Genomic DNA, 72,089 nt, shown 5'->3' on the forward strand with positions numbered 1-72,089 from the left:
AATCCTGCGGTCACCAAACCGGAACCCCTCAACGCCTTGACTGCGCTTAGAAATTCTGTCCATAAAAGTTATGAACAGAATCGGTGGCAAAGGACAGCCTTGGCGGAGTCCAACCCTCACTGGAAATGTGTTCGACTTACTGCCGGCAATGCGGACCAAGCTCTGACACTGATCGTAAAGGGAGCGGACCGCAACAATAAGACAGTCCGATACCCCATACTCTCTGGGCACTCCCCACAGGACTTCCCGAGGGACACGGTCGAATGTCTTCTCCAAGTCCAAGTTATAATCCTCTTGTTTTTAAATCTTGCTGTAAAAAAGATTTTATTATCAAAAACAATATTTAATTTGTGATTGTTGCCATCTATGACAGTGTCTCACTATCAAATATCAATTCCACTAGGAAGATTTATTTTTCCACGTAGGTTTATGCGTACATAACATTCTGTTTATAGGTTTTTAATATATCAGCCTGGTCTTTTTTATGATGGGGAGCTACTCTTCCAAATGTAATATTGCCATTGTGCTTGTTGAAAATCGCAACACAAAAATAAATCAAATGTTTTATCATTTATCCAAACCATTTTATCAGTCCAACCACAGCAGGAGCTACCCAAGTGTACCTAATACTGTGTCCAGCGACTCTCTTATTGAATAACACAAGGTACTAGGGTTTTACGGTATATTTGTATTAGTATAGTACCGCAAACTAATTAATCATATTTGGTACTATACCTCCTCTAAAAATTACCAGTCCCCCGCACCCTCGTCATCGTCACGTTGTGACATTGCTGGTTTTATGAGCAGAGGAGTATGTTCGATAGCGCATAATCACAGAGTACTTATAAGTAGACACAGTGTGTAGACAGAAAAGGGAGAACGGACACATTTTGGCTTAAAAACTAACTATAAAGGTTAAGTTATAACAGTGAAACACCGTCAGGAAGAGGTGCTTTAAGACATGGTTAGATAGCCAGCAGCTAAAGTCCAGCTACTTCTAAATCACTAATCCTCGCCTCCATGGCGACAAATAAAGTAAGTTTCTTACAAGTATCATCCCTGCAGGACGAGGAATAGGTAAACATGCTTCACTACACACCGTAGCTCACCGGCATCAAAATGTAAACAAATGCAATTGGTGGATCTGCACCTGACATCCACTGTAATGACACCAAGTACAGGAGTGTATCTAGTCTATACTACTATAATTAGGTCGATATTTTTGGCATCACAACATAATCTTTCAGGAAATATGTCTTTGGATTCATGACGACTTCGAAGATGATCAATGTATGATCCTGTAATGACTTGGTATCGGATTGATACCCAAATTTGTGGTATCATCCAAAACTAATGTAAAGTATCAAACAACAGAATAATAAGTGATTATTACATTTTAGCAGAAGTGTAGATAGAACATGTTAAAAGAGAAAGTAAGCAGCTATTAACTGTAAATCAACAAGTAGATTAATAATTCATTTTCTACCACTTGTCCTTAATAATTTTTGACAAAATAATAGAATGATAAATGATACAATATGTTACTGCATATGTCAGCAGACTAATTAGGAGCCGTTGTTTGTTTACTTACTAATAAAAGACAAGTTGTCTTGTATGTTCACAATTTTATTCAAGGACAAACTTGCAATATGAAACATATGTTTAATGTACCTTAAGACTATTTGTTAAAAAAAGCCAATAATGCAATTTTTTGTGGCTCCCTTTTTTTTAGAAAAGTATAGAAATTATTTTGGTACAGGTACCAAAATATCAGTATCGGGACAACACTACAAGGCACACAAAAAAGCTAGCTTCAAATATTTTACTTGTTCCACTTTTCCACCCGCAGCGGCTACGACATCCCTATCAACCCACTCCACCTGATCCCGTTCTACGCCGGCACCCGCTTCCACGACTTCCACCACATGAACTTTGTGGGCAACTACGCCTCTACCTTCACGTGGTGGGACAAGCTGCTGAAAACTGACAACCAGTACAACAAGTATCTGTCCAAAAAGGAGCAGTAAAGGAAACATGTTGTCAACAACAAGAATGTGCTTCTTATAAATCTGTATTTAAAAGGTTTTTCTGCAGCCGAGGTATTGTGGTCTTCTGTGGGCAGCTGCTGACTAAAATAAAACCATCAACTTCGTTTTTCCACTTTGTTTGGTTTTTAAATGAGGAAAAAAGCTCTACTGACCCAGCACTTTAAAACTACCTTTTAATTAATTGTGCGTCTTTATAGCGATCAACAATCTTTTTATATCCCCACAAGAAACCCTGAGATATGTTGTGTTTTCATGTCCAAATAATAAAAAATATATATATTTAATTTCTTTGTGTTGTAATGCTGCTGTGATTTATTGTAGGTACATACTGGTAGGTTGTGCTCCATATCCCCACTGCTGCACTGAGGACACACCCCTGCAGCTGCATCGGCACACACCGCTGTGTCAAGTCAGCAAGCAGCAGCAGCTACCGGACAGGAAGTCATATGCCCATTTATGGGAATCCAACTAAAACGTGTTCAGCATCAATTTTGTCAGTCAAAAATGAGCATTATTATCTTTGTCCAGGCAGAATATTAAATGCAACTCTCAGATTGTACATGTGTACCTACTAGTTGTCCTTTTCGGGGTCACGGCGGGTGCTGGAGCCTATCTCATCTGCATTCGGGCGAAAGGCGGGGTACAATCCTGGACAAGTTGCCATCTCATCGCAGGGCCAACACAAATAGACAGACAACAATCACACTCACATTCACACACCCAATTTAGTGTTGCCAATCAACCGATTTTGAGATAAAGGATTATAATTTAAACTATGTTAACAGAACAAATAAAATGGGTGGAGGAGTCACTATGTACGTTCACAAGAAATATGAATACAAAATATTAGAAGACATGACTGTATCAGTGAATGATACAGTTGAATGCTTATCAATAGAAATCATTAATGAAAGGAAGAAAAATGTCATAGTTAGCTGTATATACAGGTCACCAGGTTCAAATGTGGAACTATTTACTGAGTGGGCTGAAAAAACTTTCTCAGAAATAGTTAATAAAACAATATTTATTTGTGGGGATTATAATATTGATCTCATGAATCCAAATAACCACGTAGCAACAGAAAACTATATTAACAGGATGCACAGTATGAGTTTATACCCAACCATTACAAGACCGACTAGAATAGCATCGCACAGTGCAACCCTCATCAATAACATCTTCACAAATAATATGCAGTCTTCAAACATCAGTGGAGTAATGGTCTGTGACATAACCGATCATCTGCCTGTATTCACAGTGTATAATGATGAGACCAGTACAGACCTGAATTCACAGCAAAAATATACTTCCAAACGGGTTAGAACAGAAGACTAAAAAAATGGAAATGCTGATTATCGGTCCTGCTAGACACCGACCTCTATTTAATAATACAACTTTAACATTTGACAACCAAATAATAAAACAAGGTGACTCGGTAAAAAATCTGGGTATTATCTTCGACCCAACTCTCTCCTTTGAGTCACACATTAAAAGCGTTACTAAAACGGCCTTCTTTCATCTCCGTAATATCACTAAAATTCGCTCCATTTTGTCCACTAAAGACGCCGAGATCATTATCCATGCGTTTGTTACGTCTCGTCTCGATTACTGTAACGTATTATTTTCGGGTCTCCCCATGTCTAGCATTAAAAGATTACAGTTGGTACAAAATGCGGCTGCTAGACTTTTGACAAGAACAAGAAAGTTTGATCACATTACGCCTGTACTGGCTCACCTGCACTGGCTTCCTGTGCACTTAAGATGTGACTTTAAGGTTTTACTAATTACGTATAAAATACTACACGGTCTAGCTCCAGCCTATCTTGCCGATTGTATTGTACCATGTGTCCCGGCAAGAAATCTGCGTTCAAAGGACTCCGGCTTATTAGTGATTCCTAGAGCCCAAAAAAAGTCTGCGGGCTATAGAGCGTTTTCCGTTCGGGCTCCAGTACTCTGGAATGCCCTCCCGGTAACAGTTCGAGATGCTACCTCAGTAGAAGCATTTAAGTCTCACCTTAAAACTCATCTGTATACTCTAGCCTTTAAATAGACCTCCTTTTTAGACCAGTTGATCTGCCGCTTCTTTTCTTTCTCCTATGTCCCCCCCTCCCTTGTGGAGGGGGTCCGGTCCGATGACCATGTATGAAGTACTGGCTGTACAGAGTCGAGACCCAGGATGGACCGCTCATCGGGACCCAGGATGGACCGCTCGCCTGTATCGATTGGGGACATCTCTACGATGCTGATCCGCCTCCGCTTGAGATGGTCTCCTGTGGACGGGACTCTCGCTGCTGTCTTGGATCCGCGTTGAACTGAACTCTCGCGGCTGTGTTGGAGCCACTATGGATCGAACTTTCACAGCATCATGTTAGACCCGCTCGACATCCATTGCTTTCGGTCCCCTAGAGGGGGGGGGTGGGGGGTTGCCCACATCTGAGGTCCTCTCCAAGGTTTCTCATAGTCAGCATTGTCACTGACGTCCCACTGGATGTGAATTCTCCCTGCCCACTGGGTGTGAGTTTTCCTTGCCCTTTTGTGGGTTCTTCCGAGGATGTTGTAGTTGTAATGATTTGTACAGTCCTTTGAGACATTTGTGATTTGGGGCTATATAAATAAACATTGATCGATTGATTGACTCTTTCAATCTATTAAATCAGGACCTAACAATGCAAAACTGGGATTGCGTGTACAACAAAAAGAATGTGGATAGTGCCTTTGAATCATTTATAGATATATTTAATTCAATATATAACCAAAAATGTCCAATAAAAAAAATAGAAACAACAACAAAACTTTAAAGTGCCCATGGTTAACCAAGGGTTTACAAAATGCTTGTAAAAAGAAAAACACATTATATAGACAATTCATCAAATTAAGTAATGTAAAACCTGGCTCAAAAAATGAATATACAAAGAAACTGATTGAAGACTCTGAACATAGATATAAAACATATAAAAATAAATTGACTGATATAATAAGGACTAGTAAGAAACTATATTATACTAATCTATTACATAGGAATAAGAACAACACTAAGGAGGTGTGGGGAATACTTAACACTATAATTAAAGGCAAGTCAAAAAATAACTTGTATCTTAGCTATTTCACAGATAACAACCAAGATAATTATAATATGAATAATGTTGTGGAGAGTTTTAACAGTTTCTTTGTAAATGTCGGATCAGAATTGGCAGCCAAAATCCCTGAATATAGCAGCAATGAAATGGAGTCACTGATTGAAATGAATCCAATGAGTATGTTTCGGTTGGGATTAACTGAAGAGGAAATAATAGATGTTGTTAATAATTGCAAAAATAAAACATCTACTGATTGTTTTGACATAGATATGACACTTGTGAAAAAAACCATACATTCCATCAGCAAACCACTAACTTATATATTTAACCTGTCCTTCCAAACAGGACAATTTCCTAATAAAATGAAAATGGCAAAGGTAATACCAATATATAAAAATGGGAACAAACACATCTTCACAAACTACTGACCTGTCTCTTTGCTCCCGCGGTTTTCCAAAATCTTAGAGAAATTATATAACACTAGATTAGAGAAATTTATAGACAAACATAAGATAATTAATGAAAGTCAATACGGTTTTAGGACAGCAAGGTCAACATCTATGGCAATAATTGATGCAGTAGAAGAGATAACCAATAGCTTAGATCAGGGGTGCCCACACTTTTTCTGCAGGCGAGCTACTTTTCAATTGACCAACTCGAGGGGATCTACCTCATTTATATATATCATTTATATTTATTTATTTATGAAAGAGACATTTTTGTAAACAAGTTAATTGTGTTTAATGATAACACAAGCATGTGTAACACATATAGATGTCTTTCTTTCACAAAGACAAGAATATAAGTTGGTGTATTACCTGATTCTGATGACTTGCATTGATTGGAATCAGACAGTAATGATGATAACGCCCACATTTTCAAATGGAGGAGAAAAAAAGTTGTCCTTTCCGTACAATACCACATGAAAGTGGTTGGTTTTTGGCATCTAATTCATCCAGCTTCCATACACTTTACAAGAAAAACATTGGCGGCAAATTCCGTAGCTTGCTTGATTGACATTCACGGCACCCGAGGGTCTTGTGAGATGACGCTGGCTGCTGCCAGTTCATTATTATAAAAAATGACAGAGAGGAAGGCGAGAAACACTTTTTATTTCAACAGACTTTCGCGCCGTCCCTTCCGTCAAAACTCTAAAGGCCGACTGCACATTTCCTATCTTCACAATAAAAGCCCTGCTTCATGCTGCCTGCGCTAACAAAATAAGAGTCTCGGAAAGCTGGCGTGCACATCACTTGTGCACGCCAGCTTTCTGAGGGATCGCTTGTGCACGCCAGTTTTCCGAGACTCTGTATTTAGTTAGCGCAGGCAGCTTGAAGCAGGGCTTTTATTGTGAAGATAGGAAATGTGCAGTCGGCCTTTAGAGTTTTGACGGATGGTACGGCGCGAGAGTCTGTTGAAATAAAAAGTGTTTCTCGCCTTCCTCTCGGTCATATTTTCATAATAATGATCTTGCAGCAGCCAGTGTCATCTCACAAGACCCTCCGGTACCGTGAATGTCATTTAAGTGACGTCTTGGTGAAGAGTGATGATCACTAATTTTTAGGTCTATTTTTTTTAAAAGCCTGGCTGGAGATCGACTGACACACCCCCCGCGGTCGACTGGTAGCTCGCGATCGACGTAATGGGCACCCCTGGCTTAGATAGTAAGAAATATGCAGCTGGAATTGACATGGATCTGATTAAAGCATTTGACACCATTAATCATCAAATATTACTGAAAAAATTATTCAGATATGGAATAAGGGGAGTAGCTTTGACTTGGAAAAGGAGCTATTTAACACAAAGACAGCAGTTTGTGAAGATGGGCGAGTTTACATCTGGGCATATGGACATTGCTTGTGGGGTTCCACAGGGATCCGTTCTTGGTCCCAAGTTATTTAACTTATATATTAATGACATATTTACAGTATCAAATGTATTAAGATTAGTCATATTCGCAGACGAGACTAATATTTTCTATTCTAACGATAATTATACACATTTTGTATCCACCCTAAATAATGAACTTGCAAAATTAAAAACATGGTTGGATATAAACAAATTATCCCTTAATTTAAAGAAAACAAAAGTTATGTTATTCGGCTATTCCAATCCAGGACCAGCAATAAATATAGATGGCGTGATTCTAGAAACGGTGTCAGAAATTTAATTCTTAGGAGTCACTATTGATGATAAATTAAGCTGGAAACCACACATAAGACATATACAAAGCAAAATCTCCAAAACCATCTCTATTATCAATAAATCCAAATTCTTCTTAAATTACACAGCTCTGCATTTATTATATTGTTCATTGGTCCTACCATATCTAAATTTCTGCATAGAAATCTGGGGCAACAACTACAAAACTTCACTACATCCCCTGGTTACACTCCAAAAACGTGCAATAAGAATTCTACACAAGGTGGGATATTGTGACCACACAAATATTTTATTTTTACAATCTAAATGATTAAAACTGCCTGATCTAGTTGATTTTAATACAGCTCAATTACTATTTAAAGCAAACAAAAAGGTTCTACCTGCCAATATTCAAATACATTTCAAACACAGAGAAGGAGTTCATAATCTAAGGGGGTGTAGTATCTTTACTATTCCAACAGTAAGAACTACCAGGAAAAGTTTGTGTGTCTCTGTGCGTGGAGTGAAACTTTGGAACGGATTGGATGTGGGGCTCAAGCAATGTTCAAATTGTGTGAAGTGAATTATATTTAGATAGCGCTTTTCTCTAGTGACTCAAAGCACTTTACATAGTGAAACCCAATATCTAAGTTACATTTAAACCAGTGTGGGTGGCACTGGGAGCAGGTAGGTAAAGTGCCTTGCCCAAGGACACAACGGCTGTGACTAGGATGGCGGATGCGGGAATCGAACCTGCAACCCTCATGTCCATCAGTTCAAAACAAGATACGAAAAAATGGTATGGGCAATGTATATGAATGTGAACATGGATGCCTAAGTGTTAAACTCCATCACTGGCTAATAATGATTATTGTTATTATTATTATTATTGTTGTTATTATCATCATCATCATCATCTTCATTATTTTATGTGTATTATTGTCATCATTTATTGTCATTGCTATTGCTATTGTTCATATTGTTACTATTATTGTTATCATTATCGATATTATTATTGTTTAGTCATTGTTGATATTATCATTATTATTATTACTTCTATGACATCACCCAACTAGTTAAACTATATGAATTAGTATCAATGACAGGAATACATTGAATTGTGTGCGTGTGTGTTTGTGTGTGTGTGTGTGTGTGTGTGTGTACACAAACAATCCTATATGCAATTTGAGTAATACTAATATTCTGCAAATGTCAATCAATCAATCAATCAATCAATGTTTACTTATATAGCCCTAAATCACTAGTGTCTCAAAGGGCTGCACAAACCACTACGACATCCTCGGTAGGCCCACATAAGGGCAAGGAAAACTCACACCCAGTGGGACGTCGGTGACAATGATGACTATGAGAACCTTGGAGAGGAGGAAAGCAATGGATGTCGAGCGGGTCTAACATGATACTGTGAAAGTTCAATCCATAATGGATCCAACACAGTCGCAAGAGTCCAGTCCAAAGCGGATCCAACACAGCAGCGAGAGTCCCGTTCACAGCAGAGCCAGCAGGAAAACATCCCAAGCGGAGGCGGATCAGCAGCACAGAGATGTCCCCAGCCGATACACAGGCAAGCAGTACATGGCCACTGGATCGGACCGGACCCCCTCCACAAGGGAGAGTGGGACATAGGAGAAAAAGAAAAGAAACGGCAGATCAACTGGTCTAAAAAGGGAGTCTATTTAAAGACTAGAGTATACAAATGAGTTTTAAGGTGAGACTTAAAACTTCTACTGAGGTGGCATCTCGAACTGTTACCGGGAGGGCATTCCAGAGTACTGGAGCCCGAAATGAAAACGCTCTATAGCCCGCAGACTTTTTTTGGGCTTTGGGAATCACTAATAAGCCGTAGTCCTTTGAACGCAGATTTCTTGCCGGGACATATGGTACAATACAATCGGCAAGATAGGATGGAGCTAGGCCGTGTAGTATTTTATACATAAGTAATAAAACCTTAAAGTCACATCTTAAGTGCAAAGGAAAAACAAATATGACTTCTGACTAAAGAATTGGTGCCGACGGAAACTAAGAAAAGGGATTTGGGTACACTATCTGGAGTACAGGGCAGGCGAGTGGGGGATCTTATGTTCGTGGATAACTCCTCTGGCAGGGGGCTCCCCTCGTCTCTTTTAATGCACAGCATAGGACACATGGCAAGAGTGGTCCTCAGGTCCTGTTGATCAGGGGCAATAGCTCCACAGCCACAGATCCACTATTAACCACTAATATCACAGGCAAAATGAAAGCTTGTTCCCATAGGCGCCATAAACTGTTAATAATGTTTAGACAAAAGTGTATATTATATATACTATTATATATATAGTATTTATATAGGTGTGTGTGTGTGTTTGATGGATATGTGTGTATTTTGGGTATATGCATGTGTGTATGTATGTGATTGTGTGTGTATATGTATATATATATATATATATATATATATATATATATATATATTGTATATGTGTGTGTGTATATATGTGTGTGTACATATGTATATATGTAAGTGTGTGTGAATTTAAATGTATTTTATATAGAGAATATATAGCAGCAACCACTGAATTGAATTATATTATATATATTATTGTATTGGCTTCACGGTGGCAGAGGGGTTAGTGCGTCTGCCTCACAATACGAAGGTCCTGCAGTCCTGGGTTCAAATCCAGGCTCGGGATCTTTCTGTGTGGAGTTTGCATGTTCTCCCCATGAATGCGTGGGTTCCCTCCGGGTACTCCGGCTTCCTCCCACTTCCAAAGACATGCACCTGGGGATAGGTTGATTGGCAACACTAAATTGGCCCTAGTGTGAGAATGTGAGTGTGAATGTTGTCTGTCTATCTGTGTTGGCCCTGCGATAAGGTGGCGACTTGTCCAGGGTGTACCCCGCCTTCCGCCCGATTGTAGCTGAGATAGGCGCCAGCGCCCCCCGCGACCCCAAAAAGGGAAGAAGCGGTAGAAAATGGATGGATGGATGGATTATTGTATTATATATTGTATATATATATTGTATATGTATAGGGGTGGGACCTAATAAGTTTACTTCTTCCCACTCCCTTTTGAGCCAATCTTGACATCTACAAAAGATTAGTCACATGTAATGTTTTCAATGTAGGTGTAAAAATAATGTATCTATATATTTCTTTTGTATTTTATTTCATTCTCTTGTTTTGTTTGCATGGCTCAAAATAAACCATTCATTCATTCATTCATTCATTCATTCATTCATTCATTCATTCAACCTAACCCCAGGTGCATGTCTTTGGAGGTGGGAGGATGCCGCAGTACCCAGAGGGAACCCACGCAGTCACGGGGGGAACATGCAAACTCCACACAGGAAGTCTTCAACATATCTAACATGTTTTTGTGAACAAAGACCGTTTTGAGTCCTCACCATATCCAATGTATAAGTTTTCTTGAATGTCAAATACGATTAACATGTCTTCGATGAGCCTAACCTAAGTATTTTTGTTCTATCTTTTCGTAAACATTGAAGACAATTTAGAGTCTTTGACAGACGTAACATTCTTGGTTGCTGAAGCAACAAATTTCCAGTCTTCTGTGAGCTCAACTTTTTTTCGTCAACATTGACAACAATTTAGAGTCTTTGGAAAATGTAAGATTTTTTGTTTTGTTTTCAGAAGCAACCTATTTTGAGTGTTCTGTGAATCCCATGTGCTTTTGTAAAAATGGAAGACAATTTAGCGTCTTTGACAGACGTAAGGTTTCGTGTTTTCAGAAGCAACCCATTTTTAGTCTTTTATGAACTGGATGTTTTTTCGTCAACATTGAAGACAATTTAGAGTCTTCACATGTGTGTTTCCAGAAGCAATCGATTTTGAGTCTTCTGTGAGCCCAACTTTTTTTTTTTGTAAACATTGAGGACATTTCAGATTCTTTGACAGACGTAACATACGTGTTTGCAGAAGCAACCGATGTTAAATCTTTTATGAATTGGACGTTTTTTTCCGTTAACATTGAAAACAATTAAGAGTCTTTGACAGACGTCACGTTCCTGTTTTAAGAAGCAACCGATTTTGAGCCTTCGGTGAACCCAACTTTTTTTCGTAAACATTGAGGACAATCTACAGTCTTTGACAGACGTAACGTACTTGTTTGCTGAAGCAACCAATTTTGAGTTTTCTGTGAACCCAACTTTTTTTTTTTCGTAAACATTGAGGACATTTCAGATTCTTTGACAGACGTGACATACGTGTTTGCAGAAGCAACCAATTTTCAGTCTTCTATGAGCTCAACTTTTTTTCGTCTACATTGAACACAATTTAGAGTCTTTGAAATTTGTAACATTTTTTTTGGTTTTCAGAAGCAACTTATTTTGAGTCTTCTGTGGATCCCATGTGCTTTTTTAAACATTGAAGACAATTTAAAGACTTTGACAGACGTCACGTACGTGTTTTCAGAAGCAACCGATGTTAAATCTTTTATGAATTGAACGTTTTTTTCCGTTAACATTGAAGACAATTAAGAGTCTTTGACAGACGTCACGTCCTGTTTTTAGAAGCAACCGATTTTGAGCCTTCGGTGAACCCAACTTTTTTTCGTAAACATTGAGGACAATCTACAGTCTTTGACAGACGTAACGTACTTGTTTGCTGAAGCAATCAATTTTGAGTTTTCTGTGAAGCCAACTTTTTTTTTTTCGTAAACATTGAGGACATTTCAGATTCTTTGACAGACGTAACATACGTGTTTGCAGAAGCAACCAATTTTCAGTCTTCTATGAGCTCAACTTTTTTTCGTCTACATTGAACACATTTTAGAGTCCTTGAAATTTGTAACATTTTTTTTTGTTTTCAGAAGCAACTTATTGTGAGTCTTCTGTGGATCCCATGTGCTTTTTTAAACATTGAAGACAATTTAAAGACTTTGACAGACGTCACGTACGTGTTTTCAGAAGCAACCGATGTTAAATCTTTTATGAATTGAACATTTTTTTCCGTTAACATTGAAGACAATTAGGAGTCTTTGACAGACGTCACGTTCCTGTTTTTATAAGCAACCGATTTTGAGCCTTCGGTGAACCCAACTTTTTTTCGTAAACATTGAGGACAATTTACAGTCTTTGACAGACGTAACGTACTTGTTTGCTGAAGCAACCAATTTTGAGTTTTCTGTGAACCCAACTTTTTTTTTTTCGTAAACATTGACGACATTTCAGATTCTTTGACAGACGTGACATACGTGTTTGCAGAAGCAACCAATTTTCAGTCTTCTATGAGCTCAACTTTTTTTTGTCTACATTGAACACAATTTAGAGTCTTTGAAATTTGTAACATTTTTTTTGGTTTTCAGAAGCAACTTATTTTGAGTCTTCTGTGGATCCCATGTGCTTTTTTAAACATTGAAGACAATTTAAAGACTTTGACAGACGTCACGTACGTGTTTTCAGAAACAACCGATGTTAAATCTTTTATGAATTGAACATTTTTTTCCGTTAACATTGAAGACAATTAAGAGTCTTTGACAGACGTCACGTTCCTGTTTTTAGAAGCAACCGATTTTGAGCCTTCGGTGAACCCAACTTTTTTTCGTAAACATTGAGGACAATCTACAGTCTTTGACAGACGTAACGTACTTGTTTGCTGAAGCAATCAATTTTGAGTTTTCTGTGAAGCCAACTTTTTTTTTTTCGTAAACATTGAGGACATTTCAGATTTTTTGACAGACGTAACATACGTGTTTGCAGAAGCAACCAATTTTCAGTCTTCTATGAGCTCAACTTTTTTTCGTCTACATTGAACACATTTTAGAGTCCTTGAAATTTGTAACATTTTTTTTTGTTTTCAGAAGCAACTTATTTTGAGTCTTCTGTGGATCCCATGTGCTTTTTTAAACATTGAAGACAATTTAAAGACTTTGACAGACGTCACGTACGTGTTTTCAGAAGCAACCGATGTTAAATCTTTTATGAATTGAACATTTTTTTCCGTTAACATTGAAGACAATTAGGAGTCTTTGACAGACGTCAAGTTCCTGTTTTTAGAAGCAACCGATTTTGAGCCTTCGGTGAACCCAACTTTTTTTCGTAAACATTGAGGACAATCTACAGTCTTTGACAGACGTAACGTACTTGTTTGCTGAAGCAATCAATTTTGAGTTTTCTGTGAAGCCAACTTTTTTTTTTTCGTAAACATTGAGGACATTTCAGATTCTTTGACAAACGTAACATACGTGTTTGCAGAAGCAACCAATTTTCAGTCTTCTATGAGCTCAACTTTTTTTCGTCTACATTGAACACATTTTAGAGTCCTTGAAATTTGTAACATTTTTTTTTGTTTTCAGAAGCAACTTATTTTGAGTCTTCTGTGGATCCCATGTGCTTTTTTAAACATTGAAGACAATTTAAAGACTTTGACAGACGTCACGTACGTGTTTTCAGAAGCAACCGATGTTAAATCTTTTATGAATTGAACATTTTTTTCCGTTAACATTGAAGACAATTAGGAGTCTTTGACAGACGTCACGTTCCTGTTTTTATAAGCAACCGATTTTGAGCCTTCGGTGAACCCAACTTTTTTTCGTAAACATTGAGGACAATTTACAGTCTTTGACAGACGTAACGTACTTGTTTGCTGAAACAACCAATTTTGAGTTTTCTGTGAACCCAACTTTTTTTTTTTCGTAAACATTGAGGACATTTCAGATTCTTTGACAGACGTGACATACGTGTTTGCAGAAGCAACCAATTTTCAGTCTTCTATGAGCTCAACTTTTTTTCGTCTACATTGAACACAATTTAGAGTCTTTGAAATTTGTAACATTTTTTTTGGTTTTCAGAAGCAACTTATTTTGAGTCTTCTGTGGATCCCATGTGCTATTTTAAACATTGAAGACAATTTAAAGACTTTGACAGACGTCACGTACGTGTTTTCAGAAACAACCGATGTTAAATCTTTTATGAATTGAACATTTTTTTCCGTTAACATTGAAGACAATTAAGAGTCTTTGACAGACGTCACGTTCCTGTTTTTAGAAGCAACCGATTTCGAGCCTTCGGTGAACCCAACTTTTTTTCGTAAACATTGAGGACAATCTACAGTCTTTGACAGACGTAACGTACTTGTTTGCTGAAGCAATCAATTTTGAGTTTTCTGTGAAGCCAACTTTTTTTTTTTCGTAAACATTGAGGACATTTCAGATTTTTTGACAGACGTAACATACGTGTTTGCAGAAGCAACCAATTTTCAGTCTTCTATGAGCTCAACTTTTTTTCGTCTACATTGAACACATTTTAGAGTCCTTGAAATTTGTAACATTTTTTTTTGTTTTCAGAAGCAACTTATTTTGAGTCTTCTGTGGATCCCATGTGCTTTTTTAAACATTGAAGACAATTTAAAGACTTTGACAGACGTCACGTACGTGTTTTCAGAAGCAACCGATGTTAAATCTTTTATGAATTGAACATTTTTTTCCGTTAACATTGAAGACAATTAGGAGTCTTTGACAGACGTCACGTTCCTGTTTTTATAAGCAACCGATTTTGAGCCTTCGGTGAACCCAACTTTTTTTCGTAAACATTGAGGACAATCTACAGTCTTTGACAGACGTAACGTACTTGTTTGCTGAAGCAATCAATTTTGAGTTTTCTGTGAAGCCAACTTTTTTTTTTTCGTAAACATTGAGGACATTTCAGATTCTTTGACAGACGTAACATACGTGTTTGCAGAAGCAACCAATTTTCAGTCTTCTATGAGCTCAACTTTTTTTCGTCTACATTGAACACATTTTAGAGTCCTTGAAATTTGTAACATTTTTTTTTGTTTTCAGAAGCAACTTATTTTGAGTCTTCTGTGGATCCCATGTGCTTTTTTAAACATTGAAGACAATTTAAAGACTTTGACAGACGTCACGTACGTGTTTTCAGAAGCAACCGATGTTAAATCTTTTATGAATTGAACGTTTTTTTCCGTTAACATTGAAGACAATTAAGAGTCTTTGACAGACGTCACGTTCCTGTTTTTAGAAGCAACCGATTTTGAGCCTTCGGTGAACCCAACTTTTTTTCGTAAACATTGAGGACAATCTACAGTCTTTGACAGACGTAACATACTTGTTTGCTGAAGCAACCAATTTGGAGTTTTCTGTGAACCCAACTTTTTTTTTTTCGTAAACATTGAGGACATTTCAGATTCTTTGACAAAGGTAACATACGTGTTTGCAGAAGCAACCAATTTTCAGTCTTCTGTGTGCTCAACTTTTTTTCGTCTACATTGAAGACAATTTAGAGTCTTTGAAACACGTAATGTTTATTTTGTTTTCAGAAGGAACCTATTTTGAGTCTTCTGTGAATCCCATGTGTTTTTGTAAACATTGATGACAATTTAAAGTCTTTGAGAGACGTCACGTACGCGTTTTCAGAAGCAACCGATGTTGAATCTTTTATGAACTGAACGTTTTTTTCCGTTAACATTGAAGACAATTAAGAGTCTTTGACAGAGGTAACATACGTGTTTGCAGAAGCAACCAATTTTCAGTCTTCTGTGAGCTCAACTTTTTTTTCGTAAAACAGTGAAGACAATTTAAAGTCTTTGAAACATGTAACGTTTTTTTCTTATTTTCAGAAGCAACCTATTTTGAGTCTTCTGTTAATCCCATGTGCTTTTGTAAACATTGAAGACAATTGAAAGTTTTTGACGGACGTCATGTACGTGTTTTCAAAAGCAAACAATTCTGAGTCTTTTGTGAACCCAACTTTTTTTCGTAAACATTGAGGACAATTCAAATTCTTCGACAGACGTAACATATGTGTTTGCAGAAGCAACCAATTTTCCGTCTTCTGTGAGCTCAACTTTTTTCGTAAACAAGGTTCACCTATAGAGAACATACAAACTATTTATTTATTAATTCAAAAATATTGAAATTCAACGATTTAGTGCATTTGCAAACAGCTAAAATTATGTACAAAGCAAAGTATAACCTGTGACCCAAGAATGTACAACATTTATTTGCAACAAAAGAGGAATATAACCTAAGAGGAAAATCGAGTTTAAAACAAGAGATGTCCGATAATGGCTTTTTTGCCGATATCCGATATTCTGATATTGTCCAACTCTTAATTACAGACTCCGTTATCAACCGATACCGATATATACAGTCGTGGAATTAACACATTATTATGCCTAGTTCTGTTGTGATGCCCCGCTGGATGCATTAAACAATGTAACAAGGTTTTCCAAAATAAATCATCTCAAGTTATGGAAAAAACTGCCAGCATGGCACTGCCATATTTATTATTGAAGTGCTTTGTTTTTTTTTAACATGCCTCAAAACAGCAGCTTGGAATTTGGGACATGCTCTCACTGAGATAATCCTGATACCGACTACAACTATGGGAAATAATATACTTTGATTTCCACAAAGTGCATTATTTTTTTTATTTTTTTTAAACATGCCTCAAAACAACAGCTACAAAAACAATAAAGGCTCACAGCTTTAGTCCAGAGTATACTAGAGTAATAAAATGAACAATAGCATAGTCCTCATTTAGTGCCTGGTATACTGTATGACAGGAAATTAGAAACTGGGCTCAATCTGCCCTGCTCTAACGTATTTGTATGAGTAACAAAAATGTGCTGCAAGCTAGTGGTGAGTGCTTGAAGTGGCCGAGCAGTTAGCCAGAGCTTCTGAAATGCTGTGTTGAGACAGAGCACCTCCGTTAACTGCAAGCTGCAAAGTGTGCGCCATGCAGGGCAGACTAGCCACACCAAACTCCACCGCAACGTTTGTTCTACTGCGTGCGTTTTTTCGGTGTTTGCTTTTCATCCATCTTCCGCTTGTATTCGGATATCAAATTGCTTGTACTAAAAGAAGACGTCTTGGTTCCTCCTCACATAACCAACTTTTGTCATGTCATGTTCGTATGTACTTTGTGGACGCCGTCTGCTCCATACGCTGCAAGTCTTTGCTGTCGTCCAGCATTCTGTTTTTGTTTACTTTTGCAGCCTGTTCCGTTTTTAGTTTCGTTTTGCATAGCCATCCCTAATCTTCAAGGCCTTTTCTTTTCGGCACTCACCTTTTCTTTATTTTTGATTTACCTGTACGCTGCCTCCCCCCGTTGTCTGCATATTGGGATCACGACATACCATCGTCGTCGTTCTCAATATCTACAAAGCAATTGTAGTGTCAGGCTTGCCCCTGACAGTTTGTCTATATTTTAGGTTTTTCCCTCTGCATTTGTGTTTGTTTCCTCTGTGTGTGTGTAGTGTTTCCTGTCAGCGCTCTTATTTTGTCTGTTTCCTGTGTTTCTCCCTGGGCGCTGTTTCCCCTCAGCTGCGGCTGATTGGCACCTGGCCACACCTGGGGTCAATCAGCCCATATTTGTACCTGCTTTGTTCCGCCAGTCAGGGCTGGATTATTGTCTTGTCGATGTCACTCTTGTCGCTCCTGTCGTGTCGTGCCGTGTCTTGTATTTGCAGCGTAGCATCAAGCTATATCCGTTAGATGTTTGTAGCTTACTGTTCTTTGTTCCCTGCTTCCAGTTTGTTTAGTACAATACGTTACAACTTATGTTTTCCTGCTCGCCACCCGTTAGCTTCCACGCTAAACCCTTTTTGTTTTTGCTAGCTTCCATGTTAAGCACCTTTTATTTTCTAGCTCCCATGCTAGCTCCCTTTGTTTGTTATCCGCCTCGTGCACGCTTTTTTTTGTAACCTTTGTTTGTTTTTGTCTTAGTATTTTAATTAAAATTTGTTTTCCTGGAAAATGCCTGCCTTCTACTCTGCATCTTGGGGTTCGTCACAAACTAACTCTGACATGTAGATGTTGCCACCTACTGATATGGAAGAGTATTACATGGTTACTCCACCTTGCTCTGGACAGCACGGACACTTAACAACGGCACATTATTTTCGGATTATAACAACTGGTTTGCAAAAAAATACTTTTCTTTCTTTTCTTTCTTTCATTAGTTTATTTCGAACATGAACACACTTACAGCATAATACATCACACAATTTCATATCATTTCACTTTACATCATGTCCGAACAGGAGTAGGAAGAAGAAAAGCTCATATTTCTTATCTGGTTAAATAAAGGTTCTATAAAGCTTCTTTAATCCGACCCCTTTCCCACTCCAGAGCGTTTACAAATATATACATTCATTTACTGACTTTTTATATTCAAATGACACCCGTGAATAAGTAATACCACAGTTTTGTAATATATAATCCAATCCAATCCACTTTATTTATATAGCACATGTAAACAACAATATTTTTTCCAAAGTGCTGCACAGCCATGTTAAAAACAATTGTAAAAAAAAATAAATAAAAAAATAAATACAATAAAATTAAAAAAGTATATATATATATATATATATATATATATATATATATATATATATATATATATATATATATTATGCTCCACCAATGACTGAATAAAAACCAAAAACCAAAAATAATAAATATAAAACCAATAAAAACAATATAAAAACAAATATGATTAAAAACTATTTTAAAGGGTAAAATCAATTAAAACAGTAAAATAGAAATCAAAGTGTATAAAAAACACAGAGGACAACAGAGAACAGAGGACCACACAACTCACGTAGTGTTAAAAGCCAAAGAATAAAAGTGGGTCTTAAGACGAGACTTAAAACACTCCACTGTGGAAGCAGTTTGAACATGGAGCGGCAGAGTGTTCCAGAGCTTAGGGCCGACCACAGAGAAGGCCCTGTCTCCCCTGGTCTTAAGTCTGGTCTTGGGCACCACGAGCTGGAACTGGCTCTCGGACCTCAGAGCGCGCGCAGGAATGTAAATTTGGATAAGGTCTGAGATATATTGAGGTGCCAGTCCATGTAAAGATTTAAAAACAAACAGCAATGTTTTAAAATCAATTCTAAAATGAACAGGGAGCCAGTGCAAACTCTGAAGAATTGGGGTTATATGCTGGCGTTTCTTGGCCCCTGTTAAAAGTCGTGCTGCCGCTTTCTGGACTAACTGCAACCGGGAGAGAGCTTTTTGGCTAATGCCAGCATAAAGTGCATTGCAGTAGTCCAGGCGACTTGAAATAAAAGCATGCACGACTTGTTCAAAAAGGTTAAAAGATAAAAACGGTTTAACCTTTACTAAAAGACGAAGGTGATAAAAACACGATTTTAAAACGCCATTGACTTGTTTGTCTAGTTTAAAATCGCTGTCTATAGTGACGCCAAGGCTGGTGACTTTGGGACGCACATAATTTTGCAATGGTCCCAAGTCAGTGAGGGCCGGACCAAAAACTAAAATTTCCGTTTTTCCCTCATTCATTATTAAAAAATTCTGCTGACGGGTCTGCCGGCTTCCAGCGCCCCTTACAAAAAAGGTGAGATACAGGTAAGCGGGGGGGGATAGGAGAAAAAAATAGAAGATTAAAATAAAATAAGAAAATGCTGGCTAACCATGCCCTTCGCCGATCTTCGCTTATTTTCTGTGTAAGTTCGCCTTCGTGGCGACAAATTGTAGGAATACTAAAGAATCCACGTTTGACTGAACTTTGGCGGCTATTAGTTTACCCATTAACCCAACACGAAACTATCATATTGTGTGCTTTTGGCTGTGAATAAAAGCTATTGAAAATCAACCTGCCTGACTATTGTTTGCCTTTCAAAATGGCGCACGACCCTTCGCCACCCGGATGAATGACGTCACATGAAAAGGGTGTATTGATTAACGTGGACCCCCAACTTAAACAAGTTGAAAAACTTATTCATTTGTTACCATTTAGTGGTCAATTGTACGGAATATGTACTGTGCTGTTCAATCTATTAATAAAGGTTTTAATCAATCAATCAATACAGTTCGAGAGGATGTTGCTCTTATTTTGAAAGCATCCATCGGAAGTGCGACTCTCCCAGTTTGGCTCTTCACATTGTGCGGTTCCGCAGGTATACGCATCCTCGCTGCGGGGAAGGAGAGGACATTTAATTCGAAGCGAAGAGGCTTTAGGAAGAAATACGAGCACAAACCGTTAAATATAAATATAATTTTTTCTTTCCTTATTGTTGCCGCTATGAAGACGCTCCTTTTTGCCGCCCTGCTCGGGGCGGCGCTGGTCTCCGCGGCCCAGGGCGCCGACGGCGAGATTTCGTTCGAGTACCACCGCTACGACGAGCTGCGGAAGGCGCTGGTGTCCGTGTGGCTGCAGTGTCCCACCATCACCCGCATCTACACCATCGGGGAGAGCTTCGAGGGCCGGGAGATGTTGGTTCTGGAGATGTCGGACAACCCCGGCGCGCACGAACCAGGTCTGTCCATTTTTCTTTATTGTTTAACCAAAGTTGTCATTTTGGTGCACCTTGCATCGTGACTTGCACTTTTTTTTTTTTTTTGCGCATAGCACGAATGGCTGGTATTAGGTGGGATGCAGAGCGCAGGTGCGCTCTCATTTACATAAAAACCGTGCGTAAAAATGGAGATTGATAGAAATAAAATATTTAAGAAGCCCAATAGATCAGCTTTGTAAAGCCGCCATTTTGCTGGTCGATGACAAGCTCTTGCTAGTAATCCAGACTGGTGGGTGTATTAAAAGACACCCAGACCTGTGCTATTATTATAATAATGACCCTGCAGTCGCCATTGCTCCTATAATGCAGCTGTAATAATAACCCATAATTAATCACATTAATCAATCAATGTTTATTTATATAGCCCTAAATCACAAATGTCTCAAAGGAATGTACAAACCACAAAGACCACGACAACCTTGGAAGAACCCACATAAGGGCAAGGAAAACTCACACCCAGTGGGTAAGGAGAACTCACCCCCAGTGGGACGACAATGATGACTATGAGAACCTTGGAGAGGACTTCAAATGTGGGCAACCCTAGGGGACCGAAAGCAATGGATGTCGAGCGGGTCTAACATGATACTGTGAAAGTTCAATCCATAGTGGCTCCAAAACAGCCGCGAGAGTTCATTTCAAAGCGGATCCAAGACAGCAGCGAGAGTCCCGTCCACAGGAAACCATCCCAAGCGGAGTCGGATCAGCATCGTAGAGATGTCCCCAACCGATACACAGGCGAGCGGTCCATCCTGGGTACTGGACAGCCAGTACTTCATCCATGGTCATTGGACTGGACACCCTCCACAAGGGAGGGGGGGACAGAGGAAAAAAAAAAAAGAAGCGGCAGATCAACTGGTCTAAAAAAGGATGTCTATTTAAAGGCTAGAGTATACAAAATGAGTTTTAAGGTGAGACTTAAATGCTTCTACTGAGGTAGCATCTCGAACTGTTACCGGGAGGGCATTCCAGAGTACTGGAGCCCGAACGGAAAACGCTCTATAGCCCGCAGACTTTTTTTGGGCTTTGGGAATCACTAATAAGCCGGAGTCCTTTGAACGCAGATTTCTTGCCGGGACATATGGTACAATACAATCGGCAAGATAGGATGGAGCGAGACCGTGTAGTATTTTATACGTAAGTAGTAGAACCTTAAAGTCACATCTTAAGTGCACAGGAAGCCAGTGCAGGTGAGCCAGTACAGGCGTAATGTGATCAAACTTTCTTGTTCTTGTCAAAAGTCTAGCAGCCGCATTTTGTACCAACTGTAATCGTTTCATGCTAGACATGGGGAGACCCGAAAATAATATGTTACAGTAATCAATAATTAGAGGAACAAGACATATATATGTATATATATATATATATATATATACATATATATGTCTTGTTCCTCTAATTATATATATATATATATATATATATATATATATATATATATATATATATATATATATATATATATATTCTACCGCTTATTCCCTTTTGGGGTCGCGGGGGGCGCTGGCGCCTATCTCAGCTACAATCGGGCGGAAGGCGGGGTACACCCTGGACAAGTCGCCACCTCATCGCAGGGCCAACACAGATAGACACTAGGGCCAAATTTTTTAGTGTTGCCAATCAACCTATCCCCAGGTGCATGTCTTTGGAAGTGGGAGGAAGCCGGAGTATCCGGAGGGAACCCACGCATTCACGGGGAGAACATGCAAACTCCACACAGAAAGATACCGAGCCTGGAATTGAACCCAGGACTGCAGGACCTTCGTATTGTGAGGCAGACAAAGAAGTTGGGAAAGGTGGCAATGAATACGGATAAAGTTGAGGAATGCTCATCAAACACTTATTCGGAAAGTCCCACAGGTGTGCAGGCTAATTGGGAACAGGTGGGGGACATTATGTTCTTCACAAGTGTATGTAAACTTTTGACCATTACTGTATGTATATATATACATATATTTATATATTGGGCAGCATGGTGGAAGAGGGTTAGTGCATCTGCCTCACAATACGATGTAGTCCTGGGTTCAATCCCAGGCTCTGGATCTTTCTGTGTGGAGTTTGCATGTTCTACCCGTGACTGCGTGGGTTCCCTCCGGGTACTCTGGCTTCCTCCCACCGCCAAAGACATGCACCTGGGGATAACTTGATTGGCAACACTAAATTTGCCCCAGTGTGTGAATGTGAGTGTGAATGGTGTCTGTCTATCTGTGTTGGCCCTGTGATGAGGTGGCGACTTGTCCAGGGTGTACGCCGCCTTCCGCCCGATTGCAGCCGCCCGATTGCAGCTGAGATAGGCACCAGCGCCCCCCGCGACCCCAAAGGGAATAAGTGGTAGAAAATGGATGGATGGATATATAGATATATATATATATATATACATATATATATGACAAAAAGGGCATAAAACATGAGAACAATTAAAAAATAATGTCACTGTGTGGAGCTGAACTTGATCCATAGATATTTAAGCGTTGAAAGTAAAAAAAAATACTGTATATTTATATATGACTTTTATGACTGAGACCTTTAACGTTCACCAAAATTGGGGGAAGCCTTAATGGTTACAATAAATATAATATCAGTTTTAAAGGGAATAATACCACAATCACCTCCGCTTTCTCCCTCAATGGAAACAGTTTGGACACCACTTCTTTAAATATATAATCACCCCCATTTTATTTATTTTTATTTTGGATTATTTATGACCAGTTTGGAAGAGCATTACTATTTCAAAATTTAGACATAAATCCATATTAAATTGTGCTTTAATTCAGGGGAAATAATACAGTTTCTAATCTTTCTAAAAGATGGCGTTGTTGCAAAAACAATCCACAGGTCTCACATTGTCCAAATTACTACTCACTTTAATTGGATAAAAAGGAACAACCTCTTCTGTATTTTATTACTTTTGCAGCTACATGAGTCCACAAAAAATGTAAATCACAATTTACTTTCTTTGATAATGAATATTGTCTGTCTATCTGTGTTGGCCCTGCGATGAGGTGGCGACTTGTCCAGGGTGTACCCTGCCTACCGTCCGAATGCAGCTGAGATGGACGCCAGCAACCCCCCGCAACCTCGTGTTTTTTCTTTAAATATGCATAATGTCTGTTTTTAGCATTTTGTAAAAATAAAAACATATCAAAATGGCCCGAACCTGCATACCTCGACTTTTCAGTATATGTTGCCCTTGGTGGAAAAAAGTTTAGACCCCTGATGTAAAATGTTAGAAGCTCTCAAAATAAAAATTAAATAAAAATATGAACAAAGTTTAGTTGGATAGTTATTTAAAAAATACATAATTTATTAATTATTTGATTAGAAAAGATACACCAACAATAACAAACACTGTTAAATATGTATTTTCATACAGGCAGACTTTTTGACACACAAGGTAATACAGTTACACAATCATTGATTATTATCATTATTATATTATTACACAGGAAAAAAAACAACGCTAGAAATTTAAGAAAAAAGAGCAAAAAAATCAGAATGAAATGATAAAAAGCTTTAATCCTTTAACTAATAATTAACAATAATATACCTAGTCACCTACAACACAGAGCTGAGACTAAGTTTTGTCTTTAAATATATACAGTATAATATCTGTTTTGGCCCTGTGATGAGGTGGCGACTTGTCCAGCTCTAGTCCCCCCGCGACCCTGTAAGGGAAAAACAGTAGGAAATGAATGGATGGATAAACAAATATCAACTTCTGACCTTTTAGTATGCAGCCCTCGTTGGAATAGGTTAGTGGACCCATGGTGTCAAAACGTGAACTTTGGGATTTGTTTTTCCGAAAGGCAAAGGAAAGTTGGTGTGGGCAAGGCGTGAAGGTAAGGACATGATTTAATCTTAACTCAAAACAGGAACAAACAAAAGGCGCCGACAAGGAGGTACAAAAACTTGGCTGTGAAAACAAAACTTGCACTAATGCAGAAACTAAGAACATGAAACAAAACTCGATCACTGTGACATGAAAAATCAAAAACCTACGTGGCATGGCAAGGAGCAAAACTATGGACAGTATCAAGGGTAAAGTCGCCAGGCTTACTTCAAAACAACTTTCAGTTTAAATAATAGTTACATGATTTGTGAAAACAGGTGCGTGACTCGGGTACAGGTGAAAACTAATGGGTTGGCATGGAAACAAAAAAATGGAGTGAAAAAACAGGAACTAAGGGAGTCTTGAAGTAAACTAACACAACTAAACAAAACATGATCACCAAGACATGACACCTGGGTTAAAACATGATTCTGAAGTGAGTACTAACACAGACTATGTTTTATTTCCTGTGGATGCAAAAGACACAGATTTGGTGGAATGGTCCCTTAAACATCAGTAGATTATTTTTTTCAATTTGAATTAGGTCAGCGTTAGCGCCTCAAACATTGTCTTTTGTGTCTCCTGATGCACATAAAGGTGTTCATTTTTTTCCACATCCAGCGTGTTTGTACAGATAAGCCCGTCAGAGCGCGGAGGTCGCACGCAGGCGTGAGTCACAGTCGTATCATCGCCGAGGCCTTCATCGCCTCCAGGCGAGTTCCTCCCGCTTCCTTCCCCCTCGTCTCCCTCATCTTGCCCTTCGAACGTCTGAGGCACGACTCCAAAAACAGGGGAAAAATGACAGTAATGCGGCCTTCAAGGCTCCTGCGCCACTAGCTCTGCCCCAAGGCGGTGGCGGAAATAGCGGTTGCCGTGGCAACAGATCGGCTTAGCGCGGCTGAGCCGACCGTGGGCTTGCGGTTGGCTCGGTCTCGCGAGGGACCGGCGGCCCTGAGCTGATGCATCTGCCGGTGAGCGGCCATCTGTCAGGGGCTGTTACACTTACGCTACAAGATGGCAGCTTTACGGCTAACGCTGGCAAATGTTGATTTGTCACACATCCTATCAAATATTACTCAACACGCTGTTTCTAGGATTACTCTGGGGAGTAACACCCCAAAAATACAAGGCCCTTGGAAAACATTGGCTTCAACGTTTTTCACCAAAATACAGTAGTGCAGTAGGCCCAAGTATTCATTATAAACAAGGCAGATGTTATATTTAACATGTTTTTTCAACATTACACACAGTTTGAACAGTAACACTGTCTTCCAATATAGGAAAATGGAACCCCAAAATAGTGAATAAAAATCTTTCGCGCACCACTCGATGGAGCCCGCGTACCACTAGTGGCACACTTACCGCTAGGGCTGTGAATCTTTGGGTGTCCCACAATTCGATTCAAAATGTATTTATTTTTTTCAATTCAACACTATTCTCGATCCAAAAACGATTTTTTTCCCGATTTAAAAGGATTCTCTATTCATTCAATACATAGGATTTCAGCAGGATCTACCCCAGAGTAGTATATTTTGGCAAAAAGCTTTTATAATTGTAAAGGACAATGTTTTATCAACTGATTGCAATAATGTAAATTTGTTTGAACTATTAAACGAAACAAAAATATGACTTATTTTATCTTTGTGAAAGCATTGGACACAGTGTGTTGTCAAGCTTATGTGATGCGATGCAAGTGTAAGCCACTGTGACACTATTGTTCTTTTTATTTTTATAAATGTCTAATGATTATATCAATGAGGGATTTTTAATCACTGCTATGCTGAAATTATAACTAAATTGATACTGTTGATAATATTCGTTTTTGTTTCACTACTTTTAGTTTGTTCTGTGTCGTGTTTGTGTCTTCTCTCAGTTGCTGTGTTTATTGCAGTTCTGAGTGTTGCTGGGTCAGGTTTGGTTTTGGAATTGGATTTCATTATAATGGTATTGCTGTGTATTCTTTTGTTGGATTGATAAAAAATAAATAAATAAATAAATCGATTTTTTAAAAATGAGAATCGATTCTGAATCGCACAACGTGAGAATCGGGATTCAAATTCGAATCGATTTTTTCCCACATCCCTACTTACCGCAGTTTGAGAATCATGGCTTAGTTCAAACAAAATCTATTGGTTAATTGTATTTAAAAACAAATCATATTCCCTTTGGAACTAATAGAAATATACTGTAGTTTTCTGACTATATGTCGCAGTTTTTTTCATAGTTTGGCCGGGGGTGCGACATATACTCCGGAGCGACTTATGTGTGAAATTATTAATACATTACCGTGAAATATAAAATAACATTATTTATCTCATTCGCGGAAGAGACGAAGAAAATGTCAGCAATCGTCACACACACGTCAACCCATAAGACTTTGGTGGGGGAGGTTCATGGCAGAAGTGCATTGTGGGTCATGGAATGCTAACTGCTATATGCTATTGCGCTAGCTATTAAAATGGATCATTTCATCGTTGACGGTAACTTATGAAAACTGAGAAGGGATGACCAAAAATGGCACCGAAAAGGAAATCATGTACTGCAGATTACAAGCTGGACCTAGTGAAATATGCAGCAGAAAACGACAAGAGGAAGCAGCGGCGCATACCTTATGAGTTGGCAGAGTTGTTTGGAAGCGACATCGAGGAAGAAGATTTCATCGGATTTATCGGTTAGGAGTGACAGATTGTTTGGTAAACGTATAGCATGTTCTATATGTTATAGTTATTTGAATGACTCTTACCATAATATGTTACGTTAACATACCAGGCACCTTCTCAGTTGGTTATTTATGCAACATATAACATACACTTATTCAGCCTGTTGTTCACTATTTATTTATTTTAAATTGCCTTTCAAATGTCTATTCTTGGTGTTGGATTTTATCAAATAAATTTCCCCCCAAAATGCGACTTATACTCCAGTGCGACGTATATATGTTTTTTTCCTTCTTTAATATGCATTTTCGGCCGGTGCGATGTATACTGCGGAGCGATTTATAATCCGAAAAATACGGTAGTTAATAATCTGTTCTAGGGACAAACTGGCACCTTTATAAAACCTTCATTAACTGCTCAGACAGTGTAAAGTCATATTTTTTGTGTAAAAAAACTAACAAAAAAGAGCAACATAAAGAGACCAATTAACTACCTGTGTCCTCCAGTCTGCAAAATCTAATACCTCTGTTTTAAACATTGGCATGAACAGCTCGTGGCTGTGGGCAACCTCCTTTTTTTGTTTTTAATTAATTAAGAATTTAAAATCATCAACCAACGTAACGTACATTTTTCATCAGCTGAAATGAGAGTTTTTGCATTGTGCATCCATCCATTACCTACCGCTTGTCCCTTTTGGGGGTCGCGGGGGTTGCTGGATTCAGCTGCATTTGGGTGGAAGGCGGCGTACACCCTGGACAAGTCGCAATTTCATCACAGGGTCAACACAGCTAGACAGACAACATTCACACTCACATTCACACACTAGGGCCGATTTAGTGTTGCCAATCAACCTATCCCTAGGTGCATGTAATGGATTTAAATGGGTGTAATTTAGAATTTTTTATGGTTCGTGGATGTTTCTTTTTGTAGTATCGGAAATGTTTACCAAGCAGGTTGTGTTATGTGTGACCGTGTAACTTTTTGCATTGGTTGCCTTTTTTTTTTTTTGTACCATGACTAGGGAAGGCTGTCTGGATTGGGTCATATAAGTGAATGCCGTTCTACTTTCTTTTCAGTTCACAATTCTGGCCAAGTTTTCCACAAGCTGCCAGCAAAGTTGTAGCAATAACATTGTCAGGCATCTAAAATTAATTAGAAAAAAGATTTCTTATTAAATCTCTGATGTTTCACGAGCCAAATTGAACACTCCAGCAGGCGCCTGTAGTTTGGACACCCCTGCTCTCCAGGGTACACTTTTCCAATTGAACTACTGAAATACATTTAATATTCAAATATGTTCCTCCTTTGTTCACCTCTACTTGTACATTCAACTTCTCCCCAAGCGAGCTTTTCTTCCTGTCACTCCGGCCGCGCAAGTCAATTGCCAAGACTTGCTCACAAAAAGTGCCTCAAAGGTTGTGAGCAAGCAACAATTGTATGTAATAAAAGAAAATAACGAACTATTTTAGATATTGTGTTGATATTGTTACACTGTCAATAACACTCACCATGAATCCACTTTTAAAGATGACAGAAAATAAATGTCTTCAGCATCAGCTGATCTCACTCATGGATGATTAATATTCGAATCAATATCGGATCAAAATCTGTCTTTTTTGTGTTTTGCACTTGGGTAAATACTTGCTCACGGCCCTCACGGGTCAATTCATTAGGCACGACCTTATGAATTGCCATATGTAAATCTCCCCTGACACATATAATATCGCTCCCGTTTCATCGACACTGTCGGAAAACCGTTTTTATGATCATTCAGCGCTAACAATAAGAGTGACGCATGAAGCGGCAGTGATTGTGTTTTCACACTGTCTCGCCACTCAGGGTTGCCACGGTGACTCCGGACGTCCCCCGGGAAACCCTACTGGCAAGCTGCCGTGTACAAAATGACACCTTGACGTTTGAGTAGAAAGTTAATAATAACATTCATCTAATAAACACGGATCATCAAAGATTGTTTATTTGACAGGAGCGTTGCTTATAAGTCAGCAGCAAGCAGTCCGTGGACACATTTTCCTTAACAAAAATGCACGGGAGGAAATTCTGCCATTCCTCAAACATAGATGGTCTAACTCAGTGGTTCTTAACCTGGGTTCGATCGAACCCTAGGGGTTTGGTGAATCGGCCTTAAGGGTTCGGCGGAGGTCAAAACACACCCGACTCATCGTGTAAATACAAACTTCTCCCTGTTGCCGTATTACGGATACGGCAACAGCTGACTGATTTGCCGCTGTGTAATTTGTTGTGAGTTTATGCACTGTCTTAGTTTTGTTGTTTGAACAATGTGATGTTCATGCACGGTTCACTTTCGTATGGGGGACATATTCAACATTAATCAGTTGCTTATTTACATGCAAATTAGTAACATAGTAGCTCTTAATTAGTCATTATTAAGTATTTATTAATGCCTTATTCGGCATGGCCTTATTATAACCCTAACCCTGACCCTAACCCTAACTGTCACGCCTATGGTTCATGTTTTGTTTTGGTCATGCTATGTTTAGTTTTTTGGACATTTAGTTCTGTTTTGCATTTTCTTGTCTTGTTACCATGCCAACTGATTTAGTTTTCATTTGTCATGTCTGATCATGAGTTTTGTATGGCCCTATTACCCTGAGCATCCCCAATCTCATCTGTTCTCAAAGCTAAGCAGTGTCTCGCTTGGGTAGTACTTGGATGGGAGACTGCCTAGGAATACCAGGTGCTTTTGCCCTTTGGACTCTAAGTTCCTTTTTTTTTCACTCCCTGTTTTGTTACCATGACGACCAATCAGTTCACCTGTCTTGTCTCACACCTGTTTTCACTTATCATGTTCATTATTTAAGCCACAGTTACCAGGTAGTCAGTCTGGCAACATCACCTCCTTCACGACCTCGATTATCTGCTTCATGCCTTGCTATGCTGTTCATTTTGTCCACGTGAGTTTTTGTCATTCATGCCATAGCACAAGTGTTTTGTTTCATGTTTATAGCTTATAGCCTTTGTGCTAGTCTTTTGTTTCATAGCCCAAGTTTTGTACCTCCATTGTGAGCGCTTTTTGTTTGTTCCTGTTTTTAGTTTATGAGTAAATAAATTAAATATGTACCTACCTTCACGCCGTTTCCACTCCATTCGCTTCGCACCTCGGGAAAACAACCCAAGACCAATTCCTAGCCTGACACTAACCAAATAGCTCTAAATTAAGTCTTTATTACTTAGAATATGTTAACTTAGTGTTCAAATAACTATAAATTAAGTCTTTGTTACTTAGAATATGTTACCCATAATAAAGTGTTACCAGAAACGTAACTTTGTCTTCAATTTAAAAATGTTATTTTTCACCAAAGAAAGGTTTTGTGAATGCACTTATGAAAGTGGTGGGGTTCGGTACCTCCAACAAGGTTAAGAATCACTGGTCTAACTGAAGAGCCAGCAGTCAAAGATCCTCTATATCTGTGGTTCTCCAATGATATGTTGTATAAAGCAGGGTTTTTCAACCACTGTGCTGCAGCACAAGTGTGCCGTGGGAAATTATGAAACTTCACCTAATTGGTCCCAAAAATGTTTTTTGCAAATCAATAATTATAATCTGCAAATGTGCCTCTGCTTAGTGTCTGTGCTGTGTAGAACTCGGCAGGGTAACCCTGTAATACTCCATGTCAGCAGGTGGCAGCAGGTAGTTAATTGCTTTGTAAAAGTCGAAATGTGTCGGATGAGACGAGGATGGTTTGTTGTGATCCCAATATGCAGACCACGGTGTGTAGGTAAAAAGGTATGTAACGCTCAAACCAAAAATGAACAAAATGGAAAGGAAAAGGTATGCAAAACGAAAGTAAACAGAATGCTGGATGACAGCAAAAACTTACTGCGTCCGCAAAGCACATCCGCACATGACGTGATAATCAACAATGTCCCCACAAAGAAGGGGAGTGACAACTTAAATAGCCTTGCTTGCTAACACAAAGCAGGTGCGGGGAATAGCACTCAAAGGAAGACATGAAACTGCTACAGGAAATCACCAACAAAACAGGAAGGGCCACCAAAATAAGAGCGCAAGAAAAGAACTAAAGCACAGGAAAACACCAACAAACTCAAAATAAGGCACGACGACCTGGTGGAATATCATTTTTTTTAACAATTTCTGCTGGTGGTGTGCCTCCGTATTCTTAAATGAAAAAAAAAAGTGCCTTGCCTAAAAAAGGTTGAACAACACTAATATAAAGTATATAAACACAATATTGTACTTGATATGTCATATGAAATATATAGACACAATTTAGTGCATATGTTATACAAGGTATATCAACACAAAATACTCCCTGTCATGGGATATAAAGCATATACACAATGTAGTACACGTTATGTTATACAAATCAGTGGTTCTCGAACTTTTTTCACTAAATACCACCTCAGAAAACACCTGGCTCTCCAAGTACCACCATAGTGACCAACATTAAAATACATTAGCATAGTAGGCCCAAGTATTCATTAAAAACAAGGCCGAGGTTTTGCTGAATAAGTATATTTAATATTTTGGCCACTGGAACATTACACAGGGTTTGAACAGTAAAACTGGGTTTGAATATTGGAAAATAAAACATTACTTTCATCAAGTGATTCTTGGGTGTACCCCCAGTGGTACATGTACCACAGTTTGAGAACAACTGATCGAGATTAAAGGAGTGCTGCTTTTGCTTCTTTGGCATTTTGTAGCTGTTTTTTTTTTTTTTTTTTTGTAAAAAATTTATCCCGAAAGAAATTACGAGAAGAAAGCGGATTCGCATTCAAATTTTATGTCCATAATAACTTATGGAAAACATAGTGTTTACAAATAAGGACTTGTGCTGCTTCCGCATGGAAAAATTAAACATCTTAATGTGGAGGCAGGAAACCAACCATACAGCCTAAATGTGTGTGTGTGTGTGTGTGTGTCTTGGTCAGCTTTCCTGGGCCCCCAAAGTCTGTAAAAAGCATTGGTGCGGCCCATCTCACGACAGAAGGAGTTCATTGTGGCTTTGCAATCATTAGAAGCTGCTCACGTTTAAGGGGGAGCCAAATGGAAGGGTTTAAAAATAACCAGACGGCCAGATGTGCTCACTCCAGAAGCCGCCAGGATGGAGTTAATTAGTTGCAGTTACAGCCAGTAATGCACTACACGTTAGGTACAACAACAACATCCAGTGCACACATTGTGCTTTTCCAAAGATAATATTTAATATTTATTATTTGAATACTATCAGGCTTAAGTAAACTGTATGTTTAAAATGTTTTTGCTGCTATCAGCAGAAAAAAAGTATCAGATTATTATGCAGTAAAAGCGTGTTTACTTCATACTTGCCAACCCTCTCGAATTTCCCGGGAGACTCCCGAATTTCAGTGCCTCTCCCGAAAATCTCCCAAGACAACCATTCTCCCGAATTTCTCCCGATTTCCAGCCGGACAACAAGGCACGCCCCCTCCAGGTCCATGCGGACCTGAGTGACGACAGCCTTTCGTCACGTCCGCTTTTTCTCCATATAAACAGCGTGCCGGCCCAGACACGTTATAACATCTACGGCTTTTGTAGAGTGCACAACTGCACACACTTCAAGAAGGAGACGAAGCAGAAGAACGAAGAAGAGACAGTCATGACGACGACGAGTAAGAAGAAGTACGCTTGCAAGTCATCAGAGAGGGTGTTGAGCATGGTTAGAAAGATAGTGACAGAGAATAGAACGAGGATGGACAATTCAACCCTAAACTCACTCCTTTCCTGCAAATTAAATTTCAAGAAGTATCAAATAATTATAGCTGCCTATTACTTACACAAACAAAGTCTACAAAGGAAGAAATGTATTAGAAAGTATCCAGTAACAAACGTGTCCGCATCATTCAACTTGGTCACATTAGGGAATTATTGTGGCTATTTGGCCAATTACCTCTTCACTTCAATTTAAATACAACATAAGTCCATTCCAGACAGTTAATACTCAATGGGTTAGTGTTTTTCATACCTACTGTTGTTCCCTGTCTGACTAATTTCACTTGATCAAACATTTTCTAGCATTCCAGACTACAAAATAATAAAAGGATGTACGTACAATGGTTCCTGCTGATATCGTATTAGATTAGTATCGTTATCGACCAATGCTCCAATGTCGGTGTTATGTTGGAAGCGAAAAAGTTGTTTTTCTCGAGACTGGCAGCAGAAAAATATTTTTCACGGATGTAAGAATTGTGTTTGTAAACAGGCGTGTGTCATTTGTAGTTTTTTTACCTGACGATCAGCACTACTCTGTTCTTGTCGCATAACGGACAGATGTTTACCCAACACAACGCAGTTTGACACCGGTATGTATCTAATTATATACAATTCTTTACGGAGGCTCGTGGAGAAGAATGCAGATTTAACACGAGAACTTGAGATTTGTGGAGTATTTAGTTCAGTGCTTCTTAACCTTGTTGGAGGTACCGAACCCACCAGTTTCATATGCGCATTCACCGAACCCTTCTTTAGTGAAAAATACCATTCAAATGTTTTTTTCAAATTCAAGACTGAGTTACTGTATTTTTCGGACTATAAGGTGAGGTTTTTTACATAGTTTCTCCGTGGGTGCGACTTATACTCCGGACCGACTTATAGTCCGAAAAATGCGGTATATGTTTTTGGTAACACTTTAGTATGGGGAACATATTTTAAGTAACAAAAACTCAATTTGGAAAAAAATTTGGACACCAGGGGAACATATTCTAAGTAGGCCTGCAACTAACAAGTATTTTGATAATCGATTAATCTGTTGATTATTACTTTGATTCATCGATTAATAATCGGATAAAGGAGACAAACTACATTTCTATCATTTCCAGTATTTTATTAAAAAACAGCATACTGGCACCATACTTATTTTGATTATTGTTTCTCAGCTGTTTGTAAATGTTGCAGTTTATAAGTAAAGGTTTATTTAAAAAAAAATAATATATATATATATATATATATATATATATATATATTGAAATAAATAAAAAAAGTAACCTCTGCGCATACCATAAATCCAACGAATCGATGACTAAATTAATTTAGAGTTATTTGGTTAGGGTTAGGGTTAGAGCTTTAGGTCCAGGGTTAGAGAGTTAGGTCCAGGGTTAGAGAGTTATTATTAATAAGGCCATGCCGAATAGGGCATTAATACGTACTTAATAATGACAAGTTAAGAGCCAATATGTTACTAATTTGCATGTTAATAAGCAACTAATTAATGGTGAATATGTTCCCCATAGTGTTTTTACTGGTTCACAAAATGAACCGTGCTTTAACATCACCTTGTTCAAAGAACAAAACCAACACACTGCATAAACTCACAACAAATTACTTCTGCTGTTGCCGTATCCGTAATACGCCGATGGGGAGAAGTTTTTATTTACACGATGAGTCGGGTGTGTCTTGACCTCCCCCGAACCCCTGAGGCCGACTCACCGAACCCCTAGCGTTCGATCGAACCCAGGTTAAGAACCACGGATTTAGTTGAAAAAAACATAGTTTTAAATGAGAAGGGTTGGTTTTATTAAAAAAAAAATGCTAATATTGTACAGTATGAAAGAGCTCTCAGGATCTATGGCCACAATGATATGTTACGTGTCGCCCACAGGAGTTCTTGACTGATTCGCAGCGTAAGGCAATGGAGTCCAGTCTGGTTTTTGGACTTGTCGCTCAATTAGCCACAGCGTCACTCAATAAACCTCGCACGTCTCTCTCCCTTGTCGTCCAAATGAAGTTGTGAATCTGGACTGTGACCGTCAATCCCGTTTAACCTTTTAGACGGATGAGTCAGTCGCCGCTCGAGTGGTCAACACTCAGTGTGTGATGGAAGAAACCGTCCTCTTAGCCACGGGTGTTAGTCACTGAAGGTCGCACGCTGAAAAATCTACGCATGCGGAGGCCATTTGGTTATTTTTCATTTTCAAAACCAATACAATGTATACTGTAGACTATTTCTTTTTTACTTTTAGGGCTAAATTTGGTACCAATTACTTAAAAGGGTCTGAGTCAGAAAACTGTTGAAAATAAGTCATATATTAGTATTTTTAATCTTTAGAATAACTTTTGATCCCTCTGTCTGTATGAATTTTTTTTTTTCCTCTTTTATACCCTTTTTGTCAAAGAAAACCATTTTTTTGTTGTTTTTTTTATGGGGATTTTTTTTTTAAGTGGATGTGAAGAAATATGAGCTTTAAACATGTCAAACTCATGACAAGATTGATTTTGATCAATCAATATTTTTGAGCAATGACAGTTTTTAGTGAAAAAGATCCCACTATAATAATTGGAAATGTGTAAAAAAAAAATAAAAATAAAAAAATTACTTTCAATGCTTAAATCTCTAGATCAACTTCAGACCTATCCATTGATATCAAAAACATTTTTTTGTAAAAAAAAAACAAAAAACATACGAGCCACATGAAATGTTCCATATTTTGTGGCAAAAACACAAAGTATGGTACATTTAATGTGACTTACATGAATCTTAAAGTACAGTAGGCCAATGATTCATAGCAACATTGATTAAGATTACCGGTAATTCTTTTATCAACCACACAAAATATGCAATATTTTCCCCCCAAAAATATTGAACACTAAGTGAAGCATTTGAGTTATTTAATGTGATGACATTTATTTTTGAGCACATTCAACAATACTGCGATATCAATGATATCAGTGATATGACTCTTTCTTACCATTACATCCCGGCCTCTCATAGACAAGTAGTTGCTAGAGTCGGCAGGTGTGTGGTCTATAAAAGCAACTAATTTCTGCTGTGGCTGTAGACAACCTCCCTCCCGATGTTGTTGTTTTACCCATCCCCTCCACAAGATGGCAGAAGCTACATTTGGAGTGTAATGAGTGTTCAGCAACCATGCACTTTGTCCAGCTTTTTCAAATGTTGTTTACATTCGCTAGGAATGCTGACTCAGCAGTTTGCTCCTTTTCCAACATTGGTTGTGTTACTGCTGTGTTGTGCAATATAACACAGAAGGCTTTCTTCCCATGCACTCCAAACGAATGAGCCTCTCTCCATGTTTTTGTGCTTCAGCTTGATGAACGTCATGTTAGCATTTAAGTAGAGATGCTTTAAAATGTAATATTGGAAATTATCGGTATCAAAATGTTAAATTTATGACTTTTTAAAACGCTGCTATACGGAGTGGTACATGGACGTAGGGAGAAGTACAGAGCGCCTTTGTGTGCCGGCCCAGTCACATAACATCTACGGCTTTTCACACACACAAGTGAATGCAAGCATACTTGGTCAACAGCCACACAGGTCACACTGAGGGTGGCCGTATAAACAACTTTAACACTGTTACAAATACGCGCCACACTGTGAACCCACACCAACCAAGAATGACAAACACATTTCGGGAGAACATCCGCACCGTAACAGAACATAAACACAACAGAACAAATTCCCAGAACCCCTTGCAGCACTAACTCTTCCGGGACGCTACAGTATACACCCCCCGCTACCCCCTACCGACCCAACCTCGCCCACCTCAACCTCCTCATGTCCCAAATTCCAAGCTGCTGTGTTGAGGCATGTTAAAGTAAATAATGCACTATGTGACTTTAATAATAAATATGGCAGTGCCATGTTGGCATTTTTTCCATAACTTGAGTTGATGTATTTTGGAAAACCTTGTTACATTGTTTAATGCGTCCAGCTGTGCATCACAACACAATTAGGCATGATAATGTGTTAGTTCCACGACTGTATATATCGGTATCGGTTGATATCGGAATCGGTAATTAAAGAGTTGGACAATATCGGAATATCGGCAAAAAGCCATTATCGGACATCTCCACATTTAAGCTAATACAGAGAGTGTCTGTGTGTGCAGGTGAGCCGGAGTTTAAGTACATCGCCAACATGCACGGCAACGAGGCGGTGGGCAGAGAGCTGCTCATCTACCTGGCCCAGTACCTGTGCAACCAGTACCAGGAGGGCAACGAGACCATCGTAGACCTTGTACACAACACGCGCATCCACATCATGCCCTCCATGAACCCCGACGGCTTTGAGAAAGCCGCCTCGCAGGTGACCTCAGCAATGTTATTAGCGACCCTGGCGGTGCGTTCGAGAGCGCGTGCGCTCATTTAGGTGCTCTGGTTCTGTTTTCTCCTCAGTCCGGGGAGATCAAGGACTGGTTTGTGGGCCGCACCAACGCTCAGGGCGTGGACCTGAACCGCAATTTCCCCGATCTGGACAGGATTATCTACGTGAACGAGCGAGAGGGAGGCGCCAACAACCACCTGCTGCAAAACATGAAGAAGTCTGTGGATGAAAACACCAAGGTAGAAAATGCAGTAGTAGTAGTAGTAGTAGTAGTAGTAGTAGTAGTAGTAGCTGCATAATTTACTTTGACCTATATTTTCTTTGTTACTTGTAAGACAACAGAAAGAAGAAAAATAAACTTTAATGCATTTAAAATTATGTAAAAAGTGATGTAGAATGCAGTTATAGTTATAGTCAAGAGTGCCACGTGCTTCAAAACCATGTGATCTTCAACCAGCCAATCAAAAAAGGAAAGTAATAATCAGGCAAAGGTGGTAATTCAATAGAATAAAGCCAAGTACATGGTGGTTTATAATTTGTATTATTATTAATGTTATTATCAACTTGTTTTAAATGTATTATATTTATTTAGAATTATTTTATTTTGTGATTTTTTTTAAAAATAAACATAAATAAAAATAAAATAGTTGTGGTCGATTGTAATATTTCTAATAAAAGTATTTTTTTGTTCATTTTTACCTGAAAAAGCTTGCTTTTTATAATGCTTCTACTTGTTTATTCAAGTGATTTTTTTTTTGTGCAACCATCTGGACTAAACATGTTTAAAGTGAAAAAAGAAAATTCCTAGTAGTTTATTGCAATTTAAAAAAATAACAATCATTTCAAATTGTATTCATATTGAAGCAAAGAAGCTTTATTTTTTTTTATTATTTTATTATTATTTTTTGTATTTTTAATTCAACCATGTGGACTAAATAGTTTGACATTTAAAAAAAAATAGTTGTTGTTTTAAGCAATTTTTCCAATAATAGTCAATTAAAGTTTCATATTTACTCAAAGAAGCTTGCTTTTTTAATGCTCTTATTTTAATGCAACCGTGTGGACCAAAAAATTCTGAATGTAAAAAAAAAAATCCTAGTAGTTTATTGCAATGAAAAAAAATAATATTCAATTGCAATTGTATTTATTTTTACGCCAAGAAAGGAAAGTTGCTTTTTTAATGCCTTTATTTTTTTCTTGTAGTAATTTGTAATGCAACCATGTGGACTAAATACTGGAGTTTAAAACAAAAAAAAAGATAGTAGTGGTTTACTTGTCCAATTAAAAATAATATTATTCAATTAAAGTTGTAATCATATTTAGCCAAAGAAGCTTGCTTTCTTGATGCTTTTACTTTTTTCTTCTTGTAACTTTTAACCAAGTGGACTAAATAGTTTGAAAATAAAAAAATATAAGAGTGCTTTTTTTGCATTTTTTCAATTAATAATCAATCAAAGTTTTATTCATATTTACCCAAAGAAGCTTGGTTTTTAATGCTTTTATTTTCTATTCTGGTGATTTTTTTAATGCAACCGTGTGGACTGAATATTCTGAAAGTAAAAAAAAAAGGAATCCTGGTAGTTTATTGCAATTTAAAAAAAAGAAAATCAATTAAAATTCTATTAATTTTTACGCCAAGAAACTTTCTTTTTTTAATGCTTTTATTTTTTCTTCTAGTAATTTTTAATGCAATCATGTGGGCTAAATACTGTAGTTTGAAAATGTAAAAAAGATAGTAGTGGTTTATTGCAATTTGTCCAATAATAATCAATTAAAGTTTTAATCATATTCACCCAAAAAAGCTTGTTTTTTTTAATGCTTTTATTTTTTCATTCTAGTAATTTTGAATCCAACCATGTGGACTAAATGGTTTGAAAATAAAAAAAAGACAGAAGTGTTTTTTTTGTGTGCAATTTTCCCAATAATAATCAAATAACATTTTATTCATATTTACCCAAAAAAGGTTGCTTTTTTAATTTTTTTTTCTTATGGTGATTTTTAATGCAACCGTGTGGACTAAATATTCTGAAAGTTAAAAAAAATAGTTTATTGCAATACATTTTTTTAAAAATCTATTAAAATTCAATTAATTTTTACACCAATAAGCTTGCTTTTTTTTTTAAATGCTTTTTGTTTTTTCTTCTAGTAATTTTTAATGCAACCATGTGGGGTAAATACTGTGGTTTGAAGATGTAAGAAAGATAGTAGTGGTTTATTGCAATTTGTCCAATAATAATCAATTAAAGTTTTAATCACATTCACCCAAAAAAGCTTGGGTTTTTTTATGCTTTTATTTTTTTATTCTAGTAATTTTGAATCCAACCATGTGGACTAAATGGTTTGAAAACAAAAAAAAAAGACAGAAGTGTTTTTTTTGCAATTTTTGTAAAAATAATCGAATAATGTTTTATTCATATTTACCCAAAAAAGCTTCCTTTTTGTAATGATTTTATTTTTTTCTTCTGGTGATTTTTAATGCAACCGTGTGGACTAAATATTTTGAAAGTACAGAAAAATGAGTAGTGGTTTATTACAATTTTTCAAATAATAGTTACTTAAAATTACACTCATATTTACCCGAAAAATCTTGTTTGTTTTTTCTTCCAGTGATTTTTTTTTTTAATGCAACCATGTAAATGTTTATTTTACTGCCGTTGCTTTATGTTTGATATCAAATCAAAAGTTTAATTGTGTGTGTTTTTACAGCTGGCCCCAGAGACCAAGGCAGTGATCCAATGGATCATGGATATTCCCTTTGTCCTCTCTGCCAACCTGCATGGTGGAGATGTGGTGGCCAACTACCCATATGATGAGACCCGCACTGGTACATAAAAAAAAAAAAACAACACACAGATTTGCATAATACAACAGAATAAATACACGGGTTTTGCTCATTTGTTCATCCTGTAGGCTCCGCCCACGAGTACAGCGCCAGCCCTGACGATGAAATGTTCAAGTCCCTGGCGAAGGCCTACTCCGTTTACAACCCCGTCATGTCCGACCCTCAGAGAGCACCCTGCCGCAAGAACGACGACGACTCCAGCTTCAAGGACGGCATCACCAACGGGGGGGCCTGGTACAGCGTGCCAGGGGGTAAGAAATAACATATAGTAACATAAAGTACATAGCTAAAGAAACATGGCACCAGCAAACAGCTCGAACACGAGGTGCATTCATGGACATCGGGTCATTTTATTTTTCCAAGCAAAGATTTGAGACCCACTTCAGACCCATCAGTTGAAATCTTTACGTTAACAAATGTTTTTCATTAGTCAGTGAAAATATTAACATAATAATAATGATGATATTATAATAATATTGACAATAATAACTAAAGATATTAACAAAATAATATTGTTGCTCTTCTAAGAAAAGCATGTCCCTCCAAATGTTATTTTCTAAGGAATAATAATAATAATAATGGTAATAATATTAATAACAATAATGTTAATAATATAGTGTTGCTCTGGGAAGAAAAGCCTGCCCCTCCAAGTGTTTTTTCTAATTAATAATTATAATAATAGTAATATTATTATTAATAATATAACATTGTTGCTCTTTTACAAAAAGCATGTCCCTCCAAATGTTTTCTCTAATTAATAATAATAGTAATAATAATAATATAAATTTTTTGCTCTTCTAAGAAAAGCCTGCCCGTCCAAGTGTTTTTTAAAATTAATAATCATAATAATCATAATATTATTATTGTTATTATTATTAATAATAAAACAAAAACAATAATAATAATAATATAACATTTTTGCTCTTCTTCAAAAAGCATGTCTCTCCAAATGTTTTTTTCTGATGAATAATAATACTAATAATATTGAAAAAAATAATAATGATAATGTAATGTTGCTCTACTAAGAAAAGCCTGCTCCTTCACATTTTTTTCTAATTAATAATAATAGAAATAATAAGAATAATAATATTAGTATTAATGATAATAATAATAATACTAATAATATTACATTGTTGCTCTTCTACAAAAAGCATGTCCCTCCAAAGTTTTTTTTCTAAATAATAATAATAATAATTTAACATTGTTACTCTTTTAAGAAAAGCATGTCCCTCCAAATGTTTTTTTCTAATGAATAAGAATAATAATATAATAACAATAATGCTAATAATATAGTGTTGCTCTACTAAGAAAAGCCTGCCCCTCCTAATGTTTTACTAATTAGTAATAATAATAATATTAATATAACATTGTTGCTCTTCTACGAAAAGCATGTCACTGTAAATAATTTCGCAAATTAATAATAATAATAATACATCATTTTTGCTCTTCTAAGAAAAGCCTGTCCGTCCAAGTGTTTTTAAAAAATTAATAATCATAATATTATTATTATTACTACTAATAATAAAAACAACAACAACAATAATAATAATATAACATTGTTGCTCTTCTACAAAAAGCATGTCCCTCCAAATTTTTTTTCTAATGAATAATAATACTAATAATATTGAAAACAATAATGATAATGTAATGTTGCTCTACTAAGAAAAGCCTGCTCCTACAACTTTTTTTTCTAATGAATAATAATAGAAATGATAATAATGATAATAATATTAACATTAATAATAACAATAATAATAATGTAATGTTGCTCTACTAAGAAAAGCCTGCTCCTACAACTTTTTTTTCTAATGAATAATAATAGAAATGATAATAATGATAATAATATTAATATTAATAATAACAATAATAATAATGTAATGTTGCTCTACTAAGAAAAGCCTGCTCCTACAAATTTTTTTTCTAATGAATAATAATAGAAATGATAATAATGATAATAATATTAGTATTAATAATAACAATAATAATAATAATATAACATTTTTGGTCTTCTACAAAAAGCATGTCGCTCCAAATGTTTTTTTCTAATTAATGATAATAATAATAATAATAATAACAATAGTAATAATAATAATTTAACATTGTTACTCTTCTAGGAAAAGCATGTCCCTCCAAATGTTTTTTTCTAATGAATAAGAATAATAATATTAATAACAATAATGCTAATATAGTGTTGCTCTACTAAGAAAAGCCTGCCCCTCCAAATGTTTACTAATTAATAATAATAATAATATTAATATAACATTGTTGCTCTTCTACAAAAAGCATGTCCCTCCAATGTTTTTTTTCTAATAAATAATGAAAATATTTTTCTCTTCTAAAAAAAATCTAATTCATAAAATAATATTGTTGCTCTCCTAAAAATGTACATGTCCCTCAAAATAGTAAAAAAAAACATTTATTTTTGTGGGATAAAAGAAAAATAGGCGTTAGAGTATATATTTGTTATTGATTCAAAAATATTGCTTTTATTGATATACAGCATTTTAATTTTAGAAATGCGTGTATCTCAACTGTGTGTTTTTTATTGTATGTTAAAAAGACTCAAAATCTGAAGATACATTTTGTCTTTACACAAAAATAAAATGTGAAAAAAATATACCATTTGATTATCTTCATATTTTAGTATAAACCCCAAAATAAACTATGTGTGTTAGCATTTTTTTCCGTCTTCATTAGCAGGTGTTCAAAAGATGCTGCTGCTTGTGTTTGCACAGTAATTAGTGTCATCAATGTTGTTGTGCAGGAATGCAGGACTTCAACTATCTCAGCAGCAACTGCTTCGAGGTCACGCTGGAGCTCAGCTGTGATAAATTCCCCAGCGAGGACTCGCTCAAGAGCTACTGGGAGCAGAACCGCAACTCGCTGGTCAACTACATCGAGCAGGTCTAACACCTCGCTGGAAATATGAAGATTGGATGTGTTCACGCTAACGATACATTTGTGTGTGTGTGTGTGTGTGTGTGTAGGTTCATCGCGGGGTTAAGGGCTTCGTGCGAGACCTGCAGGGCAACGCCATCACCAACGCCACCATTTCCGTGGAGGGCATTGACCATGACATCACCACAGGTGTCAGCCAATTAAAGCTGTCGATATATTGTACTGTTTACAGTCATTCAATGCAGGAGGATATCAGACGCTGAATATGTTGAAACTATCATTGCACGAATGTAGCGTATGTTTTGGGAGTGCTCCGATACAACCTTTTCACTACCGACACGATACTGATATCGGAGCCTTGAGTATTGGCCGATACCGATCAGATATCAGCAGGAATCACAGTGCATACTTTTAATATGTTGTGGTGTGGAATGGTACAAAAGCTATTTAATATTACTCACCTGTAATGGACTTATGCTGTCTGTAAGTTAAAGTGGGGTGGTAAGTGTTTGTCGGGGACACAAAAATTTATGATGTTAAAGGCCTACTGAAAGCCACTACTACCGACCACGCAGTCTGATAGTTTATATATCAATGATGAAATATTAACATTGCAACACATGCCAATACAGCCTTTTTAGTTTACTAAATTACAATTTTAAATTTCCCGCGGAGTTTCCTGTTGAAAACGTCGCGGAATGATGACGCGTGCGAGTGACGTTATCGGTTGGAGGGGACATATTAGCTCAGCACCACTTACGGCTAAAAGTCGTCTCTTTTCATCGCGCAATTACACAGTATTTTGGACATCTGTGTTGCTGAATCTTTTGCAATTTGTTCAATTAATAACAGAGAAGTCAAAGTAGAAAGATGGAGGTGGGAAGCTTTTAGCCTTTAGCCACACAAACACACGGTGTTTCCTTGTTTGAAATTCCCGGAGGTGAAGCTTTACTATGGATCAGAGCGGTCAAGCGAACATGGATCCCGACTACATGTCAACCGGCAGTTTTCGGTGAGAAAATTGTGGTAATAAGTCGCCTCTTACCGGAGATCAGCTATTTCCTATTACGGTCTTGCATACAACGCATTTTGACCACAACCTATAGGGGGCGCCTTTTATTGTCATTGTTGCTTTTTATTTTTATCCATCCATCCATTTTCTACCGCTTATTCCCTTTGGGGTCACGGGGGGTGCTGGTGCCTATCTTAGCCACAATCAGGCGGAAGGCGGAAAACACCCTGGACAAGTCGCACCTCATCGCAGGGCTTTTTATTGTCATTGTTGCTTTTTATTTTTATTCTTATTGTAATATTTTCCTATTTTTTTTCCATACATACCCCCATTACTTACTCTTTTTGATCTCAATTCTGTCCACTGCTGCTGGATTTTTTTATTTTCCTGAAGGAACTCTCCTGAAGGAATCAATAAAGTACCATCCATCTATCTATCCATCCACCCATCCATCCGTCTATCCATCTATCTGTCTATCTATCTATCAATCTAGCTAGCTAGCTAGCTATCTAGCTATCCATCCATCCATCCATCGGGAAACAGCCTTGTATAAAGTTTGTGTTTGTCTCCATCTTGTGGACACAGTTAGTATTGCACAATACAGCATACATTCCCCTGAAACAGCATCTATTGGATAAAGGTATTATTGAGAATGGCCTAATACCGCTATTTCATATCGGCCGATACAAATACCAATCCGACACCGATACCACTCTTGTTTTTTCTTGTACTGTTCCTAAAATATACATGAAAAGAAATAAAAAACTATGTTCAAACAATGCAACAAATATTGTGTAATGACACAATTTTCTCATGTTTGCAGCCAAAGATGGGGACTACTGGCGCCTGCTGTCTCCAGGAAACTACAAAGTGGCCGCCTCCGCTCCGGGATACCTGACCGTCATCAAGAAAGTGGCCGTTCCTCACAGCCCCGCGACCCGCGTAAGTAACCCGGGCGTCCAAATGGCAAGACATGTGAGGATGACACCACCATTGTGTGTCGCTCAGGTTGACTTTGAGCTGGAGTCTCTGGTGGAGAGGAAGGAGGAGGAGAGGGAGGAGCTGATGGACTGGTGGAAGATGATGTCGGAGACGCTCAACTTCTAAACACGTCCTGTCTTTCCTTTCCCTCTCTGGCATCCTCGCTCCTGTCCTTTTTTCTTGTTTTTGTTAGTGGAGGTGACCACCGATACCCTGCAGACTGACGGACACCAGGATGTAGTTTTATTTCCCCTCCGTGTCGATAACTGTGGTATTTTCTTGTTTTGTCGTGACTCGTAACCATGGCAACCGCCACGTATAACCGATGAGAGGCTCCCCGGTGTTGTTCCGCACATGCACACAATAGAGAAAATAACACAAAAAGGTTAAAACAAACGCACTCTCAATAAGGCTTTGAGCACAGAATGACTTATTATAAATATATTCAACTATTTATCAACGTAAATATAGCAAGAAATGTGTTTTTTGTAACACCTTAAACATTCCTTTGTAATTTTACTACACACACACACCCTTTAAGGAACTGTGAAACTTTTTTTTTTTTTTTTTACTTTGTGTGCTTTCCATGAATCCGATTATTATAACGATTTGTGTGTGCGTCTTAACCGCAAAGAGAAGAATAATTGAATGTATAACTGTTCAAAACATGTACTTATAAAAGAATGGAACTGATTAAAAACAATTAAAGTCCCTCTTTATGTTGTCAAACTGTGTGTGATAGACTTTGTGGTTGTTTTTTTTTAAATATCAAACAGTTGTTTCGCTGAAATGACATAATCCTTTCTACTAATAATCATGCCGATTGCAATGCTATTTAAGAAGGAAGAAAGTTCGAGAAGGTCTGAAATTAAAATAAAAGGCACAAATAGATTTAATTAGATTTGTTAAATACACCTATATAGAAAAAATATATATATAAAATAACACATGAATAATAGTATATCTATAATATTAATAGTATAATTAATTTAATTATTTATTATTAATTAATATTAATAATAGTAAAGATGGATAATAGTACATTAAATATCAAAAATAATATAAAAGCATGTATTTAATTTGCTAGTGTTGTCAGTGCTTCTGAAATAGTGTAAATTGTTTAATATACAGTACAGGTCAAAAGTTTGGACACACCTCATTTCAAAGCGTTTTCTTTATTTTCATGACTATTTACCTTGTAGGTGGTCACTGAAAGCATCAAAGCTATGACACCTTTGAAGTGAAAACTCTTTCAGGTCTTGAAGCTCATCTTGAGAATGCCAAGAGTGTGCAAAACAGTAATCCGAACAAAGGGTGGCTATTCTAAAGAAACTAGAATATAAAACATGTTTTCAGTTATTTCACCTTTTTTCTGTAAAGTACATAACTCCACATGTGTTCAATTATATTTTTGATGCCTTCAGTGACAATCTACAATGTAAATAGTCATGAAAATAAAGAAAACACATTGAGAGAGAAGGTGTGTCCAAACTTTTGGCCTGTACCTTATGTGCAGTATTTCTACAAATATTCTATTCTTGCCACACACATGCTTTTTGTTTTGCACAATAACTTAAAATAAGCAATTTAAAATTGGTGTTTTTTTGTTTCATAACATGTCATTCATTTATATCAGGGTATTCACAAGAAAAAAAATCTCACTTTTTCCTAGCTACAGTGTTCAGAAACATCATTTACTGCATGAAGATATGATAAAATAGTTCAGTGACGAACTTGTAACTCAAAATACTCGTATCTCAAAGCGACCTTACACATTGAAATACATCAAATTAATTAAATCGGTGTTTGGCCCTTCCTAAAGACCCCGATTTGTACATATTACAAGTCTTTTAAAGACAAAAAAATAACGTTTAGATGAATCAATCAAAGTCTATTTAATCACGAGTGGCACAAATGGCTGCACATGAACTCGGGCAAAGAAAAACTCCAAAGTCCTAGATGGGGAAAAAGACGACATTTTAGGAAGGGGCCGCAGAAGTAGTGATCCCCTTACTGGGTGAGCGGCTGCAATGGATGCCGAGTGGGTACAGTTATTGAATTATTCATGAGAATCTGAGAGTCCAGTCCATTGGGGGCTAGCAGAAGGTCATAGGAGGTCTTTGTCCATGTTAGTGAAGAGTGTTCCACCCCGGGTCACGACTTAGAACAGCTAGCACTTCATCATCTAGACTGGTACCTCTCCAGGGATTCTCCGAAATACAGGAAATATTGTGTGGAAAACAGTACAACACAATGCTTGTTTGAGGGGTTTTTTTGGGGGGGGGGGGGGGGGGGGGGGGAAGGAGACCAAACTGTCAGGTTCGTCCCTGACAGTTCGGTTGTGTTAGTTTTTTTCTATGCATTTGTCTTTGTTTACTCTGTGTGTGTAGTATTTCCTGTCATTGCTCTTATTTTGTCTGTTTCCTGTGTTTCTCCCTGAGCGCTCTTTCCCCTCAGCTGCGGCTGATTGGCACCTGGCCACACCTGGTGTCAATCAGCCTGAACCTATTTTAACCTGCCTTCCCATCCAGTCTGGGCTGGATTATTGTCACTTCTGTATTGTCGCTCTTGTCGTGCCGTGTCGTGCCATTGCAGCGTAGCGGTAAGCTATATTTCGGTAGCAGTTTGTAGCTTACTGTCTTTTGTTCCCTGCTTTCAATTTGTCTTTGTACTACACGTAACGACCTCTGTTTTCCTGCTCGCTACCCGCTAGCTTCCATGCTAGGCCTTTTTGTTTTTGCTAGATTCCATGCTAAGCTCCTTTTGTTTTCTAGCTCCGATGCTAGGTCTTTTAGTTTGTTATCCACCTCGTGCGCTTTGTTGTACCCCTTTTGTTTGGTTTTGTCTTAGTGTTTTATTAAACCATGTTTTCTCACTCAATGCCTGCCTCCTTCTCTGCAACTTGGGGTTTGTCACAAACTAACTCTGACATTATAATTACTATCACTAACGATGAGGTGGCGACTTGTCCAGGGTGTATGCCGCCTCCCGCCCGATTGTAGCTGAGATAGGCACCAAAGGGAATAAGCAGCAGTCCCAGTTGTGTGCCGTCAGGGCCAGCAAGGCCTTCTCTGCTGGCCTAACATAACTAGAAATCATGATCATAATTGAAGACATATAATTATTTTTCAATTTACTTTCCCTAAATATTTAAAAGTATTCATATTCCCTTCATTTCATATTATGCTCCTTCCAATGCTGTTGTTTTTAGTTTTAGTTTGTATCCAATCAGAATTCAGCTAGCTTATGTTGCCATGCTGTACCAAATCTACCCGGGGCCTTCAGAATCAACAATGCGTGCGTCAGTGCACTGTAAGTGAACGGGGACATACAGTTGATAGACAGTTGGGATAGCCAATAAGATCACGAGTTCTTGTCAAAAAGGCCTTCTCGATGGCCTCACGTTGAACGTGACGTTTATGCGTCCTGTGATTGGATACTCATCGGTACTGTTAGAAAATGAATGTGAGAACACATATAGTTGATAGACAGTTGCGATAGCCAATCAGATCACAAGTTGTTGACAGCAGCCTATCTAGGTTGCCTGATGTTAACGAGACTGTGATTGGATACACACTTGTCACTCCAAAGTGAGTATCCATTCACAAGTTGCAACTTAGCAGAAAGCAGGAATTATTGCCCTGTAATCAACAAAACCTTGATTTATATTTGCAATTTTCAAGAAGGATATTTAAAGAGAAACCACGTCTAGCTCAGCTCTTCTGGCGCTGAAATGGAGAAATGCTCGCCATTTCCACACGAGTAAGTCGCCGACGAGGGAAACTGCGTCGAATGGGTGCTACAAATTGTGAGTTCAAATGTTTTATTTTTTCACTTTTAATATGTTTTTTGCAATTTTAATGTTGACAGTACCGCATAAGATATGTTTTAATTGTTTTTTAAATGCGCCATATCCAAAGATGATTCCCAGTTTTTTATTCTAAATAGGGTCCAATAAGCCCAAATAGCAAAGAGGAATAAAAAAAGCATGTAAAAAAAAAACAGCTTGGGCCTTAAAGGCCTACTGAAATGAGATGTTCTTATTTAAAGGGGGATAGCAGGTCCATTCTATGTGTCATACTTGATCATTTCGCGATATTGCCATATTTTTGCTGAAAGGATTTAGTAGAGAACATCCACGATAAAGTTCGCAATGTTTGGTCGCTAATAGAAACACCCTGCCTTTACCGGAAGTATGTGTGCGTGATGTCATGAGTTGTAGGGCTCCTTAGGTCCTCACATTGTTTATAATCATAGCCTCCAGCAGCAAGAGCTATTCGGACCGAGAAAACGACGATTTCCCCATTAATTTGAGCGAGGATGAAAGATCCTTGTTTGAGGATATTGATAGCGAAGGACTTAAAGAAAAAAAAAAAAAAAGGCGTTTGCATTGGGACGGATTCAGATGTTTTTAGACACATTTACTAGGATAATTCTGGGAAATCCCTTATCTTTCTATTGTGTTGCTAGTGTTTTAGTGAGTTTAATAGTACCTGATAGTCGGAGGGGTGTGTCCACAGGTGTGTTGAGGCAAGTGTCTGAGGGAAGTCGACGGCAGCTTTATGGACGTCGCAAGCTCAGCTGATCTCCGGTAAGAGGCGACTTTTTACCACACTTATCTCACCGAAAGCTGCTGGTTGACATTTGGTCGGGATCCATGTTCGCTTGACCGCTCTGATCCATAGTAAAGTTTCACCTCCGAGAATTTTGTGCGTTTGTGTGGCTAAAGGCTAAAAGCTTCCCACCTCCATCTTTCTACTTTGACTTCTCCAATATTAATTGAACAAATTGCAAAAGATTCAGCAACACAGATGTCCAGAATACTGTGTAATTATGCTGTTAAAGCAGACGACTTTTAGCCGCGAGTGGTGCAGCGGTAATATTTCCTTACAATCCGTGACGTCACGCACACGCGACGTTTTCAACAAGAAATTCCACGGGAAATTTAAAATTGTAATTTAGTAAACTAAAAAGGCCGTATTGGCATGTGTTGCAATGTTAATATTTCATCATTGATATATAAACTATTAGACTGCGTGGTCGGTAGTAGTGGCTTTCAGTAGGCCTTTAAGAGGTTATTAACGCGCGCCTCGTTCGTATCTTTGCATGATTTCTTTCTTTAATTCCATGAATATCATCCGCTCCTACTGAGCACAGTCTTTGAAACTCATGTTCTCCGTACGCGTGGTTGGAAAAACAAAGTCGGGAAAGCTAACGCTAACAAGTAAGAATGGATGTTTGGTAGAGTGGCCGTGCCAGTGACTTGAGGGTTGCAGGTTCGATTCCCGCTTGTGCCATCCTAGTCACTGCCGTTGTGTCCTTGGGCAAGACACTTTACCCACTTGCTCCCAGTGCCACCCACACTGGTTTAAATGTAACTTAGATATTGGGTTTCACTATGTAAAGCACTTTGAGTCACTTGAGAAAAGCGCTATATAAATATAATTCACTTCACTTCACTTCACTAGAGTGACAAACTAGGAATCTAAAGAATACAGAAACAATTAGCCAAAAGGCAGCTTGTATCCTGAAAAAAAAAAAATGATAATATTACTTTGAAGTACATTTTTACACACATAAATGTATACTTTTTAATAAGTAGTTCCAATGCTTCACCACTTTTAGTCCAGCTTGTACTAAGCAATGCTGACTCAGCTCTTTTTTCGCCAGCTCTGCAGATCAATAAGCCGCATAGCTTCTTAGTGATACTGCTGCTACTATTAGCATATTATCATCAATATCATTGATCAGGCTTTTTTTTTTTTTTTTTCAGCCTTGGGACGCTAAATGGTATTAAATGTATGCAGTTAGTCAGTGAAGACCAGTCCAAAAATCGATCTCATTGACACCAAAGGTGGTATCAGTAACAAATCGATACTGTTATGATGAGTCCGTTAGGCCTCGGTTCTCCATTATTCACTCGGTATCGGATTGATGCCGATATTTGCACTAATTCAAGTATCCACTTAAATGTCGATCAGTCAAGCGTTTTTCTGAGGTCACAGCTGTCATTACAGCCGACTTCCTGCAGAGGTCTCTAGTGAGCTGATTGGCTGACAAATCAACCAAACTATTGAGGGTCCGCGGTGCAGAGCACTGCAGAGGCCCCATTGAAATTGCTGTGTTTTTTTCTTCAAACGGCTTTTTGAGGCCCTTAAAATGCACGGAAAGTCCCCAAAATCTTTATACTTTGGGTCCGAAGAATTAAATTTTCAAAATTGGCTTTAACATTTCAGGAACCCATACCTAAAAACAAACAGGAAGTCGGTCATCTTGGATTTTGTCTTCGAAAAAAAAACTCTCTTCCAAGGGACTTTGGTCTTTTGAGTCGTGTTTAAAATGATATATCCTACACATAGAGGTGATGATAAATTGCGAACAAATTTTGCCTACGCCATAAGATGTGGGCGTGGCTTGGCGTCAAACGTCGCTCTGATGACTCGGCACACAACTCGAAACGTTAATAATTGGGCTCGGCCAATTAAGATCTTGATCTTATTTGGTAGAAGTGATGATGATGACGCTTTGAAGTTCATGCCAGTGGCAAAAACTGCCCCACGCCATCGGCAATCTAACTGTCATTTCTGCACTGTAGGTTATCAGAGACAGATAATAAACTGATGGTTGATGATACATTTCAAAAAACGTTTTGCAAATTACAGGATGTGGGCGAGGAGCTAAACTTTGATCTGAAGGTTCACCACAAAACACGAAATGTCAATAACTCGCTTGCGCACGTTCAAATCTTGATCCTAATTGCTACAAATGATGATGACAGTGTGATGTGGCTTCATTTAAACTTATATATGTATTTTTATTTAAATTAAATGAAATTAAATTAAATTAAATTTTATTAAAATGTTATTTATTTTTTATTTATTTATTTATTTTGTCATGTCCAGCTTCTCAAGCAAACCCATTAGTTGATGTAGATGCCCATATCGGCTGTACAAATTTACTTTACAAAAGGGAAGAGTGGGATACTTCTCTTGTTGCCTTATTTGTATTTGAGTTTATTAAATTAAATTCTAATTTTTATTTTTTTGTCCAGCTTCTCAGGCAAATCATATACAGTGGGGCAAAACAGTATTTAGTCAGCCACCGATTGTGCAAGTTCTCCCACTTAAAATGATGACAGAGGTCTGTAATTTTCATCATAGGCACACTTCAACTGTGAGAGACAGAATGTGAAAATAAAATCCAGGAATTCACATTGTAGGAATTTTAAAGAATTTATTCGTAAATTATGGTGGAAAATAAGTATTTGGTCAACCATTCAAAGCTCTCACTGATGGAAGCAGGTTTTGGCTCAAAATCTCACGATACATGGCCCCATTCATTCTTTCCTTAACACGGATCAATCGTCCTGTCCCCTCAGCAGAAAAACAGTCCCAAAGCATGATGTTTCCACCCCCATGCTTCACAGTAGGTTTGGTGTTCTTGGCATGCAACTCAGTATTCTTCTTCCTCCAAACACGACGAGTTGAGTTTATACCAAAAAGTTCTATTTTGGTTTCATCTGACCACATGACATTCTCCCAATCCTCTGCTGTATCATCCATGTATCCATTTTGGTATAAACTCAACTTGTCGTGTTTGGAGGAAGAAGAATACTGAGTTGCATCCCAAGAACACCACACCTACTGTGAAGCATGGGGTTTGGAAACACATGCTTTGGGGCTGTTTTTCTGCTAAGGGGACAGGACGATTGATCCGTGTTAAGGAAAGAATGAATGGGGCCATGTATCGTGAGATTTTGAGCCAAAACCTTCCATCAGTGAGAGCTTTGAATGGTTGACCAAATACTTATTTTCCACCATAATTTACAAATAAATTCTTAAAAATTCCTAAAATGTGAATTCCTGGATTTTTTTTTTTTTCACATTCTGTCTCTCACAGTTGAAGTGTACCTATGATGAAAAGTACAGACCTCTGTCACAATTTTAAGTGGGAGAACTTGCACAATCGGTGGCTGACTAAATACTTTTTTGCCCCACTGTATGTATAATCAAATTTGCATCAATGTCTGTAATTTTCATCATAGGTACACTTCAACTGTGAGAGACAGAATGTCAAAAAGTTCTATTTTGGTTTCATCTGACCACATGACATTACCAATCCTCTGCTGTATCATCTATGTATCCCTTTTGGTATAAACTCAACTCGTCGTGTTTGGAGGAAGAAGAATACTGAGTTGCATCCCAAGAACACCAAACCTACTGTGAAGCATGCGGGTGGAAACATCATGCTTTGGGGCTGTTTTTCTGCTAAGGGGACAGGACGATTGATCCGTGTTAAGGAAAGAATGAATGGGGCCATGTATTGTGAGATTTTGAGCCAAAACCTGCTTCCATCAGTGAGAGCTTTGAATGGTTGACCAAATACTTATTTTCCACCATAATTTACAAATAAATTCTTTAAAATTCCTACAATGTGAATTCCTGGATTTATTTTCACATTATGTCTCTCACAGTTGAAGTGTACCTATGATGAACATTACAGACCTCTGTCATCATTTTCAGTGGGACAATTTGCACAATTGGTGGCTGACTAAAAACTTTTTTGCCCCACTGTAGTTGATGTAGATGCCCATATCGGCTGTACAAATTTACTTTACAGAAGAGAAGAGTGGGATACTTCTCTTGTTGCCTTATTTGTATTTGACTGTATTCATTTTAATTTAATTTTATTTAATTTTTATTTTAGGACGTGTCCGCGAGTGTCACAAAAACGTCGATGTCAGTCAAATATGAAAAGTAAATCATCTCCTTTACATGTTTGCTCAAGGCGCTCAAACGCTTGCTTTTAAGTTTAAAAAAAAAAAAAGAGGCTTTGCTACACATCTTAAAAAAAAACAACCTTGCTAACAAACCATCACTCATGTTTTTTTTCTGCAAAAACCAGGCTGTTAAAATGTAAAGTGAGCACTGCTGTTAAGGTGGTTAACGTTCCGTACGTGATAAAAATGACGTTGTGTGACGTCGGATAAGTGAGCTAACTGGCGTCACGCATACTCGCCGTGCACCTGCGCCGTCTGGTCATCCCAACGTGCACATTGCTGGAAGGCAACAAAGTTTCCATGCAGAGGGGACTGCGAGAGTTGAAAGACAAGGAGGAAATAGGACGAGAAAGAATGCGACTGGAGTGAACGACATCAAAAAGGAGGATTTCCTCTCGTGGGCCTCATCTTGACTCCTGGCTGTGAAATATTCCCTGAACTTGGATGGCGGGTCTTTAGTGTGGCTTGGCTTGTTTACTGCACACAAGTCACATGGAAAAGTCATTAAGAATACACAAACTCACTGTAAAATTGTTGCATTCTTTAGACCATGGGTGTCAAACTCTGGCCCGCCGGCCAAATTTGGCCCGCCATGTAATTTATTTTGGCCCTTGAGACAGTATTAAATTAACATTAGAGCTGCCCCGCCGGTATTATACAGCAACGGTGCATTCACCGCTAATTCTAATACTTGCCAATCCTCACGATTTTCCCAGGAGAGTCCCGAATTTCAGTGCCCCCCTGGCCCCGAAAATCTACCGGGGCAACCATTCTCCCGAATTTCTCCCGATTTCCACTCGGACAACAATATCGGCGGCGTGCCTTAAAGGTACTGCTTTTAGCGTCCTCTACAACCTGTTGTCATGTCCGCTTTTCCGCCATACAATCAGCGTGCCGGCCCAGATACGTAATATATGCGGATTATACACACACACAAAAGTGAATGCAAGGCATACTTGGTCAACAGCCATACAGGTCACACTGAGGGTGGCATTATAAACAACTTTAACACGGTTACCAATATGCACCACACTGTGAACCCACACCAAACAAGAATGATAAACACATTTCGGGAGAATATCCGCACTGTAACACAACATCAACACAACAGAACAAATACCCAGAACCACTTGCAGCACGAACTCTTCCGGGACACAACAATATACTCCCCTGCAACCAACAAACCTCAATTTTGCATGTCAGTATTGTCAGGCTCGGGCTGTGGATGTTTGTGCTTCCTCGATGCAAGGATGATGTGGGACGAGTCAGGCATGAATGTAAGTACATGATTTATTGAATAAACAAATACTATAATCAAAAATAATCAAACTAAGGGCGCTCACAAGGAGGTATAAAACTTGGCTACAAAATACAAACAGGAAACAAAAACACTTGCTCGATTGGCATGAATGAACTATGAACAGACAAAACAAAAATAGCACTGTGGCATAAATATATAAACTTACTCGGCATGGAACTGTGGACAGGACGTAAAGGTTTGGACAGCATGGGTAGGGTGCGTGTGTGTGAGTGTGAGGATCCCAGGACGAAGACAAGAAAAAGAGTGACTTAAATAGCTGTGATGATTAGTGAAAACAGGTGAGGCTGAGAACAAGGACGTGACAGGTGAAAACTAATGAGGTTGGCATGGAAACAAACAAAACCAGGAAGTGCAAAAACAGAACAAGAGTCCAGAAAACAAAAACATAACATGACAAAACAAAACATGATCCATAGGTGTGACAAGTATAAAGTTATATAAGCCTTGCTTGTTCAATATTCAATGTAAAACTTGTTTGGGTCCCTATTAAAAGGTTAAGTTATTCAACTTTGGCCCGCGGCTTTGTTGAGTTTAGAATTTTGGCCCACTCTGTATTTGAGTTTGACACCCCTGTTTTAGACACTGCGTCACTTTAGGTCAGGGGTCGGCAACCTAAAATGTTGAAAGAGCCATATTGGACCAAAACTAAAAAAACAAATCTGTCTGGAGCTGCAAAAAATTAAAAGCCATATTACATACAGGTAGTGTGTCATGAGATATAAATTGAATAAAGAGGACTTAAAGGAAACTAAATGACGTCAAATATAGCTACAAATGAGGCCTAATGATGCAATATGTACATATAGCTAGCCTAAATAGCATGTTAGCATCGATTAGCTTGCAGTGACCAAATATGTCTGATTAGTACTACACACAAGTTAATAACATCAACAAAACTGACCTTTGTGCATTCATACAAACATTAAAAGTTTGGTGGACAAAATGACACAGAAAAAGAAGTGGCAAAAACACTACAAGAAAGTCAGAGAAAGTCATACATGTAAACCAGGGGTGCCCATTACGTCGATCCCGAGCTACCAGTCGACCGCGGGGGGTGTGTCAGTCGATCTCGAGCCAGGCTTTTAAAAAAAATAGACCTAAAAATTAGTGATCATCAATCTTCACCAAGACGTCACTTAAATGACATTCACGGTACCGGAGGGTCTTGTGAGATGACGCTGGCTGCTGCAAGATCATTATTATTAAAATATGACCGAGAGGAAGGCGAGAAACACTTTTTATTTCAACAGACTCTCGCGCCGTACCTTCCGTCAAAACTCTAAAGGCCGACTGCACATTTCCTATCTTCACAATAAAAGCCCTGCTTCATGCTGCCTGCGCTAACTAAATACAGAGTCTCGGAAAACTGGCGTGCACAAGCGATCCCTCAGAAAGCTGGCGTGCACATCACTTGTGCACGCCAGCTTTCCGAGACTCTTATTTTGTTAGCGCAGGCAGCATGAAGCAGGGCTTTAATTGTGAAGATAGGAAATGTGCAGTCGGCCTTTAGAGTTTTGACGGAAGGGACGGCGCGAAAGTCTGTTGAAATAAAAAGTGTTTCTCGCCTTCCTCTCTGTCATTTTTTCATAATAATGAACTGGCAGCAGCCAGCGTCATCTCACTAGACCCTCGGGTGCCGTGAATGTCAATCAAGCAAGCTACGGAATTTGCCGCCAATGTTTTTCTTGTAAAGTGTATGGAAGCTGGATGAATTAGATGCCAAAAACCAACCTCTTTCATGTGGTATTGTACAGAAAGGACAACTTTTTTTCTCCTCCATTTGAAAATGTGGGCGTTATCATCATTACTGTCTGATTCCAATCAATGCAAGTCATCAGAATCAGGTAATACACTAACTTATATTCTTGTCTTTGTGAAAGAAAGACATCTATAAGTGTTACACATGCTTGTATTATCCATCCATCCATCCATTTTCTGCCGCTTATTCCCGTTCGGGGTCGCGGGGGGCGCTGGCGCCTATCTCAGCTACAATTGTATTATCATTAAACACATTTAACTTGTTTACAAAAATGTCTCTTTCATAAATAAATAAATATAAATGATATATATAAATGAGGTAGATCCCCTCGAGTTGGTCAATTGAAAAGTAGCTCGCCTGCAGAAAAAGTGTGGGCACCCCTGATGTAAACAAACTACGGTGAGTTCAAGGACCGCCAAAATTAGTAGGACAAAACGGCGCTCATGTTATGATCCGCCCCCCGGATCATGTATTGTTTTGGTTTTTGAGTCCTTTTGTGTTTCCTGTTTGTGTTTGGACTCTTCCCATCCCTAGTTTAGCTCTTTCTGATTTATCTGGTTACCATGGTTTCGTATCTGTTCCACCTGCTCTGGTTTTTTGACGCACACTCTATTTAAGCCTACCTTTTTTGGTCAGTTGTTCTGCCTTCATTTTGTTTGCTGCATGCAACCTGTCGATGTGAGTTTTCTGCCTAGTCTCGAGTTTTTGCCAAGTGTTTTGACTACCTAAGTCCTGTTTGTTTTCTGCGCTAAGTGTTCAGCCTTAGCTTCTACATGCGATCGGCACGCATCCGCTTTTGTTTGTCGTATGAGTTTTATGATTTACTGTAAATAAATGATTGCCTACCTCACACCTTGGTCCGGAGCCGTCCGTTCTGCATTCCGGGAGAACAATCCCACATAAAGATGCGACCCCCACGTGACAGCTCGCCAAATACTCGAATCAGTGAAGCAGGTTTAATATAAACAATGTGCTTTTACAATTAGGGAGGTTTATGTCATGGTTTTCCTCCTACAGAAACTATATTAAAACCAAAAAATATATTTTTTATATATTTTTCCCCTCATCTTTTTCCATTTTTCATACATTTTTGAAAAAGCTCCAGAGAGCCACTAGGACGGCGCCTTGGGTTGTGTTCAAGGACACTACGAGACAGAAGCCTTCTTAACACTTTGAGTACCTTGAAGGTAGAAAAGCGCTATACAAGTACAACCCATTTATCATTTAACACGCTCTTAGCTGACTTTGTTCCACGAGATGTTCCCAAAAATATACGCACTTTGAAATACACAGTTTGTTGAAATGCTTTATAACTTTTAAAATGATCAAAAATGCAATCTAAGGATATTTTTATAAGATAACTTGTTGTTTATGTATTTTAATGAATTAATTAGGTAGTTTAGTTTTTGAAAAATATTTTTATGTTATACTAGAGATATTTTTTTAACACATGTCCCTCTACGATGCTGGCTCTCAGCATCAAGAGTTGGAATTGGGGGTTTATTCACCAAAAATGATTCCCGGGCGCGGCCACCGTTGCTGCTCACTGCTCCCCTAACCTCCCAAGGGGTGATCAAGGGTGATGGGTCAAATGCAGAGAATAATTTCGCCACACTTAGTGTGTTTGTGACAATCATGGGTACTTTAACTTAACTTAATTGTTTGTATTATTTTTATGCATTATTACGATAATGATTATGCCAATGATTGTAGTGATGATTGATTGTGTGATTATGACTACTTTTTTTATGCCATTTGAATTTTTTTTTTAATTTCAACATTTGTATTATTGAATATTTGCATCCAAAATTAGATTTAATTAATTTTAAATTCCTTTTCAGCTATGTGCTTGGATTATTATATCAACAGATTATTACTGTTATCATCATCAAATATTATGATTATGATTATTATTAGTTAGCTGACATAGCTGACATAGGCGCCAGCGCCCCCCGCGACCCCGAAAGGGAATAAGCGGTAGAAAATGGATGGATGGATTATTATTAGTAGTAATTAGGTATACCAATTATATATAAGATATATCAATATTTGTCAATACAACATTCATATTTTAAGATCAATTAGTAATAATGATAATATTAATACCAATTGATTGATTACTTAACCTATAATCTAGAACTTTATAATATTATAATGATAATAATAATATTTATTACTATCATTACGATTATTATCATGTACAGCACTTTAGTCCACTGGTTATTTTTTAAGTGCTCTACAAAAATGATTGGATTTTATCACAATTAATTAATTAATTAATTAATTAATATGGATATAGCATATAATTATCACACATATTAGTTGTATATTATTAATTAATTGATAATAATGACTACTATTATCATGCAATACATGTTTTATAATAATAATATTTATTATTATCATTATAGTTAAAAACATGTTTTAATAAAACCCTAGATACTCCATATATTTTAGTTTTTATATATAATATTTATCTCTAAGTTAGGTGTTTTTATTCATAATTTAAAAAGTAAAAATGTTTACATATATTTGAAAATACAGTAATTTGTTCTGTGTCATTTTAGACTGAATTTGCTTCCTCTAATCCTTAGTCACTCTAGTCCAGGGGTGTCAAACTCAAATACAGAGTGGGCCAAAATTTGAAACTGAACAAAGCCGCGGGCCGAGGTTGAACAAATTAACCTTTTAATAGGGACCCAAACAAGTTTTTCATTGAATATTGAACAAGCAAGGCTTATATAACTTTATAGTGACATGTAAAATTGTGTTTCAAATAATAATAACAATAATAATTAAAAATGATCAATGGCATATCAAATCAAATTGAAATAAAAATTGAATGCCTCTTTTGTATTTGCAGCCTTCTGAGGTAAATATCACCATCAACTTTTGCCAGAGGCTAATACATTTGAAAATAAAATAACAATGAATAAATCAACCATTCAGGCCTTTTTACTGCTCAGTTAATGTCGGGGCTCAGGTGGGCGGGGGTAGGGGGGTTTGTTGGTAGCGGGGAGGGGAGGTGTATATTGTAGTGGTCCGGAAGAGTTAGTGCTGCAAGGGATTCTGGGTATTTGTTCTGTTTTGTTTATGTTGTGCTACGGTGCGGATGTTCTCCCGAAATGTGTTGGTCATTCTTGTTTGGTGTGGGTTCACAGTGTGGCGCACATTTGTAACAGTGTTAAAGTTGTTTATATGGCCACCCTCAGTGTGACCTGTATGCTGTTGATCAAGTATGCATTGCATTTACTTACATGTGTGCAGAAGCCACATATGTTGCGTGACTGGGCCGGCACGCTGTTTGTGAGGAGGAAAAACAGACTTGACGACAGGTTGTAGGGGACGCTAAAGGCAGTGCCTTTAAGGCACACCCCAATATTGTTGTCCGGGTGGAATTCGGGAAAATGGTTGCACCGGGAGATTTTCGGGAGGGGCACTAAAATTCGAGAGTCTCCCGGGAAATCGGTGAATGCGGTGTTACAGCGGCACCGCTGTATAACACCGGCGGGCCAGCTCTAATGTTAATTTGATATTGCCTCAAGGGCCAAATGAAATTACATGGCGGGCCAGATTTGGCCCGCGGGCCAGAGTTTGACACCTATGCTCTAGTCAACTGAATCGTGTTGAAAATAAAGATAAATACTGTGCCGATTTGAAGGATATTGGGGGACAACAAACATTAAGAATGCTTGCAAAATCTGCCAACCACAGCATTTGTATGTATGGAGTCTTGGAAGGCTTGTGTGTGTGTGTGTGCGTGTGAGTGTGTAATCGTGTGTGTGTGTGTGTGTGATTGTGAGTGTGTGATGCAAATGCTGCTGTGGTACTTTCAGGGACGCACTGATCGATAAAGTTTTTAAATAGGGACACAAATACCTGCACACAGCATTAATCTCAATCGCAAGATCCTATTTAAGAGGCGGGCGTTTTTTTGCTGATCGGGCGGATTGCAACACAAAAGTTTCACAGTAAAAGTTTGTTAAGTAACGACCAACAAACACTTGTTAAAACATCACAACATAGCATAGCAACTTCCAGACAGCTTGCAAACATGCCCCCCCTAGTGGCTGGAAGCAGTGAAGCTGATGGACATAATCATGATGTAGGAGGATGCCTGTAGGATCTGACCTTTCACCTACAGAACCTTCGAAAACTTTCCTGAACATGAATTAAGGCCTTTATGGAGAACCAGGAAAAGTCTTTGGTCTATAAAAAAAACATGTATTTGATGCTATTAGTATTGTGTAATGTAGATGATTGTAAAGCAATGCTGGTTTTGCATTAGGGGCAGCGCCCTACCTGATCCGAAAAGATGGCGCTGTTTTTTTTTTTTACAGATCATCAACCTTATCAGTCAAAATGATTAAAAACCCATACACTTTTAACGCTCACAGTGCTGTTTTTACTTCCTCCATTTTTTTTTTGTCTGATCATGACGACGTTCATTTTTCTTGCTTTGTGGGGCAGTGTAGCCGTCTGACCCGTATTGCTACGGCAACATGATACTAGTGATACTACTAGATACTAGTGTAGTGTTTTTTCAACTAAAAAGTATGTTTCTCTTGCCTTTTTTAGAAGTCTGAGATGTGACAGTAGTGTGCTACTTTGAAATAGTCAAATCATTTTGCCGTAGGGGCAAGTCTGGCAGTGCCCCACTTGATCCAGGAGGTGATGCTGTGGCTTACAATTTAAATGCCATGAAAACAGGCTATTGAGGGGCTTGAAGAGTGTCGTGTTTTTGTCTTTTAGTCTTGGGTTTGAACTTTGTTCAAACTCCAAAAAGTGCATTTTGTTTCTTACCTCGAAAGAGTAAATTAGTTTTGCTATAGTGAGGGCAATTTTGGCAGTACCCCGTCTGAGCCAGGAGAAAGGGCTGTGGCCTCGAATAAAAAACAAAACAAAACATAATCTTTTAACGCTCACAGTGCTGTTTTCCATTTTTTTTTTGTCTGATCATGACAACGTTCCTTCCTCTTGCTTTGTGGGACAGTGTAGCACTCTGACCCGTATTGCTACGGCAACATAATACTAGTGAGTTCGACGACTAGTGTAGTGTTTTTTAAACTAAAAAGTATGTTTCTCTTGCCTTTTTTAGAAGTCTGAGATGTGACAGTAGTGTGCTACCTTGAAATAGTCACATAGTTTTGCCGTAGGGGCAAGTTTGGCAGTGCCCAACCTGATCCACGAGGTGGTGCTGTGGCTTACAATTAAATTGCCATGCAAACGTGCGAGTGAGTGACTTGAATAGTGGTGTGTTTTTGTCTTTATGTCTTGGGTTTGGACTTTGTTCAAACTCAGAGATGTGCATTTTGTTTCTTACCTCGAAAGAGATAATTATTTTTGTTATAGTGAGGGCATTTTTAGCAGTGCCCCATTTAATCCAGGAGAAAGGGCTGTGGCCCGATTTGAAAAAAACAAACAAACTTTTAACGCTCACTGTGCTGTTTTTACTTCTTCAATGTGTTTTTTGTCTGATCATGACTAAGTTCCTTTATCTTGCTTTGTGGGGCAGTGTAGCCCTCTGACCCGTATTGCTATGGCAACATGATCGTAGTGATTTCGATAACAAGTGTAGTGTTTTTTTAAACTATGTACTAGATTTCTCTTGTCTTTTTTAGAGGTCTGAGATGTGACAGTCGTGTGTTACCCCTAAATAGTGAAGTCATTTTCACGTCGGGGCAACTATGGCAGTGCCCCACCTGATCCAGGAGGTGGTGCTGTGGCTTACAATTAAATTGCCATGCAAACGTGCGAGTGAGTGACTTGAATAGTGGTGTGTTTTTGTCTTTATGTCTTGGGTTTGGACTTTGTTCAAACTCAGAGATGTGCATTTTGTTTCTTACCTCGAAAGAGATAATTATTTTTGCTATAGTAAGGGCAATCTTAGCAGTGCCCCATTTAATCCAGGAGAAAGGGCTGTGGCCCGATTTGAAAAAAATAAACAAACTTTTAACGCTCACTGTGCTGTTATTACTTCTTCAATGTGTTTTTTGTCTGATCATGACTAAGTTCCTTTATCTTGCTTTGTGGGGCAGTGTAGCCCTCTGACCCGTATTGCTATGGCAACATGATCGTAGTGATTTCGATAACAAGTGTAGTGTTTTTTTAAACTATGTACTAGATTTCTCTTGTCTTTTTTAGAGGTCTGAGATGTGACAGTCGTGTGTTACCCCTAAATAGTGAAGTCATTTTCACGTCGGGCAACTATGGCAGTGCCCCACCTGATCCAGGAGGTGGTGCTGTGGCTTACAATTAAATTGCCATGCAAACGTGCGAGTGAGTGACTTGAATAGTATTGTGTTTTTGTCTTTATGTCTTGGGTTTGGACTTTGTTCAAACTCAGAGATGTACATTTTGTTTCTTACCTCGAAAGAGATAATTATTTTTGCTATAGTGAGGGCATTTTTAGCAGTGCCCCATTTAATCCAGGAGAAAGGGCTATGGCCCGATTTGAAAAAAACAAACAAACTTTTAACACTCACTGTGCTGTTTTTACTTCTCCAATGTGTTTTTCGTCTGATCATGACTAAGTTCCTTTATCTTGCTTGTGGGGCCGTGTAGCCCTCTGACCTGTATTGCTATGGCAACATGATCGTAGTGATTTCGACAACAGGTGTAGTGTTTTTTAGACTATGCACTAGGTTTCTCTTGCCTTTTTTAGAGGTCTGAGATGTGACAGTCGTGTGCTACCCCTAAATAGTGAAGTCATTTTCACGTCGGGGCAACTATGGCAGTGCCCCACCTGATCTAGGAGGTAGCGCTGTGGCTTACAATTAAATTGCCATGGAAACAGGCTAGTGAGTGGCTTGAATAGTGTCATGTTTTTGTCTTTATGTCTTGGGTTTGGACTTTGTTCGAACTCAGAAATGTGCTTTTTTTTTCTTACCTCGAAAGAGATAATTAATTTTACTATAGTGAGGGCAATTTTGGCAGTGCCCATCTGATCCAGGAGATAGGGCTGTGACTCGATTTAAAAACAAAAACAAAAAACATAAACGTTTATCGCTTACAGTGCTGTTTTTACTTCCTCCATTTTTTTTTGTTCTGATCATGACGACGTTCCTTCATCTTGCTTTGTGGGGCAGTGTAGCCCTCTGACCCATATTGCTATGGCAACATGATCTTAGTGACTTTGATGATGAGTGTAGTGTTTTTTAGACTATGTAGTAGGCTTCCCTTGCCTTTTTTAGAAGTCTGACATGTGATAGTCGTGTGTCATCCCTAAATAGTGAAGTAATTTTCATGTCAGGGCAACTTTGGCAGTGCCCCACCTGATCCTGCAGGTGGCGCTGTGACTTACAATGTAACTGTCATGGAAACTTTGTATTGTAGTGGTTTTTTTTGCCATTTTTGCTTGGGTTTGGACTTTTTTCAAAGCTTTGGAGACATGCAAGTAGTTTGTTACTTTGCATACACATTTGGAATACTTGAGATAGTGTTTTTCAACCACTGTGCCGCAGTACACTAGCGAGATACAGTCTGATGTGCCGTGAGAGATTATGTACTATCACCTAATTGGGTTAAAAATATTTTTTGCAAACCAGTAATTATAATCTGGAAATGTGCTATTGTTGAGTGTCGGTGCTGTCTAGAGCTTGGCAGAGTAACCGTGTAACACTCTTCCGTATCAGTAGGTGGCAGCAGGTAGCTAATTGCTTTGTCGATGTCAAGAACTTGATTTGTCGTGATTGCAATATGCGCGAGGAAGCGTGTAGGTAAAAAGGTATCTAACGCTCAAACCAAAAATAAATAAAAGGCGAGTGCCGCTAGGTGCCGCTAAGAAAAGGCATTGAAGCTTAGGGATGGCTGTGCAAAATGAAACTAAAACTGAACTGGCTGCAAAGTAAACAAAAACAGATTGCTGGACGACAGCAAATATTTACAGAGTGTGGAGCAGACGGCGTCCACAAAGTACATACGAACATGACATGACAATCAACAATGTCCCCACAAAGAAGGATAGCGTCCTCACAACTTGAATAGCCTTAATTGCTAAAACAAAGCAGGTGCGGGGAATAGCGCTCGAGGAAGACATGAAACTGCTATAGGAAAATACCAACAAAACAGTAAAAGCCAAAATAGGAGCGCAAGACAAGAACTAAAACACTACACACAGGTGTTAGAATAATTATGTATATATTATCACACAACTCCTATGCTTAAGGGCCGTTGCTATAGTTATTGTCAATTGTGCTGAGGTTGTACTTTTCTATCTGTGCAAAGCAAGTCGTCTCGCATCAGTGTTTTCAGACCCTGAATCGGCCTGCTGGCTGCCAAGGGAACATCGAGTGCCGTGACACGGACAGAGCAGAGACAGGGCGATATCACGAGTATCAACACATTTGCATTTCATTATTGGTCATATAGAATCACCAGATGAGGTGGTTCGGGCATCTGGTCAGGATGCCACCCGAACGCCTCCCTAGGGAGGTGTTTAGGGCACGTCCAACCGGTAGGAGGCCACGGGGAAGACCCAGGACACGTTGGGAAGACTATGTCTCCCAGCTGGCCTGGGAACGCCTCGGGATCCCCCGGGAAGAGCTGGACGAAGTGGCTGGGGAGAGGAAAGTCTGGGCTTCCCTGCTTAGGCTGCTGACCCCGCGACCAGACCTCGGATAAGCGGAAGAAGATGGATGGATGGATGGATAATAGTCATATATTGTGTCTAACTGGAGCTAATGAGATTACCCCCTTTCCTTCAGCTGAAGTTAAGTTAAGTTAAAGTACCAATGATTGTCACACACACACTAGGTGTGGTGAAATTTGTCCTCTGCATTTGACCCATCCCCTTGATCACTCCCTGGGAGGTGAGGGGAGAAATGGGCAACAGCGGTGCAACGCCCGGGAATCTTTTATGGTGATTTAACCCCCAATTCCAACCCTTGAGGCTGAGTGCCAAGCCGGGAGGCAATGGATCCCATTTTTTTATAGTCTTTGGTATGACTCGGCGGGGTTTGAACTCACAACCTACCGATCTCAGGGCGGACACTCTAACCACTAGGCCACTGTTTCAGTGATGTAACCAGGGAAATAGAGGTAGCACGTGGGCTGGACTTTAGGAGCGTAGTGTGGATTTGTAACTAGAGTACAGCCCAAAAAACGTGTCTCCACATTTGAGCCAGATTGAACTCTGTCTCTGCATGATTCCTTGCTTCTTGTCTGTTTAATAAATGTCATCAGTGTTCGAACCTGACACAGGAAAACACCAAAAAACTCCAAATAAGAGTTTGGTCTTAATTATATAGCTATAGTGATGCATGTTATGGTTTGAATTTGTATCCAACAATTGCGAGAACGACTTTTTACTGTCAATATCAGCTGCTGAGTTTAATTTTTCAATGATTTCTGCTGGTGGTGTGCCTCTGGATTTCTTTCAATGAAAAAAATGTACCTCGGCTCTGAAAAAGTTGAAAAACTCTGCCTTAATTAAGCCATTGGGGCCAAGTTTGACCGTGCCCCGCCTGCCCCAGTAGATGGCGCTGTGGCACAGCTGCAAAAAACCCAGAATAAAACAACTCAACTTGTAACACTTTTAGCGCTGTTTTTACATCTCAAATGTGTTTTTTTGTCTGATCAGCCACAGTTTGACCCTGGAACGGATTATCAATCAATTAATGTTTATTTATGTAGTCCTAAATCACAAGTGCCTCAAAGGGCTGCACAAGCCACAACGACATCAGAGGTACAGAGCCCACATAAGGGCAAGGAAAAACTCACCCCAGTGGGACGTCGATGACAATGACTATGAGAAACCTTGGTGTCACATGTTGACGAACCCCAAGATGCAGAGAAGGCGGCAGGCATTGTGCAGGTAAACATGATTTCATTTAACACTAAAACGAGAACAGACAAAAGGGTACAAACAAATGGCGCACACATGGGGGAGAACAAACTTGGCTGTGAACAAAAACTAGCACAAAGGCTAACTGTGGACTAGAAACAAAAACACTTACTGTGACACAAAGGAACTATGACATGAGCAGAGTGAACAGAAGGAGACACAGCCAGCACGATAAATATTAATGACATTGACAGGTAGTGGTGACAATAATCCAGCACTGACTGGAGGGGAAGGCAGCATTTAAAAAACACTTTAAGACCAATATCTTGAAAAAATATATCACTCTTGAATCAACATTGTGGTTAATAATATGATTAATGTTAATTAAAAACAAAATGTGGGATATGAATAATAATAGAAGTATAATTGTTCGTATATATTGTATATAATTAGTGCAAAGGTTTAATACGTACACAAGGATATTTCACATGCCTGTACTGTGTATAAAATTGAACTATGTTCATGTTGTTTATAATGTGTATTTATAATGTTGTGCAAAGGACATTTTATAATTTTCGGAAGTTTATTTTGTACTTGACATTGTTTATAGGGTTAGGCGCAATAAGTGTTTAACTTCAGCCTATACCCTTTCGGTCTGCAACATTTTTTATTTTCTATTTATGAATGTACAACTCTCCCGTCCAAAGGCAAAACCCAGTAACTCAATTTTGGTCAAAACTGAGTTGATAATAATTTTGGAGTTCCTAGGTGATATGCTTTACATTAGTGTATGCGATATTGTAATTTGTTCCGTAAGTAAGCTATTACGTGCATGGCAGGACCTAGCAACTACCACATAACCGCGTAGATAAAACAGAAAAACCTAGTATCTCAAGGGACCAATCAGCGCTTCTTTGTCAGTCGCCTTATTGTCTTTGATGAGACATTTGCACGAATGGGGGCCAACGGTCAACCTGATTATGTGATATTATGGCACGAGGGGATATTTGGAAGATTGGCACAGGACGTTGCAAGCACCTTCATTAAATGTATTGTTCTTGATTCTTCCCCTTGCATACTCTTTTGGGCAGATAACTGTGGAGGTCAAAATAAAAACTGGACGCTCTACACGGCTCTTGCCCAGTGTGCAAACGCAGAATGGGGCCCACCCGAGATTGTGATAAAATATCTGGAGAAAGGGCACACGTTCATGAGAGCAGATTCAATCCATGGCTCAATCCGCAAGAAAATGAAAGCTCAAGAAAACATCTATACGTTTGATGACTTTGTAAATCTTTGTAAGAAAACATCAAGATAGATTGGTTTTCCTTCGTTTTCTCAAAATCAGCTGGAAGTGAGTTACTAGGTTTTGCCTTTGGACAGGAGAACTGTTTGTTTGCTTTGTTGACCATTGACCGAAGAACAACAAACAATAAATAGTACCTGGCTGATTGACACCAGGTGTGGCCAGGTGCCAATCAGCCACAGCTGGGGAGACACAGCGCTCAGGGAGACAAACAGGAAACGGACAAAATAAGAGCGCTGACAGGAAACTAAGACAAACGCAGAGGAAAAACTAAAACATGGTCAAACTGTCAGCCTGACACTTGGAGAGGACCGCATATGTAGCCTCTATTATTATCATCTATCTATTATTGCCTCTATTATTATCTATTAATATCTATTATTATCTCTATTTCCATTAAATCCTTTTTTTTCATTTTATTTTTATTGACATCCAACATCAGACATTTCCATCCACTAAATCATATTCATATACATCACATAGCCGTTGTCTGCCCTGAATGTCAAAAGTATTTTTGTTTATATACCCATCATACCACCCCCCATAAAGAAAAAGAAACAGAGATAACAAAAACAAGGTCGTTTCTACACATACATCAATTAAATAAGCAAAGAATAGATAATACATTGATAATAATAATAAACCATTATTTCCTATGGTAAAAAAATCAAAACAAAGGCGTATTTTGGCGTCTGTGTGTGCGGGAGGGGATTTGCGGCGGTGCCTGAAGGCGGGGGACAGCTTGGATTGATTGAGTGACGTCAGCGCGGCGCTCTTACCTACAGTACCTCTGCTCCAGGCCAGGATTAGCAGGGACAGCGTTCTCCTAATCCCCCCCCCCCCTTTAGAAGAACTCTGGCCGTCGTGGTGCTGCTGCTAGTGGTAGTGGCGGTGGCGGCGGGGGGAGGGGGGGCAAGGTGGCGGTTCAAGAGCGGTACCAGTGCGATACCCCCCAGCCCATTACCGCCCCCACTATGCGTTCCCCCTCCTCCGGGGCTGCAAGGATGCGTTTGAGTGAGGCATGATGGGACTGTGCAGGTAAGCTGAGAAAGAAGGGTGGGAGGGGGTGGGGGGGGGGGACGAGGTCAATATGGCAGTTGCCTTTATTCACGTCGTGTTTTTTTCTACTGCCGTGTGGCCTACGAGCGCGCGTGGCGGGAGATTATCGCCGCTTGTTGACAACTTTGAACCACATAAACGTCTGTTGCGGCGGTGTCCAAAGTGCGGGCCCTGAGGTTTCATTTGTGACCCTGCTGCTAGTTTTCTGTTGCCCGGCTGCATACTTAAAGGCCTACTGAAATGAAATTTTCATATTTAAACGGGGATAGCAGGTCCATTCTGTGTGTCATACCTGATCATTTCGCGATATTGCCATATTTTTGCTGAAAGGATTTAGTAGAGAACATCGACGATACAGTTCGCAACTTTTGGTCGCTAATAAAAAAGCCTTGGCTGTAACGGAAGTAGCAGACGATGTGCGCGTGACGTCACGGGTTGTAGGGCCCCTCACATCGTCACATCGTTTATAATGTGAGCCTCCAGCAGCAAGAGCTATTCGGACCGAGAAAGCGACAAATTTCCCATTAATTTGAGCGAGGATGAAAGATTTGTGGATGAGGAAAGTTGGAGTGAAGCACACAAAAAAAAAAGTGACGGCTCCAGGCGGCGGCAGTGGGACCGTTTCAGATGTAATTAGACATATTTACTAGGATCATTCTGGAAGATCCCTTGTCTGCTTATTAGGGCTGTAAATCTTTGGGTGTCCCACGATTTGATTCAATATCGATTCTTGGGGTCACGATTCGATAATATATAGATTTTTTCCATTCGATTCGAATCTCGATTCAAAAACGACATTTTTCTGATTCAAAACGTTTCTGTGTTCATTCGATACATACGATTTCAGCAGGATCTACTCCAGTCTGCTGACATGCTACCAGAGTAGTATTTTTTTTTAAAAAAAAGCTTTTATAATTGTAAAGGACGATGTTCTATCAACTGATTGCAATAATGTAAATTTGTTTTAACGATTAAACGAACCAAAAATATGACTTATTTTATCTTTGTGAAAACATTGGACACAGTGTGTTGTCAAGCTTATGAGATGCGATGCAAGTGTAAGCCACTGTGACACTATTGTTCTTTTTTAAATTTTTTTATAAATGTCTAATGATAATGTCAATGAGGGATTTTTAATCACTGCTATGCTGAAATTATAAATAATATTGATACTGTTGTTGATAATATTAATTTTTGTTTCACTACTTTTAGTTTGTTCTGTGTCATGTTTGTGTCTCCTCTTGCAGTTCTGAGTGTTGCTGGGTCAGGTTTGGTTTTGGAATTGGATTGCATTGCTTTTTTTTTTAAATAGATTATTTTAAAAATAAATAAAATAAATGGGTTGTACTTGTATAGCGCTTTTCTACCTTCAAGGTACTCAAAGCGCTTTGACACTACTTCCACATTTACCCATTCACACACACATTCACACACTGATGGAGGGAGCTGCCATGCAAGGCGCTAACCAGCACCCATCAGGAGCAAGGGTGAAGTGTCTTGCTCAGGACACAACGGACATGACAAGGTTGGAATTGAACCAGGGACCCTCGGGTTGCACACGGCCACTCATCCACTGCGCCACGCCGTCCCTTTAAATGAAAATCAATTCTGAATCGCACAACGTATTCGAATCGATTTTTTCCAACACCTCTACTGCTTATTTTTTTAATAGTGTTTTAGTGAGATTGTACAGTCATACCTGTAAGTCGAATGGCTGCGGTGAACGCCAGTGTCTCTCAGAGAAGCCAATGGAGGAACGAAGATCACAGCTGCCTTTTTGAGCTACAGGAGGAAGTCCCATAATCCACTGAAGTCTCCGGTAAGAGCCGACTTAATATCACAATTTTCCCATCCAAAAACTTGCTGGTTGACGTAGAAAACATGTTCGCTTGACCGCTCTGTGTTAAAGCTTGACAACAAACAAAGAAACACAGGCTGTTTGTGTTGCTAAAGGCAGCTGCAATCCACCGCTTTCCACCAACAGCATTATTCTTTATAGTCTCCATTATTAATTGAACAAATTGCAAAAGATTCAGCAACACAGATGTCTAAATTACTGTGTAATTATGCGATGAAAAGAGACGACTTTTAGACGTAAGTGGTGCTTGGCTAATATGTCCCCTCCAACCAATAACGTCACTAGCACGCGTCATCATTCCGCGACGGTTTCAACGAGAAACTCGGCGGGAAATTTAAAATTATAATTTAGTAAATTAAACTGGCCGTATTGGCATGTGTTGCAATGTTAATATTTCATTGTGGATATTTAAACTATCAGACTACGTGGTCAGAAGTAGTGGGTTTCAGTAGGCCTTTAAAGTCATGTAATTTTGTCAAAAATCTTTAACCGCTGCCTGTGTGAGCACGTTACGAGTGATCATTAATGTGATATGTGGCACTGTGGTTAGAGTGTCCCCCCTGAGATCTGTAGGTTGTGAGTTCAAACCCCGGACAAGTCATACCAAAGACTATAAAAATGGGAGCCTGCTTGGCACTCAGCATTAAGGGTTGGAATTGGGGGGTTAAATCCAAAAATGATTCCCGGGCGCGGCCACCGCTGCTGCTCACTGCTCCCCTCACCTCCCAGGGGGTGTACAAGAGTGATGGGTCGAATGCAGAGAATAATTTCGCCACACCTCGTGTGTGTGTGACAATCATTGGTACTTTAACTCTAATGTTATCCATCCATCCATTTTTTACCGCTTGTCCCGTTCGGGGTGGCGGGGGGGTCGCTGGAGCCTATCTCAGCTGCATTCGTGCACCCTGGACAAGGGCACTTTAACTTTAATGATTGATAAAAAAAAAAAAAAAATTTAATTGCCTTAATTGGATATTTAAGAATAATAAAACACAATGTTTTAATTTGGGCGCATTATGACGTGATTTAAACTGTTTTTGATTTTTTTTAAATCAATTTTATGGCATGTGTTTTATTGTTTTTAATTTTTGCTATTATTTTTTTATGTACGATTGAATGTGTTTTACTTTCATTTAAGATGCTTTTTAGAGGTAGATTGTTGCCTTTCATGAGCTGTCCTTTAAAAAAATGCATTATTATGAGATAGTGACTTGTCCAGGGTGTACAGTGCCTTCCGCCCGAATGCAGCTGAGATATTCTCACGTATTATGATGTGATTTATATTGTTTTTGATTTTTTTTCATCAATTTTATGGCATTCGTTTTATATTTTTAATTTTTTGCAGTTATTTTTTATGTACAATTGAA

At 38.5% G+C, this 72,089-nt stretch overlaps 3 protein-coding genes across 3 annotated transcripts in view; all 3 read left to right on the top strand.

Annotated features, from left to right (window-relative positions):
• Positions 1-2,332, top strand: part of msmo1 (methylsterol monooxygenase 1) — a 12,752-nt gene extending 10,420 nt beyond the window's left edge. The window contains exon 6 of the mRNA XM_061912731.1: positions 1,850-2,332. Within this exon, the coding sequence (XP_061768715.1) occupies positions 1,850-2,027 (178 nt within the window). The 3' untranslated portion in view covers positions 2,028-2,332. The remainder of the gene's footprint in view (positions 1-1,849) is intronic.
• Positions 2,333-20,129: 17,797 nt separating this feature from the next.
• Positions 20,130-45,252, top strand: cpe (carboxypeptidase E). The gene is made up of 9 exons (XM_061912745.1): positions 20,130-20,519; positions 36,909-37,105; positions 37,195-37,362; positions 39,830-39,947; positions 40,034-40,216; positions 42,730-42,869; positions 42,953-43,052; positions 44,699-44,817; positions 44,884-45,252. The coding sequence occupies exons 1-9, from the start codon at positions 20,285-20,287 to the stop codon at positions 44,980-44,982; spliced, it is 1,359 nt and encodes a 452-aa protein (XP_061768729.1). The 5' UTR covers positions 20,130-20,284; the 3' UTR covers positions 44,983-45,252.
• A 23,454-nt stretch (positions 45,253-68,706) lies between these two features.
• Positions 68,707-72,089, top strand: part of tll1 (tolloid-like 1) — a 100,855-nt gene continuing 97,472 nt past the window's right edge. The window contains exon 1 of the mRNA XM_061912758.1: positions 68,707-68,843. The gene's annotated coding sequence lies outside the window, so the exon portion shown is untranslated. The remainder of the gene's footprint in view (positions 68,844-72,089) is intronic.

This window comes from Nerophis ophidion, linkage group LG01, assembly GCF_033978795.1.
Source record: "Nerophis ophidion isolate RoL-2023_Sa linkage group LG01, RoL_Noph_v1.0, whole genome shotgun sequence".
NCBI lineage: Eukaryota > Metazoa > Chordata > Actinopteri > Syngnathiformes > Syngnathidae > Nerophis > Nerophis ophidion.

Coding starts and splice junctions, on each gene's coding strand:
- cpe (XM_061912745.1), top strand. CDS start 20,285: ATGAAGACGCTCCTTTTTGCCGCCCTGCTCGGGGCGGCGCTGGTCTCC. Junction 37,106..37,194: donor TTGAGAAAGCCGCCTCGCAG/GTGACCTCAGCA, acceptor TTTTCTCCTCAG/TCCGGGGAGATCAAGGACTG. Junction 37,363..39,829: donor CTGTGGATGAAAACACCAAG/GTAGAAAATGCA, acceptor GTGTTTTTACAG/CTGGCCCCAGAGACCAAGGC.